This window comes from Bufo bufo, chromosome 2, assembly GCF_905171765.1.
Source record: "Bufo bufo chromosome 2, aBufBuf1.1, whole genome shotgun sequence".
NCBI lineage: Eukaryota > Metazoa > Chordata > Amphibia > Anura > Bufonidae > Bufo > Bufo bufo.
Genome location: NC_053390.1, coordinates 78,268,229 through 78,340,317, shown reverse-complemented (window position 1 = coordinate 78,340,317; position 72,089 = coordinate 78,268,229). Strand labels below are relative to the sequence as shown.

The following is a 72,089-nucleotide window of genomic DNA, read 5'->3' as shown; positions in this document are numbered from 1 at the left end:
TTAAAGTAATTAAACGAAATAAAAACCATACAAGTTTAGTATCGTATTGAGCCGCAGAATAAAGACGGCATTTTTAGTGAACGCTGTGATGTGAAAACCTCAAAAATCTTGGCGGAATTGTGTGTGTTTTTTTTTTTTTTTTTTTTTTTTAACCCACAAATATATTTTTTTCCTGCTTTCTGATACAAGACATGGTAAACTAATTGGCGGCATTTAAAAAATGCATCTTGTCCCACACAAAATAAGCCCTCATATAACTGTGAATGGAAAAATAAAAAGGTTATGGCTAATGTACAAATGAAAATGGGGCCGGTCTTTAAGGGGTAAAAGGTATCAAACTACAATGTTTTATATTGCTTGCTCTTTTTGAGAGCATCAGGATTTTTGCACATTTTACATACACAGCTTTGCTACATGCGCACACACACACAGCTCTGGGTGGCACATTATATATCACTGTGTTGCACATTTTACATACACAGCTCCGCTGTGCACATTATACATTCCTCTGTCTTATACAGCTCTGCTACATACACCACACACACTACTGTGCTGGATTCACACTATACATCTATCTTTGCTGCATTATACACATGAAGCACCCTCAGCTCTGCTACATGCACCCCACACACAGCTGCTCTGGGTAGGCAGACACACACAGCTCTGCTACATACACCACACACACTACTGTTCTGGATTCACACTATACACCTATCTTCGCTGCATTATACACATGAAGCACCCTCAGCTCTGCTACATGCACCCCACACACAGCTGCTCTGGGTAGGCAGACACACACAGCTCTGCTACATACACCACACACACTACTGTTCTGGATTCACACTATACACCTATCGTTGCTGCATTATACACATGAAGCACCCTCAGCTCTGCTACATGCACCCCACACACAGCTGCTCTGGGTAGGCAGACACACACAGCTATGCTACAAGCTCGCTGTACATCTTGTTTGCAGATTTGACTAAATCTGCAATGTGTGAATGAGGCCATACACATCATCCCTGCATTAACCCCTAAGTACCCGGAATTGTAAGTGCTAGGGTGCTAACCTCATATGTTCAACAGTTCAAGCCAAAGTCAGGAGCAGATGAGGATCATAAAGGCGCTACCAGTCCACAGCCTGGCTCCTCCCACCCACATGACCGGTCACATGGTCATGACATCATCAAAGGTCCTGTAGCTTAGAAGGATCTGGCATCTACACTGAGCTGCAGGGCGCAGAGCCCCTATGTCTGGTATACTGGGAGGGGGGGCGCGGAGCTGAGGGATCCCCATATGTTTAGCTCTGCAGGGATAGACAGGGCACGCTGCCGGGGGCCGGGCCCCTTGTCAGCCCGGGCCCCGAAGCACCCGCTTCCCCTGCTTCCCTGGTAGTTACGCCACTGGAAGTTACGCTGCAGTGCAGACAGGCGAACAGCAGCAGGGTGAGAACCCCAAAAGTGCGCACAGATGTCCCTCACTTTCTGCAACAGCTCTGATATATCAGGGTAATTTTTCAGGAACCTCTGCACCACCAAGTTCAGCACATGCACCAGGCAAGGGATGTGGTCAAACCGGCTAGGCCCAGAGCTGCTGAGATTTCACCCATTGTCGCACACCACCAGGCTGGGCTTGAGGCTCAGTGGCACAACCACTCATCGGTCTGTTGTTCCATGTCCTGCGCAGTGTGGGTCTTTCCCCCAAATATATGAGTTTCAGAACAGCCCGTGGAATAACCCAGAGTGGTATTACCATTCCATCACCATGCTATTGTCACTAATTGTGTAACATTAATGCCATCTGTGTATTTATTCCAGGTCCTCCCACATTGTGCATTCATAATGTTGCTATGTAACTGTTATGTTCATGTAATATGCATGGTTCGCCAGCAGGCGGCAGTGTGTATGACAGAGCTATCCATAGATAGAATGTAACCTTAACTATTCCCCTTTATTGCTTCGGAGCCTAATCCTGGGGATCGGCTGTATCCAGTTAGGAGCACCATGACACACACATAAAACTATTGGGGCCACACCACACCACTTGGCATTCCACTAAAACTGCAACACGATCGGCCCTGGGTGGCGGCATGTTGCACCTGCTGTAGTTTTCCTTGCTGTGCTGAAGTTGGTGGTGCAGGTGTTACGCTGACGTGATGAGGAGGCAGTAGAGGAGGAACAGGAGGAGGAAGCGGAGTAGGAGGAGAAGGCAACAGAACGCACAGAGAAAAGTCCAGCAATCCTCAGTGGTGGTAGGACATGCGCCAAACCAATTTCTGCCTTGGGCCCAGGACACCACTACATTTACCCAGTGGGAAGTTAGGGTGCTATAACATCCTTGCCCGTGCTTACTGGTCCACATACCAGGGCTAGGTGGATGGCCGATGGAAACCCCACCAGCAGAGTCATCAAAAAGCATAAGTGACTGCTGCATGACTTGGGGCTCAGACTGCTTGGCTGATGAGCAAGGGGTTGAGATAGAAGATAGATGCCTGTGGACCGTTGGTGCAAACTCTGTGCTTTCAGCAGTGGACTGGGTGGAAGACAATGTGAAGGAACTGAAGGCACTCTCAGCCTTCCAATATACTACCGCCTCTACTTGTTCTGGCCTCACTATTCTTAGAGCGGTATTCAGGCCTACAAAATGATGCAGAACCTCTTGTCGTCTGCATGCACCAGAGGAAATTGTTACATTTGGCGCGTAGCTGGCACAGATCGACAACGTCCTCTCCCTGCAGCAGGAGCTCCAACATCACTAACACCAGTGGCACCACGCCCACGGCCATATCCCTTATTTGATGCTTTGCTCTTTTTTTTATGGTCACCCACCAAATTGGCTGACAGACGAGCAATTTTATTTCCGTGTCACAGGTGCCAAATAAGTGTTTTGCACGGCAAAAAATGGCTATAGGTCACCGACACAATAAACAAACAAATTTCCTCTCCTACTACAGTTAGACGGATGAAAAAGCAGTGCTTTTAATTTTAAAAAATTGGCTTAGTGTCACCGGCACAATTAACAGATGGATTAACTATAGTATTTCTGTGTCAGAGGGGTACTTTAAAGGGGTTATCCCACTTTGCATTTTAATACTTACCTGCTGCCTGCGCGCCGTTCACTTCCTGGATTCTGGCTGGGGGCGCGCTTCATCTTGATTGAAGTCTTCTCCCGGCCGGGCCGCGCAGGCATGGTGTCTTATTCCTGGCCAGTATATACAGAGTCGACGCGTGCGTTCACGGCTCTGTACTATTCTGGCCAGAAAGAAGTCGCAATCGCGCATGTGCGGCGGTGTGCGCGTTCAGGACAACGAGCGGCCCGGCTGGGAGAAAAGTAGGAGTCTTCTGCGCAAGCACGGCCACCGGGAAGAGAGGTGGCCGTAACCAGGGGAGACCGAATGACAACAATGAGGTAAGTGGGGATGAATTTTCTCGTAAACGGTGGGAATGGGTTAATCAAATATATTTACAAAAATTATCACTGTCAAATCATTAACAGATTTAACAGTGATCATTATGATGGGATAACCCCTTTAAGTGTTTTGCACCCAAAATATAGCTATGTATCACCGACACAATTAACAGACGGATTAACTATTGTATTTCCGTGTCAGAGGGGTACTTTAAGTGTTTTGCACCCAAAAAATAGACATGTGTCACTGACACAATTAACAGTCGAATTAATTATTGTATTTCTGTGTCACAGGGGGAATAAAAGGGTTTTGCAGCCCAAAAAATTGCTATGTGTCACTGACATAATTAACAGACGAATTAACTTTTGTATTTCCGTGTCACAGGGGTACTTTAAGTGTTTTGCGCCTAAAATATAGCTATGTGTCACCAACACAATTAACAGAGGGCTTAACTATAGCATTTTTCCTGTAACAGGGGCAATGAAAGGGTTTTGACCCCCAAAAAATTGTGATGTGTCACCGACAAAATAAACAGATGAACGCGAATTGTATTTCCGTGTCACAGGGGCAATGAAAGGGTTTTGCCCCCAGAAAAATAGCTTTGTGTCACCGACACAATTAACAGATGGATTAACTATTGTATTCCCGTGCCAGAGGGGTAATTTAAAGAGGACCTTTCATCAATAAAATCACAGAAAAAAATGCACCAAACGGATATGCCACTGACTATACTAGCTAGTCATACAAGCAGATATTAAAAGCTGAGACTTTTGCCAATATATTCCTGTCAGGAACACATCGGAGCTCTCATGCACCACGTCACGGTCTCTCAGCATGGCAAGGGGTCCTACCACTACACTAACTATGGTGTGAACACGGTCTGAAGGTGATGAAACCCAGCTCACAGCCAAGCTTCCACACAACCGCATAGCAGGACAACTAATGCAAGGTGAATAAAGCAAGACTGTAAGCCACACCCATTTCAGACCGTGTGATGGAGGCACATTCAATACATATGGAACAAAATCACAGAAATATAGTGGCCAATATGGGGGAACTGCTCAGACCCCAAACACTGTAGCTAGTATAGTCAGTGGCATATCCGTTTGGTGCATTTTTTTCCCAGTGATATTATACATTTATATATTCTCATCCGCACAATGCTCCGTTTTGTGTAGGATGCCTTTGTGGTGCATGTGGACCGCGCCGGCATCCTTCATTGTGCGCATTTTTTGCTGGGGATGGTCGTTTGCTGCGGTTCACATGCGGTGGGACTGCTCCCCCAATGAGAAACACGCTACAGTGTTTGGGGTCTGAGCAGTTCCCCCATATTGGCCACTATATTTCTGTGATTTTGTTCCATATATATTGAATGTGCCTTCACCTGGCATTCAACATTCTTTTGCACCTGGTAGCCTCCATCACACGGTCTGATATGTGTGTGGCTTACAGTCTTGCTTTATCCACATTGCATTAGTTGTCCTGCTATGCGGTTGTGTGGAAGCTTGGCTGTGAGCTGGATTTCATCAACTTCAGACCGTGTTCACACCATAGTTAGCGTAGTGGTAGGACCCCTTGCCATGCTGAGAGACCGTGACGTGGTGCATGAGGGGCTCCAATGTGTTCCTGACAGGAATATATTGGCAAAACTCTCAGCCTTTAATATCTCCTTGTATGACTAGCTAGTATAGTCAGTGGCATATCCGTTTGGTGCATTTTTTTTTTCAGTGATTTTATATATTTAGATATTTTCATCGGCACAATGCTCCGTTTTGTGTAGGATGCCTTTGTGGTGCATGTGGACCGCGCCGGCATCCTCCATTGTACACATTTTTTGCTGGGGATGGTCTTTTGCTGCGGTCCACATGCGGTGGGACTGCTCCCCCAATGAGAAACATGCTACAGTGTTTGGGGTCTGAGCAGTTCCCCCATATTGGCCACTATATTTCTGTGATTTAGGACCTTTCATCAATTTTGACATAGGACTGCTCACAGCCAGGGAGAAGGAGCTGAAGTTCTCGCGAGATTCTTTTCCTTTTTGTACTGAAAAAGGACAGTAAACGCTTTTAGCAGAAATAACTGCAACAGTGCAGTGCGTATTTTTTTCTTCTTTTACTGAAATACGCCCCTATACGCTTTCAACAGAAATAACTGCAGAAGTGAACTGAGAATATATTTTTTTTGTAGTACTAAAATACGCCACTATAAGTATATATTTTTCTTGTACTACTTTTATAACATACTAAAGATATAAGCCACCGAAGGCTTTTCAACATAACACTTGCAGCTAGATAACAAATAGCTGGAATGACAGGGCTCTCTAATGGCTATTTGGATCCCCAAATAATCATTCCTTGCACTTGTAAATCGCTTTCCTATCAATGTCCCTAGCGCCTTCTGACATCTCTCCCTGCACTAAGATGCTGTGAAATGATTCCTCCCTATCTTTTCCCTGCACTTGTAAATCGCTTTTCTAGCACTGTCCGTAGAGCTGTCACTACCAGAGCTTTGGGACGTTCTCACAGCTCTGTTTCTCCACCCCTGTGATGATGTCACTACTAGAGCTGGGAGGAGTTCTCACTACTCTGTTTACTTTTGGTTTCTTTCACCACAGCTGTCCTTCATGTGTTTGATTTTCCTCTCTTTATATCACCCCTCCTCCTATGATAGGATGTGGATTATACTTCTCACTTCAGTTGTAGCTCTGGCTTTAGTTTCTTCACTTGTAGCTATCAGTTCACTGGACCTGTGTTCTGCTGCAGCTAGCACTCCGGATATTGCCAGCCTGTCCTTGGATCCGTCTTCTCTGCGGCTGCAACACCGTCAGCTAAGTGTGCAGACATTGTTGTGTTCCTGTTTATTTTCTGACTGGATCTGAGGTGGCCACGGTTCCCTCCATATACTGAGTAGGGCACTGGTGGCCGTGCCCCTTCCACTATTGTAGGGGTTACAGTGGTCATTAGTCTTAGGCACGTGGGCATGCCTCTTTCCGCCATTTGGATCCGGGCATGTGCTTTAGCAGAATAGGGAGAGCGTTGAGGGTCGGACAGGGGTCACCCGTTATCCTCCCTAGTTCTGGGTCCAGTCAGTAGCTCTGTACTGTGTATTACTATTGTTGCCCACATACAGCCGTGACATTATAATCCACCAAAACCGTCCTTTTTTGACATGGATCCGCTTTCTGGCCTGGTTGACCGCATGCAGGGTCTTTCTTTGGAAGTAGCGGATCTCCGTCAATCTATGACTCAGCTTCAAGCATTGGGCCCTGCTCCGGCTCATGGAGTCTGTTGCGAGCCAAAGGTCTCACTTCCGGAGACGTTCTCCGGGGGCAGTGAGAATTTTGTTCGTTTCAGAGAGGCATGCAAACTCCATTTTTGCTTGTGTCCTCACTCTTCTGGTAATCAAGAGCAGAGGGTGAGGATTGTCATCTCCCTGCTCAGGGGTAATGCTCAGACTTGGGCTTTTTCGCTGCCATCAGGGGATCCCTCCCTTCGATCCGTGGAGGGATTTTTTGTGGCCCTGGGGCAGATTTATGATGACCCGGATCGTGTTGCTCTGGCCGAATCTAACCTACGTGTTTTATGCCAGAACAAACGGTCTGCGGAGCTTTATTGTTCTGAATTTCGGAGATGGGCAGCTGATTCGGGTTGGAATGATGCTGCACTCCGGAGTCAGTTCTGTCATGGTCTCTCGGAGAGATTAAAAGATGCGTTTGCTTTCCATGAGAGACCAACGTCCTTAGAGTCTGCCATGTCATTGGCGGTACGCCTTGACAGGCGTCTAAGAGAAAGAAACGAGACCTCTCTGTCCAGCCATTGTCAGTCTAGGGGAAGTGGTGCGGACTCATTCAGTGTGCAGGGGCCTCATCCTGTCTCGCTCCCCTCTGAGGAGGAGCCCATGCAGCTAGCTCGACTTGCCCCTGATAAAAGAGGATTTAGTCCTCAGAGTATGGTCTGTTTTTGTTGTGGGGGCATAGGTCATTTGGCAAATGTTTGTCCATCTAGGAGATTCTTGAACCGTACTAAGAGCGATAATAAGAGAAAAATCTCAAAAGGTAAATCATCAAGTTCTGCTTCATCTGCTACTTTGGGCAAAGTTGATGTAGGATTTGATGCTTTTCCTCTGACCTGCAGTTCCCGTTTTCTCCTGTCTGCCAGGGTGGCGCTTGAGAGCAAAGTCATTTCTTGTGAGATTTTTGTCGATAGTGGAGCGGCCGTCAATCTTATTGACACTCAATTTGTAGCCATGCATGGTTTTCAGGTTTGCACATTAGATAAAGATATACCTGTTTTTGCTATTGACTCTGCTCCACTCTCACAGAGATCTCTGAAAGGCATTGTTCACAATATCCGGCTAGCTGTAGGTGACACTCATGTGGAGGATATATCTTGTTTTGTCCTTAACGGATTGCCGTCTCCTCTAGTTTTGGGGTTACCCTGGCTCACTAGACATAACCCCACTATTGATTGGCAAGGAAGGCAAATAAATGAGTGGAGTGACTTTTGTAGAGAGAATTGTCTCACAGCGACTTTTGCAGAGGTGACTACTAAAACGGTGCCATCATTTCTCTCTGATTTCTCGGACGTGTTTTCCGAGAGCGGTGTTCAGGAGCTACCTCCTCACTGGGAGTTTGACTGTCCCATTAACCTCATTCCCGGCGCCAAGCTGCCAAAAGCACGCCTCTACAATCTCTCACAACCGGAAAGAATCGCTATGCGAACTTACATCTCCGAGAGTCTCGAAAAGGGGCATATTCGTCCCTCAAAGTCACCTGTGGCCGCGGGTTTTTTTTTTGTTAAAAAGAAAGATGGCTCTCTGAGACCTTGCCTAGATTTTAGGGAGCTGAACCGTATCACGATTCGCGATCCCTATCCCCTTCCTCTGATCCCGGACCTCTTCAATCAAATTGTTGGGGCCAAGGTGTTTTCCAAATTGGATTTGAGAGGCGCGTACAACCTGGTCAGGGTCAGAGAGGGGGATGAATGGAAAACGGCCTTTAATACCCCTGACGGGCATTTCGAGAATCTCGTTATGCCTTTCGGCCTGATGAATGCTCCGGCCGTCTTTCAGCATTTTGTTAATAGTATTTTCTATCATTTAATGGGGAAATTTGTATTGGTGTATCTTGATGATATTTTGATTTTTTCCCCTGATGTTCAGACCCATCAGGATCATCTTTTTCAGGTTCTGCAGATTCTGCGGGAAAATAAATTGTACGCCAAGCTGGAGAAATGTCTTTTTATGGTATCGGAGATTCAATTTCTGGGTTTTCTCCTCTCTGCTTCTGGTTTTCGCATGGATCCCGAGAAGGTCCGTGCTGTACTTGAGTGGGAGCTTCCTGAGAATCAGAAGGCATTGATGCGCTTTCTGGGTTTTGCGAACTATTACAGAAAGTTCATTTTGAATTATTCCTCTGTTGTCAAACCCCTCACTGACATGACAAAAAAGGGGGCGGATTTTTCCTCTTGGTCGGAGGAGGCGCTTGCAGCCTTTTCTAAGATTAAAGAGAATTTTGCGTCTGCTCCCGTCTTGGTGCATCCCGATGTTTCCTTACCTTTTATTGTTGAGGTGGATGCTTCCGAGGTGGGTGTGGGTGCGGTTTTGTCCCAGGGCCCTTCCCCTGCCAAGTGGCGACCCTGTGCCTTTTTCTCTAAAAAACTCTCCCCGGCAGAGAGAAACTATGATGTGGGCGATAGGGAGTTGTTGGCCATCAAGTTGGCTTTCGAGGAATGGCGCCATTGGTTGGAGGGGGCCAGGCACCCTATCACCGTTTTTACCGACCATAAGAATCTGGCATACTTGGAGTCGGCCAGGCGTATGAATCCGAGACAGGCCAGATGGTCTCTGTTCTTCTCCAGATTCAATTTTGTTGTTACATTCCGACCTGGGATAAAAAATGTGAAGGCTGATGCTCTCTCTCGCTGTTTTCCGGGAGGAGGAAACTCCGAGGACCCGGGTCCCATTTTGGCGGAGGGGGTAGTTGTTTCTGCTCTATATTCCGATTTGGAGGCCGAGGTCCAGGCTGCCCAGACTGAGACACCTGCCCGTTGTCCTTCTGGGAAGTTGTTCGTGCCTCCTGAGCTACGTCACAAACTCTTTAAGGAGCATCATGATACGGTTCTTGCTGGTCACCCCGGGAGTAGAGCCACAGTGGATCTCATTGCTCGGAGATTTTGGTGGCCGGCTCTTCGTAAGTCGGTGGAGGGTTTTGTGGCTGCTTGTGAGACATGCGCTCGCGCTAAGGTCCCTCGTTCACGGCCTTCAGGTTCCCTTCTCCCGTTACCCATTCCTTCCCGTCCTTGGACACACCTGTCCATGGACTTTATCACGGATCTTCCTCGTTCCTCGGGGAAGTCGGTGATCCTGGTGGTGGTGGACCGTTTTAGCAAGATGGCTCATTTCGTACCTTTCCCTGGTTTACCTAATGCTAAAACGTTGGCGCAAGCTTTTGTCGACCATATTGTTAAATTGCACGGCATTCCCTCTGATATTGTTTCCGATAGAGGCACGCAGTTTGTGTCCAGGTTCTGGAAGGCTTTCTGTTCTCGCCTGGGGGTTCGGCTGTCCTTCTCTTCTGCTTTTCATCCGCAGTCGAATGGTCAGACTGAGCGCCTCAATCAGAATCTGGAGACATATTTGCGCTGTTTTGTTTCAGAGAACCAGGAGGATTGGTGTTCATTTCTCCCTCTTGCTGAGTTTGCTCTGAACAACCGTCGTCAGGAATCTTCTGATAAGTCACCATTCTTTGGTGCATATGGGTTCCATCCACAGTTTGGGACATTCTCGGGAGGGGCTCTTTCTGGTTTACCTGAGGAGGAGAGATTTTCCTCGTCTTTGTCTACCATTTGGCAAAAGATTCAGGGTAATCTTAAAAAGATGAGTGAGAGGTATAAGCGTGTGGCTGATAAGAGACGTGTGCCTGGTCCGGACCTGAATGTGGGGGATCTGGTGTGGTTGTCTACTAGAAACATTAAGTTGAAGGTTCCCTCCTGGAAATTGGGTCCCAAGTTTATTGGGCCTTATAAAATCTTGTCAGTCATCAATCCTGTTGCCTTCCGTCTTGATCTTCCACGGGTTTGGAAGATACATAATGTATTTCACAGATCTCTCTTAAAACCATATGTCCAGCCCACGGTACCCTCCTCTTTGCCTCCTCCTCCGATTTTGGTTGATGGCAATCTGGAGTTTGAGGTTTCCAGAATTGTGGACTCTCGCATGGTCCGCGGTTCTCTTCAGTACCTCGTTCATTGGAAGGGTTATGGTCCTGAGGAGAGGATGTGGGTTCCGGTGTCGGACATTAAAGCCACTCGCCTCATCAGGGCATTTCATAGGGCTCATCCTGAGAAGGTGGGTCCTGGGTGTCCGGAGTCCACCCGTAGAGGGGGGGGTACTGTCACTACCAGAGCTTTGGGACGTTCTCACAGCTCTGTTTCTCCACCCCTGTGATGATGTCACTACTAGAGCTGGGAGGAGTTCTCACTACTCTGTTTACTTTTGGTTTCTTTCACCACAGCTGTCCTTCATGTGTTTGATTTTCCTCTCTTTATATCACCCCTCCTCCTATGATAGGATGTGGATTATACTTCTCACTTCAGTTGTAGCTCTGGCTTTAGTTTCTTCACTTGTAGCTATCAGTTCACTGGACCTGTGTTCTGCTGCAGCTAGCACTCCGGATATTGCCAGCCTGTCCTTGGATCCGTCTTCTCTGCGGCTGCAACACCGTCAGCTAAGTGTGCAGACATTGTTGTGTTCCTGTTTATTTTCTGACTGGATCTGAGGTGGCCACGGTTCCCTCCATATACTGAGTAGGGCACTGGTGGCCGTGCCCCTTCCACTATTGTAGGGGTTACAGTGGTCATTAGTCTTAGGCACGTGGGCATGCCTCTTTCCGCCATTTGGATCCGGGCATGTGCTTTAGCAGAATAGGGAGAGCATTGAGGGTCGGACAGGGGTCACCCGTTATCCTCCCTAGTTCTGGGTCCAGTCAGTAGCTCTGTACTGTGTATTACTATTGTTGCCCACATACAGCCGTGACAAGAGCCTTCTGACAGCTCTCCCTGCACTAAGATGCTGTGAAATGATTCCTCCCCATTCTTTACCTGCACTTATAAATAGTTTTTTCTGTAGTTTTATTCCACAATAAGGTTCTCCAATTGCTGTCCCTAGTGCCTTCACACGTCTGTCCCTGCACTCTGAACGCTGGAAAATATCTGACTGTAAGATGGTCGCCATATTTATAGGGATGTGACTTCACAGGGCTGGCTGTTGATTGGCTGCATGCAGGCATGTTAATCTGGGTGATCCCGCCTTCCCAGAGTTCCTTGCCCCATGTCCTCACATGTGTAGCCTCCATCTTAGGAAAATTTAGATTCGTTACCACGAAGGACGAGGAAATTCGCATTCGTTGTGAATCAAAATTTTTCCTGAAATTCAGATTAAATTCCACTTTGTCAGCTTCGATTCACTCATCTCAAATTATAATATTTCAGCATCTATCACAGATGGTCTCATTGTGGCTGCACAGGTCTAGCCTGATATCCCACATACAGCTTGACTAATAAAAGAGATCCATGTAATTGGCAAACAGTAGAAGTAGAGTCTGGAAGAGGAAGTAGGAGGAGCTAGGCTGCACGGGACCTGCCCTTGATACACTTAACTGCTCATTTGCATGTGAATTAAAAGATATCATTACATTCAGCTAGTCCAACAAGGCATTGTGCTTGGTTTATCAGTGAATTTCCTGGTGACAGACCCTCTTAAAAAGTTTTAAAAAAATGCCCGAATTATTATTTTTTTAATTGTCCCCCAGAAAAAGTTTAAAAAATTCCATCCCACAAAAATCAAGATCCCATAAAGCTACATCGAAGGAAAAATAAAAATAAAATGTATAGCTTTCAGAATCAAATGGATACACCACCTATTTGTTTTGCTAACTTTAAGGCTACCTCTACACGATGACATTTGTCACACTAATGTCGCGCGACAATTTTTATAATGGCAGTCTATGGTGTAGCACTGCAACATGCAACATGCTGCGACTGCGACGCAACAGTCGCAGAAAATCCATTCAAGATGGATTTTTCTGCAACGGTTGCGTCGCAGTCGCAGCATGTTGCATGTTGCAGCGCGACACCATAGACTGCCATTATAAAAATTGTCGCGCGACATTGGTGCAACAAAATGTTGCGCTACAAATGTTGCAGTGTAGTTGTGCCCTATCTGTCGCGCGACTTATTGTCGTCGTGTAGTTGTAGCCTTAGTCAAAATTTTGGTGCAAGTTGTAGCATTTTAAGACATGCCTCTTTCCCACTAAACCATGCCCTTTCGCTCTAAACCACACCCCCTATCAATTGAGGCACCAAAGCTTCCTGAAGCACATACTAAACATAATGGAAGGCCTGAATTCTGTCTGTAAATCATTGTCTTGTGTATTTTGGGCTCTTCTGTAACTACCTACTCTACAGTATTCTCACTGCTAGATGTCTTGCAAAACTGTGTAAAATTATGTGTGGTGTCCACAATGGTATGAGTAATTCCATGTGGATCAACTGGGCATCACTAGGTCTACCTCTTACAACTGAAAGCACACAATTGGAGGTTGGTTTAGGGGAGGGTAAGGCCAGTTAAACATGCCTCCATGATTGGGATACTGAATGGTAGCGAAAAATTATTGTGGCTCCCAAGATTGTATGTTGGCCACCATCTCAGCCACCCACCACCTGCACATCTCAGTAGTTATTGTAGCAGAAGATAACACCATTTGGAGCCTCTAGGGTTTATTTCTTACAAGATGGGACCAGACAGTTCAACACATTTAATAATTTCTTATTTTATTGTAACAAGAATGCACAGGCATCATCTTCAATGACATCATTGAAGATGATAAAACTAAAGAGTAGAATAAAATTACTGTAGATGTGAGTAGCATAATCCAAGATAGTTAAAGAGTTATTCTAGTTAGATCAAGTTGTCCCTACTTTATAGGGTACAACTGTTAGACTAATGGGGATCCGACCAATTGGACTCCATTGTTCACAAGAATAGGGGTTCTTTGCCCCTGTATTAATAGGTGCCACAAGGGTGTCATGAGCTGCACATGCCTGAGAAAAGGGCTTCAGGAATGTCCCTGTATGAATGGATTAATCGGTGAAGCATGCACACTGCCACTCTATTAATCTCTATGGGACTGCCAGAAAGATAGCCAAGTACAGCCTTCGCCCATCTCCAGTAGTCCCTTACACTTTCAGTGGAGCAGCAATGAGCAAGCTTGACCATCGCTCCATTTAAACAGGAGACACAGGACCTGAGTTCTCATAGTTGGTGGGAGTCCCAGTAGTTAGACCCCATCGATCTAACAGGTGTTCTGCATTCAATGGATCAGGGATAGCTTGTTCTAACCTTTAAGGTTCTTAAAAGAAGAAAAACACTGGTACAGTCTCACATCCCCAAAAAATGAAAAGCTATAGCATTCCCTTGGTCTTTTTATTAATCCATTTCATGTAGTCTTTAGTAAGACGGGTGTAGATGTCAGCTCCACTTGAAGTCCCGCACAGCATGGGTCCAAAAGAAATAATACCTTTTAGGAAGCCTCCGCAAATAATTGGTCCTCCGGCATCACCCTACAGTGTAGAGATTCAGATGCATTAACAGAAACATAAGCTAAAGAATATAACTGTCACAAGCAGACAGCTGAGAGGCTCTGATAGGAGCCGTTCAGATCCTCCCCCTTGAGTTTCTTTGTTTTGGTTTCTGTTCCTCACCTCGTTAGGCTATCTCAGCTGTCATGCAGTCAGACTCATTACCTCCCTTTATATTCTCCCCCATAAGGTAGTTGGGTGTGGCTGATACTACTTCCTGGAATGAGTGTGCATGCTGACTTCAGCTCCCAGCTCCCAGCTCCCAGCTCCCAGTTCTCAGTTCACAGTCGTCTTCAGATAAGTGCTGTTTTGTATTTATGATTTTCTGTTGTCTGGATCCAGGGGACCCTGACTCCCTCCGTGTCTGTGTAGGGAGCCGGTGGTCGTGTCCCCTCACTATTGTAGGGCCTTCAGGTTAAGATAGCCGAGGTACGTGGATATGCGCCCATTCACCTTTAGAGTGGTCGCATAGGCTGAGCATTAAGGGAGAGCGGCAGGTCGATTGCAGGGGTCTCCCTTTATGTTCCTTAGTTGTGGATCCAGTGAGTCATCATTTGTTATTTGTATCATCTTGTTTCCTGTACACCATCCGTGACATTATCAGCCACCAAAACCGTCTCAAGCATGGATCCGGTTTCACTTTTGGCTGAACGCTTCCAGGGTCTTTCATTGGAGGTAGCTGATCTCCGTAAGACTTTTTCTCAGTTTCAAGTGACCGGTTCAGCTTGCGTTCATGGAGTTTGTGCTGAGCCTAAGATTTCGCTCCCGGATACGTTTTCCGGGGGTAGTGAGAATTTTGTACGTTTTAGAGAGGCTTGCAAACTCCATTTTCGCCTTCTTCCCCATTCTTCCGGTGATGAAGAACGGAGGGTGGGGATCATTATATCGCTGCTCAGGGGTAATGCTCAGTCCTGGGCCTTTTCCCTGCCGGAGGGGGCACAACCCCTCCGTTCAGTGGATGAATTCTTTTTAGCCCTGGGTCAGATATATGATGATCCGGATCGTATTGCTCTGGCTGAGTCTAGACTACGTCTGTTATGCCAGGGTAAACAATCCGCAGAGATATACTGCTCAGAATTTCGGAGATGGGCAGCAGATACGGGTTGGAATGATGCTGCACTCCGAAGTCAATTTTGCTATGGTCTTTCTGAGGGATTGAAAGATGCATTTGCCTTTCATGAAAGACCTACCTCCTTGAATTCTGCTATGTCTCAGGCTGTTCGTATTGACAGGCGTCTTAGAGAAAGAGGAGAGATTTCTCCTTCTTGTCATGCTCAGTCCCGGGACAGTGCACCGGTGTCATTCTGTGCACAGGGGTCTCACTCGCTGTCAGCCCCTTCTGAGCAGGAGCCCATGCAGCTGGGGTTGATTGCCTCTGACAATAGAGGATTCAGCCCGCAGGGGAGTGTTTGCTTTTGTTGTGGAGGTATAAATCATCTGGCAAATGTTTGTCCCTCTAGGAGATTCAGGCAGTTTTCTGGGAGTAATAAAGAGACAAAAAGGAGGAAATCTTTTAAGAATATTCCGTCTGTTACTATTGGCAGGGTTGAGGCGGAAATTGAAGAATTGTCTTTTGCTTGTAGTTCCCGTTTTGTCCTGCCTGCTAGGGTGGCGCTAGAGAGCAAGAGCATTTTTTGTGAGATTTTTGTGGATAGTGGAGCAGCTGTCAACCTCATTGATAACCAATTTGCAATAACTCATGGTTTCCAGGTTTGCTCTTTGCGAAAAAATATTCCTGTTTTTTCTATTGATTCAGCTCCACTTTCTCAGAAATCATTAAAGGGCATAGTTCACAATATCCGTTTAATTGTGAATGATACTCATGTTGAGGATGTGTCATGTTTCGTCCTTAGCGGTTTGCCTACTCCTCTAGTGTTGGGGCTACCCTGGCTCTCTAAACATAACCCCACCATTGATTGGCCAGCGAGGCAAATAAATGGTTGGAGTGACTTTTGCAGAGAGAATTGCCTCATAACATCTATTTCTGAGGTTTCTACTAAAACTGTACCACCTTTCCTCTCTGAATTTTTGGATGTTTTCTCTGAGAGTGGAGTTCAGGATTTGCCTCCGCACAGGGAGTATGATTGCCCTATTGATCTCATCCCAGGTGCCAAGCTGCCTAAATCTCGTTTATACAATCTTTCCCAACCTGAGAGGGTCGCGATGCGTGCTTATATCTCTGAGAGTCTGAGAAAAGGACACATACGACCCTCAAAGTCACCTGTTGCCGCTGGTTTTTTCTTTGTTAAGAAAAAAGATGGTTCTTTAAGACCTTGTCTGGATTTCAGGGAGCTGAACAGTATCACTATTCGTGATCCGTATCCGCTTCCTTTAATCCCAGATTTGTTTAACCAGGTTGTTGGGGGCGAAAGTCTTTTCCAAATTAGACCTAAGAGGGGCATACAACCTGGTTAGGGTCAGAGAAGGAGACGAATGGAAGACGGCTTTCAATACCCCTGAGGGCCATTTTGAGAATTTAGTTATGCCTTTTGGTTTGATGAATGCCCCAGCCGTTTTTCAGCATTTCGTCAACAGCATTTTTTATCATTTAATGGGAAAATTTGTATTAGTGTATTTGGATGACATTTTGATTTTTTCTCCTGATTTCAAAACTCATAAGGAACACTTATGTCAGGTCTTACTCATCCTGCGGGAGAATAAATTATACGCGAAACTGGAAAAATGTGTGTTTGCGGTTCCAGAGATCCAATTTCTGGGGTTTCTTGTCTCCGCTTCTGGTTTTCGCATGGACCCCGAGAAGGTCCGCGCTGTGCTTGAGTGGGAGCTTCCTGAGAATCAGAAGGCGCTGATGCGTTTTTTGGGCTTTGCTAATTATTACAGGAAATTTATTTTGAATTATTCCTCTGTTGTTAAACCACTCACGGATATGACCAGAAAGGGGGTAGATTTTTCTTCCTGGTCGGTAGAGGCGCGTAAGGCCTTTTCTGATATCAAGGAGAGTTTTGCTTCCGCTCCCATCCTAGTACAACCTGATGTTTCCTTACCCTTCATAGTTGAGGTTGATGCTTCTGAGGTGGGGGTGGGGGCGGTCTTGTCTCAGGGTTCCTCTCCTGCCAAATGGCAACCGTGTGCCTTTTTCTCAAAGAAGCTCTCCTCCGCAGAGAGAAATTATGATGTGGGAGATAGGGAATTGTTGGCCATCAAGTTGGCTTTTGAGGAATGGCGCCATTGGCTAGAGGGAGCCAGACACCCTATTACCGTGTTTACTGACCATAAAAATCTGGCCTACTTGGAGTCAGCCAAGCGTCTGAACCCGAGACAGGCCAGATGGTCTTTGTTCTTTTCAAGGTTTAATTTTGTTGTTACGTTCCGCCCTGGGGTTAAGAATGTGAAGGCAGATGCCCTGTCACGTTGTTTCCCGGGAGGTGGGAATTTTGAAGACCCGGGTCCCATTTTAGCTGAAGGTGTGGTGGTCTCTGCTCTTTTTCCTGATTTGGAGGCAGAGGTGCAGGCAGCCCAGTCAGAAGCTCCTGATCTTTGTCCTCCTGGGGGGTTGTTTGTGCCTCTCGCTTTGAGACACAAGATTTTTAAAGAACACCATGATACGGTCCTTGCTGGGCACCCGGGGACAAGAGCCACACTGGATCTCATTGCTCGGAGATTCTGGTGGCCTGAGCTTCGTAAGTCAGTTGAGGGTTTTGTGGCAGCTTGCGAGACTTGCGCTCGTGCCAAGGTCCCTCACTCACGGCCATCAGGTCCTCTCCTTCCTTTGCCCATTCCTTCCCGTCCTTGGACACATCTGTCCATGGACTTCATAACGGACTTGCCTCGTTCCTCGGGGAAGTCTGTGATTCTGGTGGTGGTGGACCGTTTTAGCAAAATGGTGCACTTTATCCCTTTTCCCGGTTTGCCCAATGCTAAGACGCTGACGCAGGCATTTGTTGACCACATTGTCAAATTGCATGGGATTCCTTCTGACATAGTCTCTGATAGGGGCACGCAGTTTGTTTCCAGATTCTGGAAGGCTTTCTGTTCTCGCTTGGGGGTTCGCTTGTCATTCTCTTCTGCTTTCCATCCGCAGTCGAATGGCCAGACAGAGCGTGTCAATCAGAATCTGGAGACATATCTGCGCTGTTTTGTGGCGGAGAATCAGGAGGATTGGTGTTCGTTTTTGTCCCTTGCTGAGTTTGCTTTAAATAACCGTCGTCAGGAGTCCTCTGATAAGTCTCCATTTTTTGGTGCATATGGGTTTCATCCGCAGTTTGGGACTTTCTCTGGAGAGGGCTCTTCTGGTTTGCCTGATGAGGACAGATTCTCCTCGTCTTTGTCATCTATTTGGCAAAATATTCAGGATAATCTAAAGAATATGAGTGAGAGATATAAGCGTGTGGCGGATAAGAGACGTATGCCTGGTCCGGACCTGAATGTTGGTGATTTGGTGTGGCTGTCTACCAAGAATATCAAATTGAAGGTTCCCTCCTGGAAGTTGGGTCCTAGGTTTATTGGGCCTTACAAGATCCTGTCTGTCATCAATCCTGTTGCCTACCGTCTTGATCTTCCTCAGACTTGGAAGATCCATAATGTTTTCCATAAGTCCTTATTGAAACCTTATGTTCAACCTATTGTACCTTTTCCTTTGCCTCCTCCTCCGATTATGGTTGATGGGAATCTTGAATTTCAGGTCTCTAGGATTGTGGATTCTCGTCTTGTCCGCGGTTCCCTCCAGTACCTCGTTCATTGGGAGGGTTATGGTCCTGAGGAGAGGATGTGGCTCCCAGTGACGGACATTAAGGCCTCTCGCCTCATCAGGGCTTTCCATAGGTCCCATCCTGAGAAGGTGGGCCCTGAGTGTCCGGAGTCCACTCCTAGAGGGAGGGGTACTGTCACAAGCAGACAGCTGAGAGGCTCTGATAGGAGCCGTTCAGATCCTCCCCCTTGAGTTTCTTTGTTTTGGTTTCTGTTCCTCACCTCGTTAGGCTATCTCAGCTGTCATGCAGTCAGACTCATTACCTCCCTTTATATTCTCCCCCATAAGGTAGTTGGGTGTGGCTGATACTACTTCCTGGAATGAGTGTGCATGCTGACTTCAGCTCCCAGCTCCCAGTTCTCAGTTCACAGTCGTCTTCAGATAAGTGCTGTTTTGTATTTATGATTTTCTGTTGTCTGGATCCAGGGGACCCTGACTCCCTCCGTGTCTGTGTAGGGAGCCGGTGGTCGTGTCCCCTCACTATTGTAGGGCCTTCAGGTTAAGATAGCCGAGGTACGTGGATATGCGCCCATTCACCTTTAGAGTGGTCGCATAGGCTGAGCATTAAGGGAGAGCGGCAGGTCGATTGCAGGGGTCTCCCTTTATGTTCCTTAGTTGTGGATCCAGTGAGTCATCATTTGTTATTTGTATCATCTTGTTTCCTGTACACCATCCGTGACAATAACAGATTGTGTGCTTTTTTAAAACTATAAGATCAATTGTAAAAAATTTTGTTTAAAACAAGATGCTGATGGGGATATACAGTATATATGTGTATATATATACATATATATATATATATATATATATATATAAAATCTGTGTTCTGTTTTAGCAGTACCAGTGCAGGATGTGGACTTCATCCACTGCGCCTTCTCATCAATATTGGATCAGTGGGGCCCAAAACCCTGCACCCCCACTGATCAGATGTTTCAGGCAGGCACCAGTGCCAGAAACTATATGAGTAAAGGAAATGGAAGCAGACATCTCTGTACAGTGTAGTGGCTGTGTCAGTGTATGTATCCTTCTGATTGGTAGTGGTGCCGGGTGTTGGACCTCTACCAGTCTGATATTTATCATCTATCAGTATCAGTAGTTTGGTCTCAACTATCAAGACTGCACTGCACCCCTATGCTTGGGAGGATCTCAGTCACATCAATTAATGTATCCCTGATGATGGAGAACATTTGAGGTTGTCTCGTGTGCCAAAGATCACCTATGATGCTATGGAGGCTCATCCTCCGTCGTGGCCTGCTATTGGCTGCCTTCAATCCCCCTCCAAACAACACCCTCCAACCCCGTCGCTGGATGTTTTGATCCACACGACGGGGAGATGCAGAGGTGGCCGTGCAGGCAACAGAAGCGATGCAAGTGCAGGGGAGCGGTAGAAGTATGAGGGGCCCGGATATTAGAGGGGGCATAATAGTGGTTGAATAACCCCTTTAAGAGCTGGGAACCCAAAACAGAAACACCCACAGAAAATTGTACCTGAGTGCCATGCCATTTGTTCCAAGATGGAGTTTGAAATGTTAGGAAGGAATTCCTAGATTGGGATTGAAGTTAACGTGAATGATTTACCCACACATAAACCCGACACTTACATTGCAGAAACCCCTTACAGCCCCCTTCTCACTGGTGCACATCATGTCCTTTGTAATCTTCACGCTTGGTTTCCACTGAGAAGCACACGTCTTTCTGTCTATGACGGTCACTCTAGCCTCCATCAGCTTGTCGGCAGGGTTGGGTTTTTTATTGTCAGTCCTGCCCCATCCAGCAATGGTACAGACACTGCCCGGCTTAACTTCAGCAAATTTCTCAGGAAAAAGGACAGTGTTGACAGCCTTGGTTATATTCACTTTACTTGAAAGCTGAATTCGGACAATAGTCATCCTGGTAATCTGCTCGTTGAAGCATTGTGAAGAATGGACTCAAAAACACTGTACGGAATATTTACCTTCAAAAGCTGGAGGTTATTAACATGCTTTTCTTTATTAAATTTCTCATGTGCGATTATTTTCACAACTTTAAATTGCTGTCTTTGATTGTCTTTTATATTCTTGATAGAGCGAACCCCAAGATCAACAGTTGTCGTCTTATCTCTACATAGATGGAATTGAAATGTTATTAAAGCTAAAGAACACCATTTGATGATTCAGCGATAGGACATTTACAACTGAAAACCCTCATGTATAGATCTTTAAAGGGGTTGTACGTTGGGTAAAAACTATTCCAGTGCATTGAGGGAGAACAGGAAGGAGAAACCAGCAGAGGATCCAGGAAGCATTGGAATGGGCACCATGGGGGATTGGTGAGGTCAGTATTACGTCTTTTAATTTTTTTGTTAACCCATTCTGAGCCTATTATTTTTGTAACTCATTCTGAAAAAGTGACATATGATGTAAATCAGTATTTACTTCATTTTTGTTGGTGATTTTTTTTATGGGAGGATCCACATAAAATATCCAGAGTTTTCACACTGACCACTGGAGTACACACAATAGGCTGTTTTTTTGCAGATCATACTTCAGCTTTGTTGTGTAGACTGGTACACGTTTAACAGAGAGCAGGTGGGATAATGACAACCCAGTTGTACCCTATAAAGTAGGGACAAATATATTGTACTGCCTATATAGCAAATGAAGATGTCCATTCCCTGGTTTTGGGAGGGGGGGGGGGGATGCACAACATTTTTCCTTAGGACTAGAAATCTGTTGAAATAGTTACATGAAATTAAACATAATCATTCCTTTAAGGCCCCACGCACATGGCCTTATCCGTTTTGCGGTCGGCAAATTGCAAATCCACAAAATAAGGATGCTTTCTGCAGCTGTATGTCTTTTCCACAAATATTATAAATAGTATAAGAAGAAAAGTGGCAGCGCAAAAAATCTCACAAAAAATGAGAGGAAAGAAAAATACTTTTCACCCATGTGGTCACAACATTTCAGCTCACCCATAGAGCCTTTCTCAAGGCCTGCTGTGCTGCCATTGTCTTCTATTTCTATTATAAATATTAGGTAGGGAACTGTTACCTGTTGTCCACCATACATGTCGGGTTCTAATGCAAAGTGTAAATTAAATTTTTGAAAATCTCATTTACTTACACGTAACATCTGGAGGTTGAATTTTTTTTCCACTGCACATAAATACAATAGAAAAAGGGCTAAAGTATGTGAACTACAAGTTATGGAATACGGGAGTAATTATGATGATAAAAATATAATTTGCAATTGCTTTATTTGCATTTCCCTCTATCCCCTGGTATACAACCATAGTAGGTTTATTTTGTTTCCTGAAAGTGAAGCTACTCACCTCAGTATACAGTATATATGGCTGTAGATCTGTGCACCCAAATGTCACTAGCAAGTTGACAAGGTGTAGATGTTCTGGGGGCTGATTTGTTTTTGAGGTGAACATGTTAACTGTGTGGGTGTGAGCTTTTCTTAACACTTGTAGCAGGAAACTTCACACTTACAGTTGTGCTATTATTCTGCTCTACACACTGCAGTAAAGAGACGTTATTGACCTTCATTACATTTTTACATTTCAGAGGGTAATAGTAAGAGCCTAATGGTATGGCCACATGTTCAGGTATCTTGATGCAGTTTTGGAAGCCAAAACCAGGAGAGGATCATAAAAGGTATAAAAAGTATAAAAGACTTCTCATCTTTATTTATTTATTTTCATTTTTTTTATTCACTCCTGGTTTTGGCTTTCAAAAGTGCATCAAGAAACCAGAATATGTGGCTGTGCCCTAAAGATGCTGCTTCTGGTTCATCAGATGATGTCTAAGGAGAACTCTAATAGAGTACTATTTATTGGTAAAAGCTTGATTTAGTTTGAAACAACAGGTTTGGACTGGGTTTTCTTTCTTTTGTTCATCATCCAGAGCCAGCACCTCCATGTTCTTACTTTCATCCTCCAGAATTCTACAGTAAGACGGGCCACAAGGAATATTAGGATGAATCCACGGCAGCAGCTTCCATCTAATATGTGACCTTTTTTTTTTTTAAGGATGATGCACTCCCATATGGCAGAACTCAAAAGACCCTACTAAGTTAACGGAATCCATCATGTCCCAGTGGAGTCCATCGTATCACAGATTTGGCATTGCATTGCTGATTCCGTTATAAATGGAATAGATCCTAGTCCTGTATGACCCTGGAGGATAAATAGGGCTAGTAAATGCCTTTATGGCAACAAATACCCTAGTATTAATAAAAGCACCCATCTAATTATACTTAAAGAGGACCTGTAACCTCTCCTGACATGTCTGTTTTAGCGAGTACATTCCCCATGTAATACCAAATTTGGAGCATCTATTGTTGTAATATACCATTCCTTTATTATTCTGATACTATCTGTGAGGCCTCATGCACATGGCCGCAAATCAAGGATCCTGGCTGAGAGCATGCCACCTTCAGGCAGAGGTAAGGTCAGGCAGCAAAGGGTCAGAAGGTGCCTTAAAGGGGTTTTCCGAGAGTTTTTTTACTGATGACTTTTCCTCTGGCACACGGCACTCCCACCGATCTGCTGTTTGAGAAGGCACCAGCGGTCACAGTAGCACCGCGGCCTTCTGTCAGCTTTTCCTTGTCCATGTGACATCACATTCATTGGTCACATGGCCTAGGCACAGCTCAGCCCCATAGAAGTGAAAGGGGCTGAGCTGCAGTAATAGGCACAGCCACTATACAATCTGCGGCGCTGTGCGTGCCGGTGCTCTACCTGCATTCACTGGAAGCCGTCTGGCAGCAGGAGAGGTATAGAGTGGGCTCAGCATGCATGTTGGTACCTGCATTCCCTGGATTTAATGGAGGCCGCTATGGCACAAAAAAAATGGTAAAAAGCAGAGTGGACCCAGCATGCATGTGGAACCTGCATTCCCTGAATTTTATGGTGGCCATTATGGCACATAACAGGTAGTATCTAGTGTTAGGGCCAGACGGATGCGTTCGGGGCCGCTCGTGAGCCCCTTCAAACGGAGCTCACGAGCGGACACCCGAACGCTAGTGTGAAAGTAGCCTTTCTTTGTGTTTCTAGACATGGCAGCGTGCACCTGCGCATTGGGATGTGCTGACTGACCCCCTTTTTCTTGCAGTTCTATCAGGGGATAGGCCATCAGTAAGAAACTCTCAGAAAAGCCCTTTAAGTACCTTGAGGCTGCCATACTTCAGACATGTTATTACATGGAGAATGCAAGTAGTTATTAAAACAGACAATCAGACATGTCAGGAGAGGTAATGGGACCTCTTTAACTTTTAATGAGCTAAATAAATTCAAATGTAATCAATAGTGCAGATCGAAATCAAAGTGAAGTGAAAGCACAAGGGACCTCCCTAAAAGTGTGCAACCTACCTCCTGCTGGGGACAGGGAAAGTAGTATATTTAAGTGACTCCGATCTCTTACAGGGGGCTGTGATCCGCACAATTAATTGTACATATCATAGCCCCTATAAAAGATCAGGGGCTGCCATGCAGCAGGGGGCAGACTCCGCTCCCTCCCCAGTTTGAATATCATTGGTGGCCAGTGTGCGCCCCGCCCCCGCCCCCCCTCCCTCTATTGTAATATCATTGGTGGCCAGTGTGCGGCCCCCCCCTATTGTAATATCATTGGTGGCCAGTGTGCGGCCTCCCCCGGCCACCCCCCCCTCCCTCTATTGTAATATCATTGGTGGCCTGTGTGCGGCCTCTCCCGCCCCCCCTCCCTCTATTGTAATATCATTGGTGGCCAGTGTGCGGCCCCCCCGCCCCCCCCTATTGTAATATCATTGGTGGCCAGTGTGCGGCCTCCCCCGCCCCCCCCTCCCTCTATTGTAATATCATTGGTGGCCAGTGTGCGGCCCCCCCGTCCCCCCCTATTGTAATATCATTGGTGGCCAGTGTGCGGCCTCCCCCCCTCCCTCTATTGTAATATCATTGGTGGCCAGTGTGCGCCCCCCCCCCCCCGCCCCCCCCTCTATTGTATTAATATCATTGGTGGCCAGTGTGCGGCCTCCCCTCTCCCCCCCCCGCCCGATCATTGGTGGCAGCAGAGATTCCGATCGGAGTCCCAGCTTAATCGCTCTGGGGCTCCGATCGGTAACCATGGCAACCAGGACGCTACTGCAGGCCTGGTTGCCATGGTTACTTAGCAATATTACAATATTAGGAGCATCATACTTACCTGCTGGCTGCTGCGCTGTCTGTGTCCGGCCGGGAGCTCCTCCTATTGGTAAGTGACAGATCTGTCACTTACCAGTAGGAGGAGCTCCCGGCCAGACACCGACAGCGCAGCAGCCAGCAGGTAAGTATGATGCTTCTAATATTGTAATATTGCTAAGTAACCATGGCAACCAGGCCTGCAGTAGCGTCCTGGTTGCCATGGTTACCGATCGGAGCCCCAGAGCGATTAAACTGGGACTCCGATCGGAATCTCCGCTGCCACCAATGATCGGGCAGGGGGGGGGGAGAGGGGAGGCTGCACACTGGCCACCAATGATATTACAATAGAGGGGGGGAGGGGGGCCGACGGAGGCTGCACACTGGCCACCAATGAAATTACAATAGAGGGGGGAGGGGGGCCGATGGAGGCCGTACACTGGCCACCAATGATATTACAATAGAGGGGGGGCCGGGGGGGGGCCGCACACTGGCCACCAATGATATTACAATAGAGGGGGGGAGGGGGGCCGACGGAGGCCGCACACTGGCCACCAATGATATTACAATAGAGGGGGGGCGCACACTGGCCACCAATGATGGGGGTCTGCCCCCTGCTGCCTGGCAGCCCCTGATCTCTTACAGGGGGCTATGATACGCACAATTAACCCCTTCAGGTGCGGCACCTGAAGGGTTAATTGTGCTGATCACAGCCCCCTGTAAAAGATCGGGTGCTGCCAGGCAGCAGGGGGCAGTCATGTACACAGTTCGTAGTATATTCTAACTAGAAGCGTCCCCATCACTATGGGAACGCCTCTGTGTTAGAATATACTGTCGGATATGAGTTTCACGATCTAACTCAAATCCGATGGTATATTCTAACATAGAGGCGTTCCCATGGTGATGGGGACGCTTCAAGTTAAAATATACCATCGGATTGGAGAAAACTCTGATCCGATGGTATATTAACTCCTGACTTTACATTGAAAGTCAATGGGGGACGGATCAGTTTGAAATTGCACCATATTGTGTCAACGTCAAACAGATCCGTCCCCATTGACTTGCATTGTAATTCAGGACGGATCCGTTTGGCTCCGCACGGCCAGGCGGACACCAAAACGACTTTTTTTTCATGTCCGTGGATCCTCCAAAAATCAAGGAAGACCCACGGACGAAAAAACGGTCACGCAAAAAAAAAACGGTCGTGTGCATGAGGCCTAAAGCTGTCTGAACTGTGCATTCTGCGCTTTGATAGACATACGTAATGATATTTTTACTGCCTGGCTCCAGTGGCGTAGCTATAGGGGTCGCAGAGGTCGCAATTGCCAGAGGGGTCTATATGTGTCTTATTAGGCTACTTTCACTCTAGCGTTTTTTGAGGATCCATCATGGATCTGCAAAAACGCTTCCGTTACAATAATACAACCGCATGCATCCGTCATGAACGGATCCTGTTGTATTATGTCTTCTATAGCCAGGCTGGAACACCATTGAAAGTCAATGGTGGACGGATCAGTTTTCTTTTGTGCCAGATTGTGTCAGAGAAAACCCCGTCCCCATTGACTTACATTGTGTGCTAGGACAGATCCGTTTGGCTCTGCTTCGTCAGACGGACAGAAAAACGCTGCAGGCAGCGTTTTGGTGTCCGCCCGCAGAGCGGAATAGTGACTGAAGGGAGGCAAACTGATGCATTCTGAGCGGATCCTTTTCCATTCAGAATGCATTAGGGCAAAACTGATCCGCTTTGGACCGCTTTTGAGAGCCCTGAATGGATCTCACAAACAAAAAGCCAAAACGCTAGTGTGAAAGTGAAGTGAATACTAGTGAGCACTTCCATTATGGTCTGATCTGAGGTCTAAAACTGGATCTGATCTGAGGTCTGTTATGGTGGTCTGAGGATCTGATATGGGGGTCTGAGGATCTGATATAGTGGTCTAATAGGAGGTGTGATAGGGGGGGCAGGGTTGCCAAAGAGAATTTTTCTTTTTTCTGGACAACTTATCCCAAAATCAGGGACATCCAACATTTACGGACAAATTGGAAAACCATAATGAAAGGTAAAGATTATAAGTAATACATTTCTATAGCTCAATATACTGATAATAAGTAATTACCAGCATTTACAGATTATAATTACCACCAAAATAATAGTCAACTACCACCAGCCTCCAAAAAATTACAGACACATCTTTTTTCACGGACACAGGAATAAAGTTGCCTATTTTTGTGCACTGTCCAGAAATTTCTGGACGGTTGGCAACCCTCATGGGAGGGGTTCTGATTTGAGGTCTGATATAGGGGTCTGATCTGAGGTGTGATATGGGGGGCTGATCTCAGGATCTGATCTGGGAGTCTGATTGAGCAATGATGGCGAACAATATAAAGGGTGATTTTTTTGTACTGATGCACATTATAAGGGGGTATTTTTTGTACTGGCGCACATCATAATTGGGTATATTTTATACTGGTCCACATTATAAGGCCTCCTGCACACGGCCGTTTTTTTCCCCGTTTACTGGCCGTTTTTTGCGTTCCGTATACGGTCCGTATACGGAACCATTCATTTCAATAGTTCCGCAAAAAAAACGGAATGTACTCCGTATGCATTCCGTTTCCGTTTTTCCGTTTTTCCGTTCTGTTTTAACATAGAACATGTCCTATTATTGCCCGCAAATCACGGTCCGTGGCTCCATTCAAGTCAATGGATCCGCAAAAAAAAACGGAACACATACGGAAATGCATCCGTATGTCTTCCGTTTCCGTTCCGTTTTTTTCCTGAACCATCTATTGAAAATGTTATGCCCAGCCCAATTTTATCTATGCAATTATTGTATACTGTACATGCCATACGGAAAAACGGAACAGAAACGGAAACACAACGGGAACAAAAAACGGAACAACGGATCTGTAAAAAAACGGACCGCAAAACACTGAAAAAGCCATACGGTCGTGTGCAATAGGCCTAAGAGGGTATTTTTGTACTGCCACACATTAAAACGGGGCATTTTTGTACTATAATGTACTGTAATGTATGTCTTTATCAGCAGGGCTGGAGAGAAGGGTTTAGGTGAGAGAATTTTGCATGGGGGGGCCACTTTTTACCTGGATTTGTTGCCACAAAAGCAAATTGAAATTGTTCTAAATCCAAACTATATAGCCATTTTCTATCACAAGACTATGCCCTGTGACTCCAGACTACAGTTTAGTTACAGAGCTTACAGGGACTCTGAGCATAGTCTGAGACACGCCTGCTGCCTCATCATTATTTCAAGCTGCTGTTCTCTCCCTCTACCCTGCACAGGATATAAAGGGAACTATCAATGCAGAAAAATGTAGTCTAAATCAGGGGCTGTCTTTTCAAAAAGGTAGATTTTTTAAAACTATCACTGTATATACATATATATCATGGACATTTCTATACCGCCATGCAGAAATCTAATAGTATAAGAAAAGTTACTCACACAAAACACTCTGCAGATGTTAATACCCAGTCAGGCTTAATCAATACGCCTCCGCAAAAAGTTTTTCCAGGGGTTCTCACTAAAGCCATATACGGAGTTGAGCGAGCTTCCTTACCTCCTACAATACGAGCACAATCACCTGCAAGTCATAACAGTATGAACATTAATAATTTACTATATAACTGACATGAATATGGCTTAAATTAGTCTTTATGAGCTGTCAGGAGGTCAGAGATAAGTCCAGCCATCACAGCAGTTGCAGTTTTCTTTTAAATAAAAATTATAATTTGAAAAATGATTTTTTAGCACAAAATTTGTAAAAGACAATGATAAAAAATAATTGACCCTGAACGTGTTCATAGGGGAGATTTATCAAAACTGGTGTAAAGGAAAACTGTCTTAGTTGCCCATATCAAACAATCAGATTGATCTTTTCATTTTCCACAGGAGCTCTGAAAAATGAAAGGAAGAATCTGATTGGTTTCTAGGGGCAACTAAGACAGTTTTCCTTTTCACCAGTTTTGATAAATCTCCTAATAATACCAATGGCACCCCAACTGCCACCAGGTTGGAGGCCCAACATCTGTCTGTGCCCCAAGGGGTGTGCCCTCCTATCACAACACGGCACTAGGGAACATTAGTGCGAGGCTTGCCACTGTGTTCCATGTGCACAACTTTTATTGCCAGAGCCACTACCACTCCCATCCTTCACTCACTTATATGCACATAAAAGGTATCCTGTGGCTCATTTTTTTTTGGGGCATCATTTATGACTAGGTGGGTGTGCAATGAATATATCAAGGGGAGAAAAACAGAACTGATTCGCACATCCACAATGTTATGCTTAGATCTAATTAAACTCGCTTCTCAGCGCAATATTAAAGTGCACAGGCCCCTATACTGCATGCTGTACAAGAGGCATTAGTTTACATTTTGATCAAAAGGCATAATAACACTCACCACGCCAAGGTTGCCTCTTTGAGTGGGACCTACTCCGACAAAAAGGCGCAGCACAATGCAGTGATAAAGCGGCACTGCCCTAGTAGGCGGCAGGACCCAGGAGTCAAACAGCAACCCTGCTGTCTGACAATGCCACCCATGGCACTGGGTCCCACCGACCCAACCAGCACAGCGCCACCACGCAGTACTGCACCATGTGAACAGTTGTCTAACACAACATGTCCATTGCTATCAGGAACTGCAGGTCAATTACCACTCATATGCAGACAGGGTGTGCAATGAACCTTCATCTTCCCTGAACACCAGTTCCCAATTGATTTAAAAAAATTTAATGTACAAGGGTGGACTCGGAATTTAACCTCTTGGGGACACAGGGCGTACAGGTATCTCAGGATGGCCGAGCGGTTAGCAGAGTGTCAGCACATTGCTGACACTCTACTTGAAACAGCTGACATCCGTGCTCACAGATGTCAGCTGTTTAACCCCTTCCATGCCGCGGTCCATAGGGACCGCTGTATGGAGGGGGTTAACAGGGAGGGAGCTCCTTCCCTCTCCCATCTGGGGCTGCTGTGCTGTTTCAACCCCCGATTCTTGACGGGATCACAGAGGGAGAGGGCCCCCCTCCCTCCCCATTACCTGCTGCTCTGTTGTGGCAGTGGGTGATGGTTACCATGGCAACCGGACACCTTCACAGGCTTCCGGCTTGCCATAGTAAGGCTAAGTCTGATCAGACTAAGTGTAAAGTGAAAATACAGTACAGTACTCTATATAGTGTACTGAATTGTATTATACAGATATCAGACCCACTGAATCTTCAAGAACCAAGTGGATCTGGGTCTAAAACACATTTATCACTGATTAAATATAAAAAAAAAAAAATGCACTACACTTATAAGGTTAAGCCGCGTCTGTAATAACCTGCTCTATAAAAATATTACATGACCTAACCCCTCAAGTGAATACCATAAAAAAAAAAAAAACGGTTTTGTCACCTTACATCACAAAAAGTGTAATAGCAAGTGATCAAAAAGTCATACGCACCCCAAAATAGTGCCAATCGTCATCTCATCCCGCAAAAATCATACCCTACCCAAGATAATCGCCCAAAAACTGAAAAAACTATGGCTCTCAGACTATGGAAACACTAAAACGTGATTTTTTTTGTTTCAAAAATGAAATCATTGTTTAAAACGTACATAAATAAAAAAAAAGCAGACATATTAGGTATCGCCGCGTCCATAATAACCTGCTCTTTAAAAATATCACTTCACCTAACCCCTCAGGTGAATACCGTAAAAAATAAAAAAAAAAAAGGGGGAAAAAAGCTTTTTTTTGTCACCTTACATCACAAAAAGTGTAATAGCAAGTGATCAAATAGTCATATGCACCCCAAAATAGTGCCAATCAAACCGTCATCTCATACCGGAAAAAAAGAACCCCTAATTAAGACAGTCACCCAAAAAATAAATAAAAACTATGGCTTTCAGAATGTGGAGACACTAAAGATTAATAAGAAAAAAAAATGCTTTGTTACAGTTGCAAGAAAAAGTATGTGAACCCTTTGGAATGATATGGATTTCTGCACAAATTGGTCATAAAATGTGATCTGATCTTCATCTAAGTCACAACAATAGACAATCACAGTCTGCTTAAACTAATAACACACAAAGAATTAAATGTTACCATGTTTTTATTGAACACACCATGTAAACATTCACAGTGCAGGTGGAAAAAGTATGTGAACCCCTAGACTAATGACATCTCCAAGAGCTAATTGGAGTGAGGTGTCAGCCAACTGGAGTCCAATCAATGAGATGAGATTAGAGGTGTTGGTTACAGCTGCCCTGCCCTATAAAAAACACACACCAGTTCTGGGTTTGCTTTTCACAAGAAGCATTGCCTGATGTGAATGATGCCTCGCAAAAAGGGAGCTCTCAGAAAACCTACGATTAAGAATTGTTGACTTGCATAAAGCTGGAAAGGGTTATAAAAGTATCTCCAAACGACTTGCTGTTCATCAGTCCACGGTAAGACAAATTTTCTATAAATGGAGAAAGTTCAGCACTGCTGCTACTCTCCCTAAGAGTGGCCGTCCTGTATAGATGACTGCAAGAGCACAGCGCAGACTGCTCAATGAGGTGAAGAAGAATCTTAGAGTGTCAGCTAAAGACTTACAAAAGTCTCTGGCATATGCTAACACCCCTGTTAGCGAATCTATGATACGTAAAACACTAAAGAAGAATGGATTTCATGGGAGGATACCACAGAGGAAGCCACTACTCTCCCAAAAAAACATTGCTACACGTTTACAGTTTGCACAAGAGCACCTGGATGTTCCACAGCAGTACTGGCAAAATATTCTGTGGACAGATGACACCAAAGTTGAGTTGTTTTGAAGAAACACAACACTATATGTGGGGATAAAAAGAGGCACAGCACACCGACATCAAAACCTCATCCCAACTGTGAAGTATGGTGGTGGGGGCATCATGGCTTGGGGCTGCTTTGCTGCATCAGGGCCTGGATGGATTGTTATCATCGAAGGAAAAATGAATTCCCAAGTTTATCAAGACATTTTGCAGGAGAACGTAAGGCCATCTGTCCACCAGCTGAAGCTCAACAGAAGATGGTTGTTGCAACAGGACAACGACCCAAAGCATAGAAGTAAATCAACAACAGAATGGCTTAAACAAAAGGAAATACGCCTTCTGAAGTGGCCCAGTCAGAGCCCTGACCTCAACCCAATTGAGATGCTGTGGCATGACCTCAAGAAAGCGATTCACACCAGACACCCCAAGAATATTGCTGAACTGAAACAGTTCTGTAAAGAGGAATGGTCAAGAATTACTCCTGACCGTTGTGCACTTCTGATCTGCAACTACAGGAAACGTTTGGTTGAAGTTATTGCTGCCAAAGGAGGTTCAACCAGTTATTAAATCCAAGGGTTCACATACTTTTTCCACCTGCACTGTGAATGTTTACATGGTGTGTTCAATAAAAACATGGTAACATTTAATTCTTTGTGTGTTATTAGTTTAAGCAGACTGTGATTGTCTATTGTTGTGACTTAGATGAAGATCAGATCACATTTTATGGCCAATTTGTGCAGAAATCCATATCATTCCAAAGGGTTCACATACTTTTTCTTGCAACTGTATGTAAAACTGAAACAAACAACCAAAAAAAGAAGTAATATTTGCTATTGTCGCGTCCGTGACAAGCTGCTCTATAAAAATACCACATGATCTAACCTGTCAGATGAATGTTGTAAATAACTAAAAATAAAAACTGTGCCAAAATGGCTATTTCTTGTTACCTTGCCTCACAAAAAGTGTAATATAGAGCAAACAAAAATCATATGTACCCTAAAATAGTACCAAGAAAACTGGCACCCTATCCCGTAGTTACCAAAATGGGGTCACTTTTTGGGATTTTCTACTCTAGGGGTGCATCAGGGGGGCTTCAAATGGGACATGGTGTCAAAAAACCAGTCCAGCAAAATTTGCCTTCCAAAAATCATATGGCATTTCTTTCCTTCTGCGCCCCCTGCCGTGTGCCCGTACAGCAGTTTACGACCACATATGGAGTGTTTCTGTAAACTACAGAATCGGGGCCATAAATATTGAGTTTTGTTTGGCTGTTAACCCTTGCTTTGTAACTGGAAAAAATGGATTCAAATGGAAAATCTGCCAAAAAAGTGAAATTTTGAAATGTTATCTCTATTTTCCATTAATTCTTGTGGAACACCTAAAGGGTTAACAAAGTTTGTAAAATCAGTTTTGAATACTTTGAGGGGTGTAGTTTGTAAAATGGGGTCATTTTGGGGTGATTTATGTAAGCCTCACAAAGTGACTTCAGACCTGAACTGGTCCTGAAAAAGTGGGTTTTAGAAATGTTCTGAAAAAATTTCAAGATTTGCTTCTAAACTTCTAAGCCTTCTAACGTCTCCAAAAAATAAAATGGCATTCACAAAATGATCCAAACATGAAGTAGACATATGGGAAATGTAAATTAATAACTATTGTTGGAGGTATTACTATGTATTATAGAAGTAGAGAAATAGAAATTTGGAAATTAGCAAATTTTTAAAAATTTTTGGTACATTTTGAATTTTTTAATAAATAAAAATTTAGTTTTTTGACTCCATTTTACCAGTGTCATGAAGTACAATATGTGACGAAAAAACAATGTCAGAATGGCCTGGATAAGTAAAAGCTTTTTAAAGTTATTCACACATAAAGTGACACTGGTCAGATTTTCAAAAAATGGCCTGGTCCTTAAGGTGAAAATGAGCCCGGTCCTTAAGGGGTTAAAGTGGTCCTGGAAAAAAAACTAATAGGGGCTCCAATGTTGTAGGTGGGTCAAAATTGACAGAAGGTGGGGCAACACAAGTAGATGGGCCATTACAAGTTGGCAGGGTAAGTAATACTATAGTGCAGCACAGAATGCCATCCCACAGAACCAAATACCACGGTGCAGAACAAAATACCTCCCCAGAAGCTGCCCCTCTGTAGTGGCCATCAAAAGCTTCCACGTTCTGTTCTTCTCCAATTGTCTGTAATATGGATAGGGAGCAGTGGGCTTAGGTGAGATGTGGGCCACAGCACCAAGCCAGTCTTACCTTCAGCATGCTGCCTGGTCTTCCTCTAATAACGACCCTTAGACTGGATTCACACGTCCGTGGAACACGGTCCGTGTGATACCGGCCTGGATTTCTTCTGAGTGCAGGAGCGCACGGCGTCATTGGTTGCTATGACGCCGTGCGCTTCATGCTGCCGCCGCAGTACAGTAATACACTCATAGATCATACCAGTGAATTACTGTACTGTAGCGGCAGCAGGAAGCGCACGGTGTCATAGCAACCAATGACGCCATGCGCTCCTGCAGGCAGATGAAGTCCAGGCCGGTATCACACGGACTGTGTTCCACGGACGTGTGATCTAGCCTTATACTTTCCCCAGTAGTATGTACTACTTAATATTAATTTTAAAAGTAATATCAGGAAGTATTACTTTACTGAGAGAGTAGTGGATGCATGGAATAGCCTTCCTGCAGAAGTGGTAGCTGCAAACACAGTGAAGGCGTTTAAGCATGCATGGGATAGGCATAAGGCCATCCTTCATATAAGATATGGCCAGGGGCTATCCATAGTACTCAGTATATTGGGCAGACTAGATGGGCCAAATGGTTCTTATCTGCCGACACATTCTATGTTTCTATGTTACTACGACATCGGCCCCACCAGGTAAATTCCCTGCAGGGTTTATGGCCAGCCCGCCCTTGTTTATGTAGCATCCAACAGACAAATACTTCATTTTTATTTATTTTTTCCTTAAAATTTGCACTGTATACATCATCCTCTGACATGGTCATGCAGACGAAGGATCTGTTTTAGCACACAAGGGAGACAGGGCAGAAATATCATTCTTCTGTCAGCAATAAAACTTGAGACTGAAGATCATAAGGGAACATTTATTAAGCTCACCTTTTTTAAGAATAAAAAAAGACTGGCGTATTTGAAAAGCCTGTAAATTACCTCAAATTTATGATCCCTTAATAAATCAGCTTAATTGTATTTAAGGCTGACCTCTAATGGTTGTTTTCTGGTATTCACTAAAACTTGTCTCATTGGTTTGCGCATGAAAAATTTTAGCAAGTGACCATAAAAAGTTGCAACGCTATCTCTTTCAATGCAAAAAAATAGGTTCCCCCTCAAAACAGATGGGAACAATAAGCCTGGTCAGGAGTGGAGCAGAAATAACACTGTTTATGCGCCTAATTCATCAGCAAAAAGGGTGCACCTTTTTCGGAAATAAGGCGCAAAATAAAGACAACTCCAAAATTTGTCCCAAAATAAGAATTAGACGAACAAGGCGCAAAATAAGTTGGTAAATGAGTCTTAAAAAATAAGAAAGCTTTTTTACTCCTGAAAACAGGCACAGGAACTATAGTAAGGGCTCTTTCCCACAGGCGCGTGCCGTGCATGGAATCCGCTGCGTGAAAGACAGCCAAGCTCCGTCCCGGACAGCAGAGACACAGAACATTAAAGAGGACCTTTCATCTGGCAAAAAATTGTGAACTAAGTGTCATGATCTGTAGAGCGGCGCCCAGGGATCTCACTGCACTTACTATTATCCCTGGGCGCCGCTCCGTTCTCCCGCTATGCCCTCCAGTATGTTCGGTCACTTGGTTATAGTAGGCGGAGACTTAGGGGACTTGGTTATAGTAGGAGGAGACTGCCCTTGTTCTCCTGGGCGTCTCATTCTCCTAGGCTGTAGCGCTGGCCAATCGCAGCGCAGAGCTCACAGCCTGGGAGGTTTTTTTCTCCCAGGCTGTGAGCTCTGCGCTGTGATTGGCCAGCGCTACAGCCTAGGAGAAGGAGACGCTCAGGAGAACAAGGGCAGTCTCCTCCTACTATAACCAAGTGACCGAACATACCGGAGGGCATAGCGGGAGAACGGAGCGACGCCCAGGGATAATAGTAAGTGCAGTGAGATCCCTGGGCTCTGCTCTACAGATCATGACGCTTAGTTCACAATTTTTTGCCAGATGAAAGGGCCTCTTTAACATGATTGATAATGCTCTGTGCCTCTATGTGATCTTTTTACTACAAAATCAATGTGACAACTTTATCTCACTGTGATTTTGTAGTAAAAAGGTCACAGAGAGGCACAGAGCATTATCAATCATGTTAAAGAGGACCTTTCACCAGAATAAAACATCTAAACTGACTATACAGACATGTAGAGCGGCGCCCAGGGATCCCCCTGCACTTACTGTTCTACCTGGGCGCCGCTCCGTTCTCCCGGTATAGCCTCCGGTATCTTCATAGTTAGGCTCCACCCAAGGGAACCTGATGGCGTCTCTTTCTCCTATGCTGTAGCGCTGGCCAATCGCAACGCTCAGCTCATAGCCTGAGAGTTTTTTTTCTCTCTCAGGCTATGAGCTGAGCGCTGCGATTGGCCAGCGCTACAGCATGGGAGAATGGCGCCCAGGTATAACAGTAAGTGCAGGGGGATCCCTGGGTGCCACTCTACATGTCTGTATAGTCAGTTTAGATGTTTTATTCTGGTGAAAGGTCCTCTTTAAAGCAGAGCGGGGCTTGGCTCTCTTTCACACAGCGGATTCCATGCATAGCATCCGCTCGTGAGAATGAGCCCTAAATGTATCCCATAGTCCTCTTCACTGTGCTGCTTCCTTCTACATGCCTGTGTCTATCTGAAATGTCTCCGACTGATAAGGCCCAGAGGCCAGACTACCTGGTAGTACTAAATGACCATTAAGTACTACTAATCCTACTATTCCTACTACTCCTACTACAAAACCGTGGCACAGAATAGCAATATAGTCATCATCAATACACCTTCACACATTTCCATGATTTAAAATCAGTTCCATCCACCTGATTGGGGGTTGGAGAAATCCATGTGCTTGCCTCCCAATTCAAATGAATGCAACTGATTTTCCAAAGGTGGAAAATTCCTCAATGGTTCTGGTATCTGTAGTACAATCAGTGCTACCATTGTTCTAAAATGCAATTTACCATTAATACTACCAAGTATGTATCTGCATTATTTCCTGGGTGCTATGATTATCATAATCCTATAACTGATGGTTAGTCTTAGATGATGGCAAAGCATGGAGACGACCTGGATGTAGAATACTTACAATTTTTCCCCTGCAGAATGACTGCCAGAAATATTAGGTTCCACATAGCAAGCATTGTCCTGGAGACTTGAATCCTTGCAGAGAAATGTGTTGGAGGCAGAAACCACCTGGTGTAAGAATATAATTGTTTGCCAAGTTGTGGTTTTTAGTGCAGTGAGAGCTTCTGTTTAACAAGCCGCGTTCATGATATTATAATTTCTGTTCATCACCCAGGGTGGTCACACCTCATGCTGTTTGATTTAGGTTTTGCACAGGAAACTGCATTTATGTTGTCTGTATGCCATTTATTACACTCATGAACACTATGATTTGCACTAGACATTCTAAACGACTGAAATTTGTCACAAATTTCACAGAAATTCTCCTTCTAAATGAATCCAAAGTTTTGGCGATTTTGTAACGCCCCAGAGAGGCATTACAACCTTTGCACCTCGCTACTATCTTAAATGGGCTAGTTGTGATATGCAAACTGCGGCTCTCCAGCTGTTGCAAAACTACAACTCCCACCATGCCCTGCTGTAGGCTGATAGCTGTAGGCAGTCTTTGAAAGCTGGAAGTTGTAGTTCTGCAACAGCTGGAGAGCCGCAGTTTGCCTATCACTGGGCTAGTATAATGTCATCCTATGTATTTATTTTCAGGTCCTGCAAAAGGTGTATTCATAATCTTGTTATGTAACTGTTCAAGTGTAATGTGCCTGGTTCACTAGCAGATGGCAGCGTAAATGGCAGAACTATTTTACAGAGAATGGAGCTTTCTATTCCATTCTAACACCCCCCTCTGTGGTGTGGTGGGCATTTCCGACTTGTTGCAGGGAGAGTGGAGTTCTAGTTAGGAGTCAGTGGAGAGGACCCCCTGATAGGGGAAGGCAGCAGGAGCACATCCCTGTTGGACGAGCCCTGTCTGTACCAGCTAGAGCATCTTCAGCTAAGCTGGACATGGAGGCAGATGCCTGAATCCTCAGAAGCCAGGAGTAAAGTTTTCCCTGGACAAATCTAGAGTCAGACTAAAGAAAGAAGTTGCAGCCTACAGCTAAATGTACTTTTACACTAGCGTTGTGAGAATCCGGCAGGCAGTTCCGTTGCTGGACCTGCCTGCCGGATCCTGCAAACCGTATACAAACAGATATAGTTTTTTTTCCGGATCCGTTAGACAATATACTGGATCCGTCTCATCCGGTATTATCTGGAATAACGGATCCGGTATTTAATTTTTTTCAAAGATCAAAAGCAAAAATAGCTGCTCCTATATACCGTCGCAGGCGCAGACCGGAAAGCCAGATCCGGCAATGCGGCAATTTCCTAAACACTTGATACTGGATCCGGCATTAGTACATCTCTATAGCAAGTGCGGTAGTGTTCTGAGATTTTGGCCAGAAAAAATACTGCAGTAATCAGCAGTATTTTGTCCGGTCAAATACCATACACGGGACAGAACGGAAGACATCCTGATGCATACTAAACGGATTGCTTTCCATTCAGAATGCATTAGGATTAAACTGATGCATTTTTTTCAGGTATTGAGACCCTTTACCGGATTTCAATACCGGAAAAGAATAACGCTAGTGTGAAAGTACCCTAAAGCTGAGTTTTATAGCCAGCCTGTTAGCACAGCAGAGCCAGAGAGCAACAGATGTATTAGAGAGGAGTTTGCCTGCCACAGTTAATGCCAAATCCTGCTGGAACCAAGATAAAGCCTGTAAATCCTTTGGAGAAAAGTTTATTCAAGTAAAGCTGTTTTCAACTTCATCACAAGGTCTGGACTCAATTTATTCTTCATCCCCTAGTGCTACTTCCCCCCCTTTTTCTGCTTTCAGAGGGCAACGCCTGGGGCTCATATTATCCAGGTAGGAGCACCGTGACACGTGCACAAAACATAAAAGGGCATTTAGGCTACCCTACACCACTCTGTTATTCCTGCACCTGGGTACCATCTACTACATCACTAAAAGGGGCCCTGTGCCCTTGTTGCTTCACTGCAACTAGCGTCGCGACAAACATGTACTTTAAGGGACCCCTTGTCGTGCACCCGATGACTGCATTTGCCGTCAAGAACAGAATCCGAACAGGATAAATCTGTGTGCCTTTGGATTATACTGCCTATAGGAATTACAAAAAAAATCTTTAAAAATGACTTTATTGAATTTGTTGCAGAGTGACAGGCGCAAAATTGTGTGCGCCGGCGTTCAAAGGGTTAATCAGCCATCTTTATCTTTGATGGCGCAGTTTCTTCTTGCACAGGCAGCGCTGGAAAGTAAAGGAATGCCCCAAGTTAGAGCGCGAAAATCCAGCCCTACTCACAGGGAACAACATCCTAGCAAAGTGAAGGGAAGGGGAAGCTCCTCCCCTAAAGCCCATCCTTCTTTACCAGTTGGTATTGCTCGTCGAGGAAGCAAGATGGCGCTTCCTCAACAGCTTGACTGTAGCGGTATGTGCTGGGGAGGTGAATTACCTGAGATGCGGGCAGCCATAGAGGAGATACGTGTCTTCCAAGTAATGCGACCCCCACCAGAGCAACCGAGAGCTTTCCCTGTGCCGGCTGGCGCGGCGGAGGCGGCAGGAATTACCACTCCGCCTCCCAAGAAGAGCGGGACTACCGGGACTTATGACAGCCTTAATCCCATTGTGCCCCTCACAGTTACGGCCCACGTGACAAATACTTGGGACTAAAGATGAGCGAATCGAAGCTGACGAAGTCTAATTCGTTCCGCATTCCAGGAAAAATTTGATTCTGAACGAATGCGAATTTCCTCGCGATTCGTGGTAACGAATCACAATTTTTCCTAACATGTCAGCTAGCCGGCTACAATGGCGGCTAATATGGCGGCTACATGTGTGAGGACATGGGGCAAGGAACTCTGGGAAGGCGGGATGACCCATAATGCCATGCATGCAGCCAATCAGCAGCCTGCCAGCCCGGTGATGTCACAGCCCTATAAATACGGCAGCCATTTTAGTCTGCCATTCACTATCCTACTTTGTTCAGGGACAGACGTGTATGCAGGCGCTAGGGAGAGTGAATTGCTAAAAAAAAATGGAAAAAAGCGATTTACTAGTGCTGGGAAAAGATTTTGAGAGGAATCATTTCACAGGTAGGGAGAGACGTGTGCAGATGCTAGGAAGAGTCATAGGAAAATCCTCATTGTGAAAAAAATCTATTTACAAGTGCAGGGAAACATTACTTGGGGATCCAGATAGTCTCATAATACAGCTCTGTCATTACAGCAAATAGTTATTGGGGTGTAAGTGCTATGTTGAAAAGCCTTTAGTGGCTTTTATCTGTGGAAAAAGATAAATATATACACAGGTCACTTTTGCTGTTAACTGCGCTGATATCATTTAGTGGCCTATTTCAATACAATACGAGAAATATTTACACAGGTCACATTGTTGTTATTTGCGCTAAAAGAGTTTATTGCCATATTTCTACAGAAAAAGAGAAAAATAGCCTAAGTTCATATTTGCTGTTATTTGCGCTAAAAGCGTTTATTGTCATATTTCACTACAATACGAGAAAAATAGACGCAGTTCACATTTGGTGTTATTTGCGCTAAAAGCATTTATTGTCATATTTCTAGTGAAAAAGAGGAAAATAGACTAAGTTCATATTTGCTGTTATTTGCGCTAAAAGCATTTCTTGTCGTATTTCGCTACAATACGAGAAAAATAGACTAAGTTCATATTTGGTGTTATTTGCGCTAGAAGCGTTTATTGCCATATTTCTAGAGAAAAAGAGAAAAATAGACTAAGCTCATATTTTCTGTCATGTGCGCTTAAAGCATTTCTTGTCGCATTTCACTACAATACGAGAAAAATAGACGCAGTTCACATTTGGTGTTATTTGCGCTAAAAGCATTTATTGCCATATTTCTAGAGAAAAAGAGAAATTCAAACTCGGTTCACATTTGCTGTTATTTCCGCTAAAAGCGTTTCTTGTCATATTTCACTACATTACGAGAAAAATAAACGCAGTTCACATTTGGTGTTATTTGCGGTAAAAGCGTTTATTGCCATATTTCAGTAGAAAAAGAGAAAAATATACACAGTTCACTTTATTTATTTCGTTATTTATTCTGAAATCGTTTAATGGCCTATTTGAATTCAATCCGAGAAATATACAGTGTGGAAAATACAGTATTTTTTGCCCTATAAGACGCACCTAGGTTTTTGAGGAGGATAATAAGAAAAAAAATATTTTTAACCAAAAGGTGTGGTTTTGGTGGGTTTTGAACTAATGGTGGTCTGTGCATGACACTATTATGGGGGATCTGTGGATGATGCACTGTCATGTGGGGGATCTGTGGATGACACTGCTGTATATGTGTCATCCACAGATCCCCCTCATAACAGTGTCCCCCAATACACCGGCCCTCCGCTTACCGCAGTATTTATAAATATTAATCCTTAACCTGTTAATAAGTTTAACTAAAGCTGCGCTCTTCCCTGTTCCCCTGTATCAGTACAGCACTTACTAACAAGCTTCCATAGCAGGCAGAGCGGACGGCAGCAGAAACGTCACTCACTTACGTTACGCGCCTGCTCCGCCTGCTTCATTCATAAAGTGGGAGGAGCAGGCACGTGACGTCAGTGAGTGACGTTACTGCTGCCGTCCGCTCTGCCTGCTATGGAAGCTGGTTAGTAAGTGCTGTACTGATACAGGGGAAAAGGGGAGAGCGCAGCTTTAGTTAAACTTATTAACAGGTTAAGGATTAATGTCTAGAAATACTGCGGTGAGCGGCGGGGCCCGGTGTAAGAGTACAGTGACTGCACCGCGTCCCGCCGCTAGTTCCAGAGTCCAGCCCCTCCTCTCTCCCCGCTCATAAATCGCAGGCTGCGATGCTGCAGCATCGCAGACTGCGATGTAAAATGGAAGCATTTGCCCCATAAGACGCAGGGGCATTTTCCCCCCACTTTGGGGGGGGAAAGTGCATCTTATGGGGCAAAAAATACAGTATTTGAACACCCTGTGATTTTGCAAGTTCTCCCACTTAGAAATAATGGAGGGGTCTGAAATTCACATTGTAGGCGCATTCCCACTCTGACAGACAGAATAAAATAAAGTAATCAGGAAATCACATTGTATGATTTTTAAAGAATGTATTTGTCTTGCACTGCTGAACATAAGAATTTGAACAGCTGAGAAACAGCAAGAATTCTGGCTCTCAAAGACCTGTTAGGTTGCGTTCACACGGGCGAGATTTCCGCGCGGGTGCAATGCGGTAGGTGAACGCATTGCACCCGCACTGAATCTGGACCCATTCATTTCAATGGGGCTGTTCAGATGAGCGATGATTTTCACGTATCACTTATGCGTTGCGTGAAAATCGCAGCATGCTCTATATTCTGCGTTTTTCACGCAACGCAGGCCCCATAGAAGTGAATGGGGTTGCGTGAAAATCGCATGCATCCGCAAGCAAGTGCGGATGCGGTGCGATTTTCACGCACGGTTGCTAGGTGACTGTCTATACACTGTATTATTTTCCCTTATAACATGGTTATAAGGGAAAATAATAGCATTCTGAAAACAGAATGCTTAGTAGGTGATCAATTGAGGGTTAAAAAATAAAAAAAATTAACTCACCTTGTCCTCTTGTTCGCGTAGTTCTCCCGGTCTTTAGTTCTTTAAAAAGATGAACTATGGGCTAAAGGACCTTTGGTGACGTCAGATCACATGCTCCAATCACAGGGTCCATCACCGCGGTGATGGACCATGTGATTGGAGCATGTGATCTGACGTCACCAAAGGTCCTTTAGCCCATAGTTCATCTTTTGAGAAGTAAAGAAGAGACCGGGACTTACGCGAACAAACGGAGAAGGTGAGTTAATTTTTTATTTTTTTTTTAACCCTCAACTGATCACTTACTATGCATTCTGTTTTCAGAATGCTATTATTTTCCCTTATAACCATGTTATAAGGGAAAATAATAACATCTACACAACACCGAACCCAAACCTGAACTTCTGTGAAGAAGTTCGGGTCTGGGTACCACAGTCGGTTTTTTTATCACGCGCGTGCAAAACACATTGCACACGCACGATAAAAACTGAACATCGGAACGCAATCGCAGTCAAAACTGACTGCAATTGCATTCCTACTCGCGCGGGTTTGCCGCAACACACCGGGACGCATCCGGAACTAATCCGGACACGCTCGTGTGAACCCAGCCTTACTATGCCTTTAAAAAGTCCACCTCTACTCCACTCATTAATCTAACTTAGTAGCACCTGTCTGAGCTCTTTAAAGATACCTGTCCACCCCACAGTCAGTCAGACCCCAACTACTATCATTGGCAAAACCAAAGATCTGTCAAAAGACACCAGAGACAAAATTGTGGACCTCCACAAGGCTAGAAAGGGCTACGGGGCAATTGCCAAGCAGTTTGGTGAAAATAGATCAACTGTTGGAGCAATTGTTAGAAAATGGAAGAAGCTAAAGACGACTGTCAGTCTCCCTCGGACTGGGGCTCCATGCAAGATCTCACCTCGTGGGGTATCACTGATGATAAGAAAGGTGAGGAATCAGCCCAGAACTACAAGGGAGTAGTGATGAGCGGGAGGTGCCATATTCGATTTCGCGATATATTCTTAATATTGCTCTAACTTAGTCTTTTAGAATATTCGTAATATTCTAAAAGACGAAGTTAGAGCAATATTACGAATTTTCGTAAAATACACATATAGATTGTAATTTAGCTAATATAGTGCTATAATCTTTTTTTTTCTCAATTTTTTTTTGCCTCTTCTGAACTTCAGTTTTGGAAAATATGTACACTATTAAAAAAATTACTATAGCAGTATATTAGCAAAATTACAATCTATATGTGTATTTTACGAATATTCTTAATATTGCTCTAACTTCGTCTTTTAGAATATTCGTAATATTCTAAAAGATGGAGTTAGAGCAATATTACGAATATTCTAAAAGACGAAGTTAGAGCAATATTAAGAATATTCATAAAATACACATATAGACTATAATTTAGCTAATATACTGCTAAAGTAATTTTTTAATAGTGTGCATATTTTCCAAAACTGAAGTTCAGAAGAGGCAAAAAAAATTTGACAAAAAAAAAGGATTATAGCACTATATTAGCTAAATTACAATCTGTGTATTTTACGAATATTCTTAATATTGCTCTAACTTCGTCTTTTAGAATATTCGTAATATTGCTCTAACTCCGTCTTTTAGAATATTACGAATATTCTAAAAGACGAAGTTAGATCAATATTAAGAATATTCTAAAATACGAAGTGAGAGCAATAATATTCCACTTTGGCATACTGCTCCCCGACAAGCGTCCCCGTCACCATGGGAACGCCTGTGGGTTAGAATATACCATCGGATCTGAGGTTTTACAATCTCAGGGAAAACTCAAATCCGATGGTATTTTCTAACCCACAGGCGTTCCCATGGTGACGGGGACGCTTGTCGGGGTGTTTGTTGTATGCTGAAGTTGATTAAATAACGATTTTGTCATGCGATCGGGCACACATATTAACCATTACGATTTTTCTGTTGTAATATTCGTGAACTCGAATATTATAACCGAGATTATTGGTTTCGATTAGAATAGGACGAGTATTCTAAAATTGAATATACAGCAATATATTCTTTATTTAGAATATTCCGGTCCATCTGAAAACGTGATTCCTTCCAGCTTCAATTCAGTTGCTTGTGGGCCAATAGCTCATTGACCCACAAGCAAGAAGCAGGGAGGAATCATATATTTTCAGATGAAAAAAAAACAAACTAATATTCGATTTCGCGAATATATGGAACTATATTCTAAATATTCGCGAAATCTCGAAATTGCGATATTCAAGATAAAAATTCGAAATTCGAATCTTCGCGCTCAACACTACAAGGGAGGAGCTGGTCAATGACATGAAGAGAGCTGGGACCACAGTTCCAAAGGTCACTGTCGGTAGAAAACGACGCCATTATGGTTTCAAATCATGCATTGCATGGAAGGTTCCCCTGCTCAAGTCATCACATGTCCAGGCCCGTCTGAAGTTTGCCAATGACTATCTGGATAATCCAGAGGAGGCATGGGAGAAAGTCATGTGGTCAGATCAGACCAAAGTAGAACTTTTTGGTCTAAACTTCACTCGTCGTGTTTGGAGGAAAAATAAGAATGAGTTGCATCCCAAGAACACCATCCCTACTGTGAAGCATGGGGGTGGTAACATCATACTTTGGGGGTGCTTTTCTGCAAAGGGGACAGGACAACTGCACCGTATTAAGGAGAGGATGAATGGGGGCATTTATTGTGAGATTTTGAGCAACAACATCCTTCCCTCAGAGCATTGAAGATGGGTTGTGGTTGGGCCTTCCAACATGACAATGACCGAAAGCACACAGCCAGGATAACCAAGGAGTGGCTCCGTAAGAAGCATATCAAGGTTCTGGAGTGGCCTAGCCAGTCTCTAGACCAAAATCCAATAGAACATATTTGGAAGGACAACTTGCAAAATCACAGGGTGTTCAAATACTTCTGTTCCTCACTGTATACGCAGGTCACGTTTGCTTGTATTTGTTCAGAAATAATTTAGTGGCTTTTTTCAGTACAATACGAGAAATATACACTCACCTAAAGAATTATTAGGAAAACCTGTTCTATTTCTCATTAATGCAATTATCTAGTCAACCAATCACATGGCAGTTGCTTCAATGCATTTAGGGGGGTGCTCCTGGTCAAGACAATCTCCTGAACTCCAAACTGAATGTCAGAATGGGAAAGAAAGGTGATTTAAGCAATTTTGAGCGTGGCATGGTTGTTGGTGCCAGACGGGCCGGTCTGAGTATTTCACAATCTGCTCAGTTACTGGGATTTTCACGCACAACCATTTCTAGGGTTTACAAAGAATGGTGTGAAAAGGGAAAAACATCCAGTATGCGGCAGTCCTGTGGGCAAAAATGCCTTGTGGATGCTAGAGGTCAGAGGAGAATGGGCCGACTGATTCAAGCTGATAGAAGAGCAACGTTGACTGAAATAACCACTCATTACAACCGAGGTATGCAGCAAAGCATTTGTGAAGCCACAACACGCACAACCTTGAGGCGGATGGGCTACAACAGCAGAAGACCCCACCGGGTACAACTTAGCTCCACTACAAATAGGAAAAAGAGGCTACAATTTGCAAGAGCTCACCAAAATTGGACTGTTGAAGACTGGAAAAATGTTGCCTGGTCTGATGAGTCTCGATTTCTGTTGAAACATTCAAATGGTAGAGTCCGAATTTGGCGTAAACAGAATGAGAACATGTATCCATCCTCTGATGGCTACTTCCAGCAGGATAATGCACCATGTCACAAAACTCGAATCATTTCAAATTGGTTTCTTGAACATGACAATGAGTTCACTGTACTAAAATGGCCCCCACAGTCACCAGATCTCAACCCAATAGAGCATCTTTGGGATGTGGTGGAACGGGAGCTTTGTGCCCTGGATGTGCATCCCTCAAATCTCCATCAACTGCAAGATGCTATCCTATCAATATGGCCCAACATTTCTAAAGAATGCTATCAGCACCTTGTTGAATCAATGCCACGTAGAATTAGGGCAGTTCTGAAGGCAAAAGGGGGTCCAACACCGTATTAGTATGGTGTTACTAATAATTCTTTAGGTGAGTGTATACTCAGTTCATGCTCTATGTTCTATGTTGCTGTTATTTAGAAATAATTTAGTAACCTAGAAAAATATATTAGTTGCTTTTAGGGGTGTTTTAATTTCCGTTTAATTTGTTAGTTCAGCTACAAGTATGTCAGGCAGAGAAGTGCCAGGCCATGCACAGAGGAGTAACAGAGGCATGAATGTTTCTGGCGCAAGCAGAGGTTTCAGCAGAGTAAGGGGTCGTGGCAGCAGTAGTCGCAGCAAGAGGCCTGAGCTCCCGGTGTCATCTATCGGTCGTGTCTTGACCAGCAACCCAGCGGTTCTTGATTGGTTAACTCGGTCATCCACGTTATCCCAAGTGACATCAGACACCCCCAGCCAACAGTAATAAGAGAAATACCACCGCACACTCAGGGATATCATGCAAGTAAAAGATTTTTTATTTTAGCATATCTTCCAATAGGTACATAAATGATAACGGAGAGATATCAATATTGTTACTGTGACTCCAAATCTTTTGACGTTTCGGTCGCAACAGACCTTGGTTCCAAAAAGTCACAGAATGTAGTGTAGGGTCTGTGGAGGACCCCCGTGGAACAGCAGGAACGCGCTGCGGGGGAAGACGCTGTCTGGCCTACGGCGTCTTCACCCGCAGCGCTGAGAGGGAGGACAAACTAAACTAATACAGAGACATCCTATGTAGTCAGTTGGCCGCTGCCTATCGGCCCCATCGTCCATCCTCTCACAGGTCTGACCGAGGGGGCCCTCTGCTCTGCGTTCACGTTCCACTGCCATGGCTGCTTGGGAGGGGTGGGGTGGCAGGAGCAGTACTAGCTCCATCAGCAGCAGCCTGAGTCTAGAGTCACTGATGAGTAGCTTTATTCACCCGCATAGTGAAGAAACTACTCACCAGCAGCAGCAGCAGCAGTTAGACCTGGAGCAGGACCTGAACCAGCAGGAGGTGGCATACTTTGACAGCACCCTGACACCCCACATTGAAGATCCACTGGGTAGCCAAACTGGATTTGTGGCCACAACTAGCAGAGTTTGCCCTGGAAAATCTGTCCTGCCCGGCCAGTAGTGTGGCATCAGAGCGGGTGTTTAGTGCAGCGGGGGCCATAGTTACCCTAAGGAGAGACTGACCTTTGTCAAGATGAATCAGGCGTGGATCAGCCAGGATTTCCAACCACCAATTCCTGATGCATCAGACTAGATCATCCATGGTGCCACACCAACTCTTGATACAAGAGACCGTTTTCATCTGACTACCTGCCTCAGCTACTACTTTGATGCTGCAACCCGCCTGATGCCACACATCTGATGCCAAGAGTTCCTTATTTCACCCACCTTTATCAGCGGGTACTGGTATTGCCACCCACCGCCCCACTCTGTTACAGGGTCACTTTCAGGTCACCTGATGCAGCTGCTGCTGCCATCTCCGAACTATGTCACCTTGCCACTCTGTGGTCACCTCCTGATGCGGCCATCTCAACACTATGTCACCTTGCCACTCTATGGTATCCTCCTGATGCTGCTGCCATCTCCACACTATGTCAACTTGCCACTCTGTGGTCTCCTTCTGCTGCTTCCATCTCCACACTATGTCACCTGGCCACTCTGTGGTCTCCTCCTGCTGCTGCCGTCTCCACAGTGTGTCACTTTGCCACTCTGTGGTCTCCTCATGCTGCTGCAGCCATCTCCACACTATGTCACCTTGCCACTTTGTTGGATCCTGCTGCTGCTACTGCCATCACCACATTGTCACCTTGCCACTCTGTGGGATCCTGCTGCTACTATCTGCACACTATGTCACCTTGCCACTCTGTGGTCTCATCCTGCTGCTGCCATCTCCACACTATGTCACCTTGCCACTCGGTGGTCTCCTCAAGCTGCTGCCATATCCACACTATGTCAACTTGCCACTCTCTGGCCTCATTATACTGCTGCCATCTACAGACTCTGTCATTGTGCCACTCGGTGGCCTCCTCATACTGCTTCCACCTCCAGACCCTCTCATTGGGCCACTCTGTGGTCTCCTCATGCTGCTTCCACCTCACCACTATGTCATAGGTCCACTCTGTGGACTTCTCATGCTGTTCCGACCCTCCCCACTTCATGACTGGGCCACTATTTTGGCTTTCAGCCTGGCTAACATCATCATTTATTTGACCTTTTTTCTGATCTGTCAGAAGGAAGGAAAAATGAGACGCACAACGGATCCTGTCTGTGTAGCAGCTGTAAGACCTGTATGGTCCCATCAGAATTGGATTATGATTTGGTAGCCAAAAGCAGGAGTGGGTATAAAACACAGAAGACATGCAAATATTCCATTCACGTGTCATCTCTGTTTTAGATCCACTCCTGTTTTTTTGGGGGGCATTAGCAATACTGATGGATTATTGAGCAAATGCCATTGCTGACCGAGTGAAGGCGTATGCTCCACAGACAGGATCTGTTTTTTGTGGGTTATTGTTCTGACGGATCAGAGGAAGGGAAAATTAATCAGTGACGTCAACACAAACTTACTGCTGACACTAGAGGTGGGACGATGAATCTGTCGAATCCACGAATCCCTCAAATCTTGTTGGATTCGAGGGATTCGTGGACTCGAATCCCGACCTCATTTACTAAATTCGAATCCGACGAATCCATGACAGCGGGGACCAGTGCAGTCCCTGTATTCTAATGCACCGGCCCCGCTCACTGTAGTATAATCTTATGATCTAACCTGCATTGTTAAGATATAATAATCCATCTGTATTACTTACATTACAACATTAAGTTCCGTAGCAGAGAGGAGGGAGGAGGCAGGCCGGGAGGACGGGCGGGCGGCGCTTCACTCACTACGTCACGTGCCTGCGCCGCCCACTTTATAAATGAAGCAGGAGGCACAGGCGCGTTACATAGTGAATGACGCCCATCCTCCCGGCCTGCCTCCTCCCTACTCTCTGCTACGGAACTTAATGTTGTAATGTAAGTAATACAGATGGATTATTATATCTTAACAATGCAGGTTAGATCATAAGATTATACTACAGTGAGCGGGGCCGGTGCATTTGAATACAGGGACTGCACCGTTCCCCGCTGTCATTCCTAATCCAGATGCCGGCCCCCAGCCCCTGTATTGGGGTCATTCACACTGCAAGGACAGGTTATGGGGGGGGGGGGGGTCTGTGGATGGCACATAGCATAAGATGCTATATATGTGTCATCCACAGATTCCCCCATCACAGTGCCATCCAGAGGTCCCCCATAACAGTGCCATCCAGAGATCCCCTATAACAGTGCCATCCAGAGATCCCCTATAACAGTGCCATCCAGAGATCCCCTATAAAAGTGCCATCCAGAGATCCCCCATAACAGTGCCATCCAGAGATCCTCCATAACAGTGCCACCCAGAGATCCCCATAACAGTGCCATCCAGAGTTCCCCTATAACAGTGCCATCCAGAGATCCCCCATAGCAGTGCCATCCAGAGATCCCCCCATAACAGTGCCATCCAGAGATCCCCCCATAACAGTGCCATCCAGAGATCCCCCATAACAGTGCCATCCACAGATCCCCCATAACAGCCCCATCCACAGATTCCCCCCATAACAGTGCCATCCACAGATGCCCCCATAACAGTGCCACCCACAAATCCCCCCCATAGCAGTGTCATCCACAGATGCCCCCCATAAGTGTTTGGATCACTTTGTTTCTTACACCGTTCACACAATTCTTATTTACAGGATTCATAGGATTCGAGATTCAAAAGATTCAATAGATTCGAGAACCTTTTCGGATTCGGATTCGAACTTTTTTTTGGATTCGTCCCATCTCTAGCTGACACCCTCTCCACTCTGTCGGGGGGGCTCTACTTGTATAAACGTTTAATTGAACAGGTTCTGTAGACATCTATGTGAAATCAGCTGACGAGGGTGTAAAAGGAGTGCACTTCTTCTTTACACTAACATTGACCTGTAAGGCTGATTTAATACTTAAGTTATTTGGTCAGTTTTGGCCCTGTGACTGTCCAAATAAGTGAAGTGTGCAGTGTGATTCTAATAGCGACACCTGTCATCTGCATGTCATACTGACTGACAGTATTATTTCAATACCCCAGCACACTCCCTATGTGTGTTACTGCAAGGCACAATGTTCTACACCCATATAAAGGCTCTATGCAGCCGAGAAATAGCTGTTTTTTTATTGCGATCCGCCACGATTATATTCGGATTGAAGTGAATTTTTTCGAAAAATTCAGCGAACAGGACGAATCTCATTTTTGAGAAATTCGTTAATTTCTACTTGGGACTATCGTAGGGCTATCGAAAACTGGGTGATTCGGTTGCTGGAACGACCTCTGCCTCATGACCCAGTACTGGAGAAAAGAACCGGGACCGTCATCTGGTTTAATGTGGAACGAGGCACAGGGTTCATACAGGATGATGAGTCCAGGACCGAGTTGTTTGTCAACCGGCGCTCGGTTAAACGGCGCTAGACACAGCTTATACAAAGGGGAGCAAGTGGAATATACTTCTATGCGGTCCTCAAAAGGCCTCTTTGCTGAGGGGGTGAGTCTTCTGGAAAAGCCCCTTGTCCCAGTGTCCACACTGGCAGAGTCCTCTTGGCACTGACCCAGCTGCCCAAGGAAGTGTCGGATGCTTGCATGAAGCAAAAGACGGAGTTCTGCACTTTGGAAATAAACCCCAACCGGAACCAGAGCCTCTTATACCGGGACTGCCTGCACCCCCAACAATTGGTCAGCAGTTGGGAAGTATGCCCAGCGCTTCCTTTGTATTTAGTCCCACAGTGGTGGCATACCAGCTACCGGGGAAGTCGGAGCCACTGTTGAGGAGAGTCACCCCAGAGCTATCCCTAAGACCACCCAAGGAGGAAACCTACTTACCAGCCCCTATGCAGCCGGAGGTACTGGACCCTCTCATGATGGCAGGAGCATCCGCTCAAGTGAAGCAGAAGGTCACGGCGGCAATGAGGAGCGTGACAACCAGGACCTTGCTGCGATCTGACAGCAGTGTCGCCAGAACACCATGGTTGCTGCAAGGATTGACTATCAGAGGCAGGACAGACCTCTCATTCAACTCAACAGCAGTTGTAGCAGCGAGGAGGATTTGAGGTCCTTCCTCTGAAGAGTTACTCTTCTTTAATCTTCATTTAATTGACTTCTGGGAGCCTGTTGGCATTGTTTTATGATTGTGTTGCCCTTGTTTTTAGTCCTCACCTGGATGGCCATGTTAGTAAGGACTCCCCCAGCTACCAAAAATACCTCCAAGTTGCGCTCAACAGCTCCCATTCCTTTTTCCCCCTTTTCAGGTTATTTGGGAACCACCTTTACCAAAAAGGTTCTCATAACCCGTGCTGCTATTCATATACCCATTTGGATTACAAATGACTTTGTTACCTCATATGGATTACAAATAATGATATTATGTTATTTCCCATTGATTACAAAAGACTCTTTTGCACTTTTGTTCCTGTTCGGTGAACTTTATCTACCAGCATTGACTAAATGGACTCTAATGTGATTTTATTGCATTATTGCACTACCTGCTTTCATTGAATATGTGCCTTATACAGTATGTTTGCCTTAGCTATTTGCACTATTTCTGCACTAACCTTTAAAATTTTCAGCAACGTTCAAATGTACTATGCCCATTGTGTGTATTCTCTTGCAGGTGCCGCAATATGATATTATGCACTTTTATATGGACTTTGCATTTTACATAATTAGCCAGTCAGCACCTTATTTCTTTGCTTATTATGGACCGCCTCTGAGGGCATCTGGTACGTCACAAGCAAGTCCTACATCATCATTGTGCAAGGTAAGGAGAGGCTGGGCGGCACAACCTGAATCCCCTGGTCGATCCCTGCAGCATGAGCAACACAGGTGCGGAGGTACATACCTGATCAAATGGAGCTGCCAAACAGGTGGTGCAACGGATCTATAAAGAACCTATGCAATATGACTATGACCCTGTTTTCATGAAAGAATGGAAGGCGCTGCATGCAAATTTTTCTCTACAGATACTGGACGCAGTGCTGCGAAGGGATGAGATAGAATATGACACCATAAAAGAGGAATTAAAAAAAGCAAAGGAGGAGTTGCAAACCAGGTTAAACGAGACCCAGATGTGCGATTTCAATAAAAGATTAAATAAGAGATTGGTGTTCACCCAAGCTGAAGTGATCGAGAGAAAAAAGGATACATTCCTGAGGGACAAACAGGATTATGATATGGATCATGAATTTGATTGGAATAAAAGTAAACAACGAGGCAGAAATAGATACCAACGACGCAGCAAGAGCGACAACAGACTTAGATTCCAGTCTCTCGGAGGAATCCAGCAATCAGGAGGCACCTGCAGGAACGACCCACACGCAGGAACAAACCACACCCAGGACCCTTTAGAAGGAGTGTCAGAAGGGGAAGGGGAAAGAAAAAGAGATGTCAGTAAGTCCTCACGCAGGAGGAAGCAGGTGTCCTGGAGATGGTAACCCCGCTTCCAGCATATGGAACCCCCCCCTGAGACTGAGAACCTGGTTATCAACCTTACTGATCATGAGTTACCCTCGGGCTGTGTCCAGGTCCTTACCAGGGGCCTTGGGTACAGCCTCGTGGAGCAGTTTGATCCTGTCACTTTTGAAATAGATATGTTTAAGGCGATACGTAAATTGTTTCTTTTCAAGATGTTTAAGGATTTACCCAAGAAACTTTGCACTACTAGACAGGGCGAGATATGTGTTGCACCTAGCCCGTTCGCCTTCAACATATCTACTAACTTCAGTGACATGGAAATATCCTGTTTAGAATTCCTCACTAACAGTGACCTGTCTGAAATGTCCCATGAGGATTGCACTGAGGCTAGATTTGATGGTGGTGTTTTATCCACTTTTTGTCCCCCTATGCCTATGGGCAGTTCTATCGACATCTTTTTCCACAGTGTCATTAGAGACATTAAGGCTCTCATTTACCCTATGGTTCCTGAGAACATCAGTAGGGAGGAGAAATCAGTGTTAAGCTGGCTCAGGTCTCGTGGTGACATTGTGGTAAAACCTACCGACAAAGGGGGCAATGTTGTTCTAATGACCAAGGAATATAATGTTTCTGAAGCCCTCAGGCAATTGCAAGATAACGCTGTGTATGTGCCTTTGCGGGAGTGCCCCTTGCCTGCCATTCAACAACATTTGTGAAGTATGTTGCAAAAATATGTGTTGCTGGATGTTATTTCCAGTAAGAAGGCTGATAGCCTGATACCACTTTTTCCGACTAAACCATGTTGGTACTTTTTGCCCAAGGTGCACAAGTCACTGAGCCAACCCCCTGAAAGCCCTATTGTGGCGGGGATTGGCTCAGTGACTGAACCCTTGTCAAAGTACTTGGATTGGCTATTGAGACCTGTGCTCACTAGCGCCCCTGCTTATCTTCGGGACACTGGCGACCTCCTCAGGACACTCAGTGGCAGGAATGGTTTCAGTTAGTTTCCCTGGACGCCGAAAGCCTTTAGACCCGGATCCCCCATGATCTGGGTGTGGAGGCAGTTCGAGAGGTCCTACATAACATAGGAAAGAGCGCTTTATTTTGCGAGTTTGTAAGTGAAGCTTTTTCATTTATTTTAGCTAAAAATGTGTTTATGTTCGGTAATAACTGGTATAGACAAAGACTAGGCACAGCGATGGGCACTCCGGTATCATGCACGTTCGCAAATATCTACCTTTCAAGCTTGGAGGATAAATGTGTGTTCACCACCACGAACCCCTATTTATGCCACATTAAGTTATTTTTAAGATTCGTGGACGATATCTTTTTGATATGGTCTGGCTCCAGGGAACAATGCACAGAGTTTGTTGCCCATCTCAATACCACTAATGAGATGGGCATGTTCTTCACGATGGATTTTGGAGGCTCAAAGCTTCACTTTTTGGATGTGGCTGTCCGGGTGGTTGGTGACGAGTTGGTCACCAGTGGACACCGTAAGCCCACGGCGACCAACTCCTTGCTCCACCATGACAGCTTCCATCCATATACAGTGAAAAAGTCAGTCCCATAAGGGCAGTTTATCAGATTCAGGCGCATTAATAGCACTAATGAGGGCTTTGAGAAACAGGCTGCGAAGTTAACCGAGAGATTAAGGAAAAAGGGTTACCCCCAAAGAGATGTTGAAAATAGCCCTCCAGAAAGCGAGTGGGTTCTCCCAGAATGACCTCCTCATGAATAAGAGTAGAACCCTAGAGGCAAATAATCCGAGAAGTTCAGGCCAGATTAAGAAGAGGTTTGTGTTCTACTTTAAGTTCAGCCAGATGGCGAAGGCTATAAGAAAAACTATATACAAGCATTGGGAGGTTGTCAGAAGGGATGAGGCGCTAGCATAATATGTAGTCAGACCATTGATAACCTTCAGAAAGAGTCACACCACTAGAGACAGGTTGGTGAGGAGTCGCTTCACTATAGATAAAAACCGCAGTTGGTTATATGAGAGACGGCCTAAGGGTAATTATAGGTGCGGTAACTGCTCCTTCTGTAGATATAATTCTCAGAGGAGTATTCTCAGTTTTGGTGGTGTACAGCATAGTGACAGATTTTATTACCTGCAGAAGCACCTTTGTTGTGTACGTGATCTCATGTGGCTGCGGAAACTTCTATATAGGCAAGACTATCAGATGCCTTTTTGAAAGGATAAGTGCACATGAATTCCATAAAATCAGGTAAAGGCTGCCCTCGGCTCATAAAACATGTAAGGGAAACACACAATGGGGATTGTAAAACCTTACAATTAGCTGGTATTGAAATAGTGCCAACCCACCTGCGGGAGGGGACAGGCACAAGTTCTTATTACAAAAGGAGGCTAGATGGATCCTGCGTGCGAATGCCCTAGGTGAACTAGGATTAAATGAGCGTAATGATCTTAGTGTGTTCTTATGAGGTCCTTGCTATCTGTATTATGTTTGCTTTTAATTATAGACGTTCTGTCTCTTTATTTCACCTGTAATAGGGGGTGGAGCGTCATGTGATGTCATGGCAACTCCCCCCTGGGTTAGTTTAAAAGAGAGCATGGTTTCATGTTCCCACGTCAGCGGCCTGAAGAAGCGCAGCCTTGCGCGAAACGGCCGTCGCCGCTGTGCATACTTGATGACCGTCCACCCCTGTATGCCCTGACAGGCATCTTACCTGTATCCCGGATGAAATAAAGGAAGTTTGTACGTACTGCTAGGTGAGTGCCGCCTATTATCTTTTCCTATCCTGTGGCCTACATCATCATTGCTCATATGGACTGCCTCTGAGGACATTAAATACTAATGGTTTTTATGTGACCTTGTGTTAGCTAGATAGTCTAGGTATACATTGTATTGTATTGCTACACAGGGAGAACCAAGGGGTAAGTCACAAGCAGATCTAAGACCGTCAAGGGTAACCCGCTGCTTATATGTGTCTGGAGAGATTGGAGAGCACTGCCTCATCCTCCTAGTTTATATATGTTAGGGCCTTTTGCTTTGCCAAGGTTACTTATGTCCTAAGGCCTTGTGCACCGCCTTAAGAAAATGTAAAAGCTACCTGTTCTGACATCAAGCTGACGAAGCGTAAAGCATTACTAGACCTTGGTGCTAGGAAGGGAATACAGGATGAAGCCACCCTTCTGTTTGCGAGCGTATCATAGCATGTGGAGGGATTATAGTATATGACACCCCTACGCTCCATATACGACTTTGGCCACATCGAGGAGTATTGAGCGCTTAGTGCAGTATTTGGTTGGTTGGTTCACTGTGAGAGTGAAAACCGTGGTTAGACACCCTACTCAGACAGGAACCCATAGATAGCCGTCTTATATGTCAGTCTATGTATGTGTATCTTCATGCAGCACTTACATTTTTCCCAGGTAACCTTAGAGCATATATATATATATATATATGTACCCTAAGCACAAGCCGACAGCGGCTTGGTTTTTAATTAAGGGGTTATGTATTTATTTCCGGGTCTTGCAAAAGGTGTAATTAATAATCTTGTTATGTTACTGTTCAAGTGTAATGTGCCTGGCTCACCAGCAGAAGGCAGCATAAATGGCAGAGCTATCTTACAGAGAATGGAGCTTTCTATTCCATTCTAACACCCCTCTCTGTGGTGTGGTGGGCATTTCCGACTTGCTGCAGGGAGACTTAAGTTCTAGTTAGGAGTGAGTCTACCCCCTGCTAGGGGAAGGCAGCAGAAGCACGTCCCTGTTGGACGAGCCCTGTCTGGACCAGCTAGAGCACCTTCAGCTCAGCTGGACATAGAGGCAGAAGTCTGAAGCCTCAGAAGCCAGGACTAAAGTTTTCCCTGGACAAATCCAGAGTCATACTAAAGAAAGAAGTTGCAGCCTACAGCTAAAGAATAAACCACTACAAACAGTATTAAATCACTGTTAGGTAATGGTAAATCTTTAAGATCTTGTCTGAGTAGTATCTTTTCTGCAATGGAAGATAAACAATCATGAGGTTCTCTGTCCTGTGGTGTAGGTACGAGTGTGGCCGGGTTTAATGTAGTACATCTTTGTATAATCAGATGAGGTTGTGAGAGTAATAGTGTCATACAAGATAAATGTCGAGATGGTGATAGATAGGATATTTTGTTCTAAAGCAAAATAATAGCTACTGCATGAGGAACTTTTACTGTTAATGAGTGAAACAACACTAATGAGGCTGAAGTTTTGACAGCTTCTGCAGCAGCAACTACTGCTTGTACACAGGGAGGTAATACTCTGGCTACTGGACCAAGTCTTGAATAATAATAGGCCACAGATCTATTTTTACCTCCATATTCCTGTGTTAACACTGATGTCGTGTACCCATCTTTACAGTCTACGGTTTGAATGAAGGGTTTAGAGTAGTCTGGTAATCCAAGCACTGAAGAGCCAACAAGGGTTTGTTTTAATTGATAAAATGCCTCTTCAGCTTCAGGAGTCCACTTAATGAGATCCTGGACTGCAAGTGGTTCATCATAGATGAGAGAGATCAAAGGACTTATGATAGCAGCATAGTTGGCTATCCAGCTTCTACAGAAATTTGTCATTCCAAGGAAGGACATCATCTGTCTTTTCGTTATTGGCTTCGGTGCCTGGAGTATGGCCATCTTCCTGTCTTCATCCAAATATTTCCCTTTTTGGGATAGATTATATCCCAAGTACCTGACAACTGTCTGCCACAATGCTTTTGTGTCTGCTTTGCAGGCTTCTTCAGTAGGTGATGCCATTAAAATGTCATCCACATACAGAAGAACCTGACTACCATTCGGGGGTTCAAACTTGGCCAAATTGAGAGACATCGCTTGGGAAAACATTGTTGGTGACTCACAGTACCCCTGAGGGATTCTGGTAAATATATACCTTCTTCCTTTATAGGTAAATGCAAACCAAAACTGACAATCTGGATGTATATGGATACTGAAAAAAGTATTACTGACGTCAACAACAGTGAAATATTTGCTTTCTGGATGTAGTTCATTTAGGAGTGTATGTGGATCTGGCACAGTAGGAGCTCTTGGTATTACGGCCTTATTTACTGCTTGTAGGTCCAAGACCATTCTCCACCGCTCAGAGGGAGGACCCTTCATGACAGGACACAAAGGAGCATTACATGGATAATCTGGGCATGGGATAATTGTTCCAGATGTCAACAGATCCTCAATAATTGGTTCAATACCTTTTTCTGCTTCTGGTTTGAGTGAATACTGTCTCTGATGTGGCCTAAAAGTAGACTTAGGTGTTATCATCACTGGTTCCACTCCTTTCATTAGGCCCAGATCTGCTGGCCCTTGAGACCACAAGGAGCCAGGGTATTCCTTGAGTTTCTCATTCTGCTCCTCTGTCAGAACTAACAGCGGTCAACTTATTTTGGAAGTTTGTCTGAGATGTGAACTAGGGACAGATATTGTAAGCCAATTTAATGGTTTTGAATAAGCCTCCAATTTTAGATTGAATCTTATCCATTCAAGAGGAGGCTCCCAAGATACACTGTCCAGGCACTTCTCCACAAATTCTCCTATATCAATCCAATCACTGTTTTTGTGCTTTGTTACCAAGACATGGAGACAAGTACCTCAAAAAGCTTTTTTCTTACTTTCAGATAATTCACAACTCACTCCACAGTTTCCTTTTTTATCCCAATAGAGAGTTTTAAGAAATAACCTGGAAGATGACTCTTTAAATAATTTTTCTTCATACCTTTTATATGGGCCCTTAGTGTACCTATAATGCATGGTACAATGAAGTTCATCTGGTGGGTGGAATTCATCTTTTCTCGTGCTTCCTCCAGCAGTTCTTTTGTTACTGCGGAGGGCCCTTTTGTGACCAAATCTAAGCTATAATAATATCTTGGCTCATTCATTTCCTGTACCACCATGTTCTCAGCCATGCACATTGCTTGTACCCCTTTCTTTGTAGGGACAATTCCTATCCCTAAGTGATGCATCATATCCCTGTCTAAAAGATTACATGGACAGACTCTAGATAAGACAATCTGACAATTAGCCTTTCTTCCTGTCTCTAAGTCCATTATGTCAACAGGGGCAGAAAGGGGTTCACTATGAGCATTGCCATTTGCTTTTTTAATAACTAGGAAGGAAGCCGTCATTGCTAATGATGGTACATCATCAGGGTAAATCAATGTACGGGATGCACCAGAGTCAACCAAAAAAGTCCCCTTATGAGGGCCTACCTGCAGAGTTATTTCAGGTAAATGAACCTTTTGGAGAAGAACATGAATGTCCGCTAAGTTTATCAGGCCAGGAATTTCCTCCAGAGTCTGTAGGGTTTGATCTGTACCCATAAGATTGTCTGTCTTCTGATATTTATCATGGTCAAGGAGCTGGGAGTCTAGTCATTGTTGTGGGTCTTCTTCGGTACATTCTCTAGCAAAATGTCCTTCCTTCCCACAATTCCAACAACCTTTCTGATAAGTATCTCGGTCCTCACTTCTTCCTCTACCTCTGCCCCGGCCTCTTCCTCTACCTCATCCTCTACTTCTATCTCTTTGGCCATAACCTTGCCCTGGATAAGAAACATAGAGAAGAATACAAAATGTAGATTTGTATAAAATGGCCTTGGAATTTAACTGGATAGATGTTTGGCGCTATTTAAATCCAGAACAAATAATGTATTCTTGTTACTCTAAAACAGACCAAACGTGGTCAAGAATAGATATGGTTCTAGGAAATAAAAACTTAATGACCCAGAGTAGGATTAAGATAAAGTACATGCCTATGGCCTTATCTGATCACAGTGCAGTCGTAATGCATCTGGACCTGAATAAGAATCAACACCTGCCGTTGTTTAAATTTAATCCCCACTGGCTGTCACTTATCCCTGATAAAGAGAGTATAGTGTTGGAATAAAAAAAATAAATTGAGGACAATAACGGTTCTACCACTAGACATATAGTATGGGACACCGCTAAGGCATATTTGAGAGGATGCTTGTTTAAAAGGGTTTATCATAAAAAAATTACTAGAGGAAAAGGGGAATTATTGGAAAAAAAGTTAGAAGAGGCAAGACTTGAATGTATAATGAACCCCACGTGGAATAATAAAAAGAAATGGGAAGAGGAACACGAAAAGTTAAAAATACACCATATGGATAAAACAAGGAAGGAATTTTTTTTCCAAGGGTTTCAGTTAGCATCAGAGGGAGAAAAGGTCAGAAAATTTTTAGCAGGTATAGTGAAAAATCAGAGAGGGAAATCATGGATAGGGGCAATCAGGGATAATAGAGGTGAAATAATTAGCTCACCTGATGGAATTAAAAAGGTCTTTGAGGATTATTTTGAGGAACTCTATAGGTCCAGGGTGCAATACACTAAAAAAGACCTTGACGATTTTCTAGACCATATTGCGCTAACAGAGATAACTAAAGCACAAAAGGATTATTTGGATAAAGAAATATCTAATTCAGAAATAATAGAGGTTTTAGAGGTTTTAGGTCAGGTGAAACCTGTAAAATCTCCGGGGAGCGATGGACTCCCCTTTAAAATATATCAGAATTTTTTGCAGGTTTTAATTCCAGAACTAAGAGCGACATTGTGCAAGGCTCAAAAAATAGGTGAGTTACCAGAGTCAATGAAAGAGGCAATCATAACCTTAATTCCAAAAAAGGGTAAAGATCAATTAGATCCTGCCTCATATAGACCAATATCTTTGCTGAACACGGACGTTAAAATTCTGGCAAAGGTCTTGGCGGGTAGGATATCTAGTAATTAAAGGCATAATACAAGAAGATCAGACAGGTTTTATACCCGGAAGAACAATATACTCAAATATCAGAAGATTGTACCTCAATATTGAAGCTAATAATATAGAAGCTAATGAAAAAGCAATACTCTCATTGGATGCGCAAAAAGCTTTTGATTGCATTGAATGGGAGTATTTGTGGGCAGTTCTAAGAAGGTTTGGTATAGGGGAGGGATTTATAACATGGATTCAATTTATATATTCTAAGCCAACATCTCGGGTGATGGTGGATGGGAGCTTGTCCCTGCCTTTTGCCCTTTACAGGGGCACTAGGCAGGGATGCCCTCTCTCCCCATTACTATTTGCTATTGTGATAGAACCCTTGGCATGTATGATAAGAAATAGTGGGGACTGTAGGGGGTTCCAATACAGAGACGGAAATGAGAAATTAATAATGTATGCCGATGATATTTTATTGTTTTTGCACAATACTGGGAATGAGTTTAACACTGTAATAGATATAATAGATACTTTTTTTTTTTTCAGGTTTAAAGATAAATTGGGGGAAATCCCATATGATGTAATTACGGAAAGGGATATCACAGAATGCCTCAAGGGTGCATGTGCTTGGGCAACACGAGAGTTTTAAATATCTAGGTATTCAGATTTCGAGAAATATACAAGATTATGAAAAATTAAATGTAGTTCCCTTAATAAAAGAACTTAGAACCAAAATGCATATCTGGAAAAAATTACCAATGTCAATTCAGGGCCGGGTGAATTTAATAAAAATGATTTTTCTCCCAAAAATACTGTATGTGGTACAAAATGCCCCAATATGGTTGTCTAAGAAAACTTTTAGGTTGCTGGACAGCTTAATGGGGGAGTTTGTTTGGAAAGGTGAGACTCCAAGGCTAAGGCGAGAAGTCCTTCAACTCCCAGTAAAAGAAGGTGGATTAGCAGTGCCCAATTGTTTTTTTTATTACCTAATATCACAATATAGTCAGATAAAAGGAAGTTTAGAGGTAGTAACGGGGAGGGATGAATTATTAAAGATGGGGTGGATTGGGGACACGAATCACTTAGAGGTGTTGGAATCAGGAACACTGGGGAAAAACAATACAGGAAATAGGGTAATGAATTTAATGGAACGTATATGGGTGGAACTTAAAACAATAATGGAAATGAAAGGGTATTTGCACTATACACCCATTTGGAAAAACATGTATTTAAAGGAAATCCAAAGGATTAGGCCCTATATAGACTGGGAAAAAAAGGGGATAAAATATCTGGCGCAAATATTTGAAGGACACAAACTGAAGGATTTATTTACCTTAGTAAAGGAGTTTGGGATCCACCCAAAGGAAAGTTACAAATATCTACAACTTAAAAATGCTGTAAGATCACTAGTCAATCCAAATATATATATTAAAGAACATTCAAATAGAATACATAAATTTACTAACGGAGCGCAAAAAAATGGAATTACGGGAAAAAGATATAAAATTTTAATGGAGATGAAGAAAGAACGGATTATAATACCAGCAAGAGGAAAGTGGGAAAAAGAAATTTTGTCTTTCACGGAAGAAAAATGGATTGATGCCCTTGGAAGTTTTTTCAAGGTGTCAGAAAGGGCCTCACATAAAATCTCCCAGTTTTTTAACGTCCATAGGTTACATCGATCTTCTTGGGCGTTAAAGAAAATGGGGGTTAGAGTTTCAGATAAGTGTCCAAGATGTATGGGTGAGAGGGCTGACCTTATGCACTGTTTTTGGAGATGTCCTAAATTATTAAGGTATTGGAAAGATATTGTAGACATAACATCTACATCTTTGGGTATCTAAGTTCCGGAAGACCCTGCTGTTTGTATCTTGGGGGCTATGGTACATCTTAAATTAAAAAGAGAAGTACAAACGGTAGTATGTAAAGTATTGTTCCAGGCTAGACTGCTTATACTCCGAAGATGGGTAAACAAAGACCCTCCTACAGTAGGACAGTGGCAGGAAACAGTGCGTAACTTGATTAAATTGGAACAGGCGGCTGAGAAATATAGGAGTAGAGATGAAAAAGTTGATAAAATCTGGAAGAAATGGTTGAACCAGGGCCAGGGTATTTGAGTTTTTTTTTTTTTCTCCTCCCCTTTCCCTCTCTTCAATAAGGTGGGGGGAGGGTGGTGGGGTTAAAATGTCAATATGTGAATGATTATTGTGATGACCCGTTGGACGGTCGGATATTGTATATTGTATGTGTTTTCCATAACAATAAAGAACTAAAAAAATAAAAAAAGAAACATAGACTTCACATCCTTCCTCAACCACAAATGTACTGTTTCTTTTTATCTTTAAAACGTCTTTCTGTATGTCGGGAATAATCTAATACTTCAGCAAGTCTGCCTGTCCTATGAGTCACCATATGTTTGGTTACAAAATTACTGATTTGGGGCATCCTGAAACTGCATTTTTTAATTGCTGCTCATATAGAGTATTACAATCCATATTGTCTGGTGGTGTCAATCCACTATGGCAGTCAAAAATCTCTTTTAATCTATGAAAATACTGATCCACATCCTCATCATCTTTCTAAATACATCTATTTATTTCTATCCAGTTAGGAGCACCTGTATAACAATTTCTAACCCTTCCCATCAGGTTGTCAAGCTCTTGATTTAAGGCAGCTGTATCATACATTAATGGAGTGGGGGGATTATTGTTATTTAATCCCTTAAAATCTCCTGCAATCACACACCAATCTACCCCCAAAGGGATGAAGAATTATCAGTTCCATCTGGAGAGGCTATAGCTGACATAGGTGCAGAAGGTGCTTGTATAAGAGAATTCTGTGAGGGTTGAGCTTGAGCTATGACATGTTGCTGGCAGGGAGGAGGTCTGGATAGTATTAAGGAATTCTCATCCTCTTTATCACACAGAGGCAACATTTCCTGTCTCCTCTGTCTGCCCTGTTCCCTTTGTTGAGAGACTTGCAACCATTTTCTTGCACAATCAATCCCATACTTTCTTCTCCTTTTCTCATCAGACCTTTCAATTTCCTTCACTAATTTGTCACATCCAACCACACTAAGCTTCCCTTTAAACTCAAACTTTTTTCGCCACTTATCCACATACTTTACATTCTCTGGATCTAATTTGTGCATATACGGATGTAGCAGGGTTAACACACATGCTTTATGAGACATGTTATCTAAACTAAATGCAACTAAGGGCTCTTTCACACCTGCGTTCTTGTCTTCCGGCATAGAGTTCCGTCGTCGGGGCTCTATGCCGGAAGAATCCTGATCAGGATTATCCTAATGCATTCTGAATGGAGAGAAATCCGTTCAGGATGCATCAGGATGTCTGCGCTTTTTGCTCCGGCCAAAAATCCGGAACACTTGCCGCAAGGCCGGATCCGGAATTAATGCCCATTGGAAGGCATTGATCCGGATCCGGCCTTAAGCTAAACGTCGTTTCGGCGCATTGCCGGAGCCGACATTTAGCTTTTTCAGAGTGGTTACCATGGCTGCCGGGACGCTAAAGTCCAGGCAGCCATGGTAAAGTGTAGTGGGGAGCAGTATACTTACCGTCCGTGCGGCTCCCCGGGCACTCCAGAGTGACGTCAGGGCACCCCAAGCGCATGGATCACGTGATCGCATGGATCACGTCATCCATGCGCATGGGGCGCTCTGACGTCATTCTGGAGCGCCCCTGGAGCCGCACGGACTGTAAGTATACCGCTCCCCGCTCCTACTATGGCAACCAGGACTTTAATAGCGTCCTGGGTGCCATAGTAACACTGAAAGCATTTGGAAGACGGTTCCGTCTTCAAATGCTTTCAGTACACTTGCGTTTTTCCGGATCCGGCGGGCACCTCCGGCAACGGAAGTGCACGCCGGATCCCAACAACGCAAGTGTGAAAGAGCCCTAAATGCGTTAAGCAATTGCTTTTCAATGGCTTTTGTTTCAAGATAACGCGATGAGTTAAGAAATTTGAGTTGAGTGTATGTGTGTTACCCCTGCTACATCTGTTCTTAATATCATCTTTTAAAGATTCATTCTTCCGACAACAAGAAAAACTTTCACACCCTAAAGTTTTCCTTGATATGTTACCCATGGTAGTTTAAAGATAAAATTCCTGACCAGTCTGTTTTTTTTAAATATCCTTGATTCTGTTAGTATCTATCCACACTATTTTCAAGTAATTATAACTTGCCTTAAATGATGAAAGAAATTCTCTACAATTGTTGGTTCTGTTAGAAGCACATATATTCAAATAAAAATTTGGTATTTAGGTAGTTACAGGACTGTATTCGGTATATATTTTACAGTACCCTTTGGCTACAATTTACACAATCCTCCATGCTTCTAAAGAAATGCCTAGCATTGACCCAAATTTACACTCTAGGCAGGATATTTAAATCAATGCAGTGGGTGGAAGATTTTCCTTTAGATTTCTGATGACAAGAAGGCTCAAATATATAGTGAATGCCAATAGTCCTATGATTATTAGAACAGTTCATTCAGTACAGTGGGCATTGACCCACTTAAACTGAGAGAGAGAGACCAGTTATATTCATTAATAATCGGGATCCAATTTGTCATCAGAAATAATACTACTCTCTGTCTTTCTCATTCCACCCACCTATTTCCTATATACTGTATTAACAGAAATAATTACTGTCTTACCTATATTCAGATAAAAATGGATCCTCTATCCTCCATCATATGTTCTTCCAATCCATCACTCCTACTCGTTCTTCCACCTGCCGGCATCTTTTTAACAGCAATTCAGCTGGAGGGCTTTCCATCGACGATATTCAGCCACGGATGAACAGAGGTTTTAGGAGATTTTGGATTCCGGCTCGAAGGACCAATTTGCAGCTTGCAGCGTTTTGGTGTCCGCCTGGCCGTGCGGAGCCAAACGGATCCGTCCTGACTTACAATGCAAGTCAATGGGGACGGATCCGTTTGACGTTGACACAATATGGTGCAATTGCAAACGGATCCGTCCCCCATTGACTTTCAATGTAAAGTCAGGAGTCCCTATTAATATACCATCGGATCGGAGTTTTCTCCAATCCGATGGTATATTTTAACTTGAAGCATCCCCATCACCATGGGAACGCCTCTATGTTAGAATATACCATCGGATTTGAGTTATCGTGAAAACTCAGATCCGACAGTATATTCTAACACAGAGGCGTTCCCATAGTGATGGGGACGCTTCAAATTAGAATATACTAAGAACTGTGGACATAACGGCTCCCTGCTGCCTGGCAGCACCTGATCTCTTACAGGGGGCTGTGAGCCGCACAATTAAACCCTCAGGTGCGGCACCTGTGAAAGTAGCCTTAAAGTGGAATGGTATTTGGTTTGCATAGAATGTCACCATATTGTATGGAGCCCAGATGCAATAATAATAATGTAAAATCAGTAATGTAGCATAATTTCTTGCTTTAAATTGAGAATTGAATTGGGGGTTTGAAGACCCTCTCTATGCCCATGACTCTGAACGCACTAGTTGATCTGTCATGTGCCTGAACAAAATGGTATGATGCATTAGATATATTCCTGAAATATTCTTATTAGAAATGTTCCAGGATGCAGGTTTTTAATTTTCTGGAGATGGACCCTATGTAGCATATCTGACAGTCCACACATTTGATCATATATATCACATACTCAGAATTGCAATTGATATATGACTTTATAGGAAAAGTACATTTTCCTTCTGAATCATGAAAAAAGCGACTGATGTGTGTGAACTGGCAGACTCTACATGGGTGTGAACAGCACCTAAAAAAAAAATTTCTGCTTCAACCACATGACAGATTTATTGCGACATTTATTAGCAGGGAATAGGCTGGATGAAAAAATATTACCGAAAGATGGCACCTGGCAGCCCTTTTTGAAAATATGATACACAATATCATCAATACGGGAAGGTATTTGTGTGTAATATTTTTTATCTGTTCATATTGGTTACTATATTATAAAACTATCGTGGGTCTTATATCACTGATCCTCTTTGGTTAATAGCCCACAGGTTCTTACTGTAGCGGGAATGGATGGGACAGAATCAAGAGTTCATTGGTTTACTTGACAAATAACTCACAGGTTCTCAATAGCAGCAGCCATGGGTACAGCATACCCTCCAACCATCCCAGATTCAGCAGGATAATCCCGCTCTCGGGCAGCTGTCCCTGCTTCAGCAGAGACAGCTGCCTGTAATGTTTAGGCAAGAGCTGTCCGTCGGCTCCCTGCCCCATCATTCCTCCCCCTGCAGTCAGCTGTGCTCCTACTCCTCCTACACAAACCAGAGAAGACGATGTGTATCCTGCTGCTGCTGCTGCTGCTGGGGAACGAGGTGAGTATGTGATTTTTTTAATTTTTTTTTTTACTTTCTGTGAAGGGGGCACAATCCTGGGAATATTATTGTGAGGGTGCACAGTCCTGGGCATAGTCCTGTGATGGGGCACATATCTGGGAATCGCTACTGTGAGGGGGAACATATCAGGGCATAACTACTGTAAGGGGGAACATACAGTCAGGTCCATAAATATTGGGACATCGACACAATTGTAGCATTTTTGGCTCTATACACCACCACAATGCATTTGAAATGAAACAAACAAGATGTGCTTTTCATATGTGCCTCCCACTTGTTAAGGAACCAAAAGTAATGGGACAATTGGCTTCTCAGCTGTTCAATGGCCAGGTGTGTGTTATTCCCTCATTATCAGATAAAGCAGATAAAAGTTCAAGAGTTCATTTCAAGTGTGCTATTTGCATTTGGAATCTGTTGCTGTCAACTCTCAAGATGAGATCCAAAGAGCTGTCACTATCAGTAAAGCAAGCCATCATTAGGCTGAAAAAACAAAACAAACTCATCAGAGAGATAGCAAAAACATTAGGCGTGGCCAAAACAACTGTTTGGAACATTTTTTAAAAAAAGGAACGCACCGGTGAGCTCAGCAACACCAAAAGACCTGGAAGACCATGGAAAACAACTGTGGTGGATGACCGAAGAATTCTTTCCCTGGTGAAGAAAACACCCTTCACAACAGTTGGCCAGATCAAGAACACTCTCCAGGTATGTGTGTCAAAGTCAACAATGAAGAGAAGACTTCACCAGAGTGAATACAGAGGGTTCACCACAAGATATAAACCATTGGTGAGCCTCAAAAACAGAAAGGCCAGATTAGAGTTTGCCAAACGACATCTAAAAAAGCCTTCACAGTTCTGGAACAACATCCTAAGGACAGATGAGACCAAGATCAACTTGTACCAGAGTGATGGGAAGAGAAGAGTATGGAGAAGGAAAGGAACTGCTCATGATCTTAAGCATACCACCTCATCAGTGAAGCATAGTGGTGGTAGTGTCATGGCGTGGGCATGTATGGCTGCCAATGGAACTGGTTCTCTTGTATTTATTGATGATGTGACTGCTGACAAAAGCAGCAGGATGAATTCTGAAGTGTTTCAGGCAATATTATCTGCTCATATTCAGCCAAATGCTTCAGAACTCATTGGACGGCACTTCATAGTGCAGATGGACAATGACCCAAAGCATACTGCAAAAGCAACCAAAGAGTTTTTTAAGGGAAAGAAGTGGACTGTTATGCAATGGCCAAGTCAATCACCTGCCCTGAATCCGATTGAGCATGCATTTCACTTGCTGAAGACAAAACTGAAGGGAAAATGCCCCAAGAACAAGCAGGAACTGAAGTTGCAGTAGAGGCCTGGCAGAGCATCACCAGGGATGAAACCCAGCGTCTGGTGATGTCTATGCATTCCAGACTTCAGGCTCTAATTGACTGCAAAGGATTTGCAACCAAGTATTAAAAAGTGAAAGTTTGATTTATGATTATTATTCTGTCCCATTACTTTTGGTCCCTTAACAAGTGGGAGGCACAGATGCAAACTGTTGTAATTCCTGCACCGTTCACCTGATTTAGATGTAAATACCCTCAAATTAAAGCTCACAGTCTGCAGATAAAGCACATCTTGTTTGTTTCATTTCAAATCGTTTGTGGTGGTGTATAGAGCCAAAAATGTTAGAATTGTGTCGATGTCCCAATATTTATAGACCTGACTGTATCTGGCATAATCTGTGAAGGAGGCACAATGTGGACATAAATACTGTGTGGTAGCATAGCAGCCAGCAGAGTATCCCTCTTCCTTCTTTTCAAAAGTTGGGAGGTATGAATCAGCGCTTCTGTGGTGTGGATGGAACAGCATAGCCAATTACTCTCTTACTACTCAGCATAGTCGATTTTCTTGCGATTCCGATTCCTCTGCACTTCACTTTAGCCTCGATGCAGCCAGCTGGGTGACGTGCCACTTCAGTACTTCCACGCGCTTTCACCACTACCACTCACCATATCTCTCTTGTTACTTTGGTGGAAACAGGTACCTTATATGGCCACCACTCCAGATGGTCCACGTCATCCAGTCACCACATTCCGACTTAGTGCTCGCTTCCCTAACATAACATATCAGCAGGCTAAACACTTCTTAGGTGGTTCTTGCTGAATTCCTATCCAGTTACACAGTATAACATTCAACTTTTTTTAAACTGTTCAAAACACATGAACTCTTTTCAATTCTCTCTATCATGGCAGGTGTCTTTCCCAACACTCCCACAATCTTATAGTGCCCGATGGCAAGCTGATTAAAGTTCAGAAGGGGCCATCTATAAGTAGACCACTGATACATTTTCCTGGTATCTCAAAAAAAGAAGGAAATGTGATCAATAAGCTGTATTTTCCAGAATGAACACTAGATGGCAGGATTCTATATGGTACAATTGATATTTCTAAAACTCTAGAAGCACATTGCAAGCTGTCAGCTATACATGGCAATAACATTTAGACTAGGACTACATGGCTATCTTGGCTACAACACCCATTGCACGACCAAAGATCTGTATGTAGCACTGTAGCCATACAAATGTATGGGATCACAGCTCATCTCGCAAGCTGCCACAACTATGACTCCATAATAAGAAAAAAAAAATCCAACCATGATTTTTTTGGACATTCTAAGTTTGTGTTCATAGCAACTTGCCCTGCGACCCCATCCATTTCTATTGTTGCAGCGCTGGATCATGTCTGTTAGTGCATCATAAGGTCTTCAGCTGCTCCAGATAACAAAAGTCAGTGTTCATGAAGAATCCGTATAACAATTATTTGGATAAAAAATGTAAACTTGTGCATACAGGTATTAATTAATTACCAGGTCCTTCTAGGCCTGCACCCTACTTTTTCTTGTGCATTTCTTATTTCGTAAATATATGCTATGTCCAGCCAGCAGGTGGCAGCATCACCTTCAGATAGACTCTGCTGCTCTGTTAGGAATGCTCCTCCTGTCTGCCTAGAAGCTTGAGAAAGAATCTGATATGGTTCAGAAAGTCTCAGTTATTTGGTGAATAAAAAAATGATCTTTTCTGTTGCAAGACTGGTGTCCACATGATAAGCTGTATAGTATTGACACGTGTAGGCCTGGGGGCTCTATTCAAGTATTTAGACATCTGAGTTGCTCTGGTAGAAAAATAAGTCAAAATCAGGCAATGTCATCCGCCCTTGGGTCTCTGCAGAGCGGCAATGCTCTTTTTCTGTCTGTTAATGTTAGGGTTTCCACCTGGCCGGTATACCAGACTGACAGTACCAGTATTTTTCAGCCCTTTGACTTGCTGGTATTTTCTCTGCTTGGGAGTCCCTGCTCTGACTCCATATATGACTTAGGAACTTAGGAGTACGCGCTCTTTGTCCATATATGGCTTAGGTGTCCGTGCTGTGACTCTATATATGGCTTAGGAGTTCCGGCTCTGTCTATACATGAAGTCAGTGCTATGACCCTGAAGGGTCAGTATGCCTGGGGACACCCTTGTGTATTTAACTCTCATTCTGTCTCTATTTTTAAATTGTCTCTGCCAGGACTCCAGCCAACAACCATTTGCATTGAAGGCAAAGACTCTAACCACTGAGCTATAGAGCTGAATGCTAGGAAAGGGAAAATGTTCAATGGCTAAAAACCTCAGTAGTGATTTTCCCCCCATATATAATGTATTCTGATGTACAATGTACTGGAATATACACTAAATCAGGTCTATCCCGGCCTGCAGTTAAACTTGAGAGTGTATCTCGGTGTACAGTCGTGGCCAAAAGTTTTGAGAATGACACAAATATTAGTTTTCACAAAGTTTGCTGCTAAACTGCTTTTAGATCTTTGCTTCAGTTGTTTCTGTGATATAGTGAAATATAATTACACGCACTTCATACGTTTCAAAGGCTTTTATCGACAATTACATGACATTTATGCAAAGAGTCAGTATTTGCAGTGTTGGCCCTTCTTTTTCAGGACCTCTGCAATTCGACTGGGCATGCTCTCAATCAACTTCTGGGCCAATTCCTGACTGATAGCAACCCATTCTTTCATAATCACTTCTTGGAGTTTGTCAGAATTAGTGGGTTTTTGTTTGTCCACCCGCCTCTTGAGGATTGACCACAAGTTCTCAATGGGATTAAGATCTGGGGAGTTTCCAGGCCATGGACCCAAAATGTCAATGTTTTGGTCCCCGAGCCACTTAGTTATCACTTTTGCCTTATGGCACGGTGCTCCATCGTGCTGGAAAATGCATTGTTCTTCACCAAACTGTTGTTGGATTTTTGGAAGAAGTTGCTGTTGGAGGGTGTTTTGGTACCATTCCTTATTCATGGCTGTGTTTTTGGGCAAAATTGTGAGTGAGCCCACTCCCTTGGATGAGAAGCAACCCCACACATGAATGGTCTCAGGATGCTTTACTGTTGGCATGACACAGGACTGATGGTAGCGCTCACCTTTTCTTCTCCGGACAAGCCTTTTTCCAGATGCCCCAAACAATCGGAAAAAGGCTTCATCTGAGAATATGACTTTGCCCCAGTCCTCAGCAGTCCATTCACCATACTTTCTGCAGAAGATCAATCTGTCCCTGATGTTTTTTTTGGAGAGAAGTGGCTTCTTTGCTGCCCTTCTTGACACCAGGCCATCTTCCAAAAGTCTTCGCCTCACTGTGCGTGCAGATGCGCTCACACCTGCCTGCTGCCATTCCTGAGCAAGCTCTGCACTGGTGGCACTCCGATCCCGCAGCTGAATCCTCTTTAGGAGACGATCCTGGCGCTTGCTGGACTTTCTTGGACTCCCTGAAGCCTTCTTAACAAGAATTGAACCTCTTTCCTTGAAGTTCTTGATGATCTTATAAATTGTTGATTGAGGTGCAATCTTAGTAGCCACAATATCCTTGCCTGTGAAGCCATTTTTATGCAACGCA

The 72,089-nt window shown here is 44.1% G+C and overlaps 1 protein-coding gene across 2 annotated transcripts; it reads right to left on the bottom strand.

Moving 5' to 3' along the window:
* Positions 1 to 13,775: 13,775 nt before the first annotated feature.
* On the bottom strand, positions 13,776 to 37,173 carry LOC120992328 (granzyme A-like). Of its 2 annotated transcripts, none has more exons than XM_040421243.1 (5): positions 36,982 to 37,173; positions 28,354 to 28,492; positions 20,709 to 20,853; positions 20,356 to 20,622; positions 13,776 to 14,028 (listed from the first exon to the last, which is right to left on the bottom strand). In XM_040421243.1, the coding sequence occupies exons 1-5, from the start codon at positions 37,034 to 37,036 to the stop codon at positions 13,870 to 13,872; spliced, it is 765 nt and encodes a 254-aa protein (XP_040277177.1). In that variant the 5' UTR covers positions 37,037 to 37,173; the 3' UTR covers positions 13,776 to 13,869. The 2 variants fall into 2 exon arrangements, with proteins under 2 accessions (XP_040277177.1, XP_040277178.1); XM_040421244.1 differs by having other exon boundaries at positions 28,354 to 28,471; positions 36,982 to 37,108.
* Between the last annotated feature and the right edge of the window lie 34,916 nt (positions 37,174 to 72,089).

Bases quoted from the DNA above. Each gene is read 5' to 3' on its own strand.
- LOC120992328 (XM_040421243.1), bottom strand. From the start codon at position 37,036: ATGCTTGCTATGTGGAACCTAATATTTCTGGCAGTCATTCTGCAGGGG. The intron at 20,854-28,353 runs GTGAGTAACTTT...CCATCTATGTAG, and splicing joins ACATCTGCAGAGTGTTTTGT to AGATAAGACGACAACTGTTG. The intron at 14,029-20,355 runs GTAAGTGTCGGG...TCTACACTGTAG, and splicing joins CTGTAAGGGGTTTCTGCAAT to GGTGATGCCGGAGGACCAAT.